Source organism: Eleutherodactylus coqui, chromosome 1 (assembly GCF_035609145.1).
Source record: "Eleutherodactylus coqui strain aEleCoq1 chromosome 1, aEleCoq1.hap1, whole genome shotgun sequence".
Lineage (NCBI taxonomy): Eukaryota > Metazoa > Chordata > Amphibia > Anura > Eleutherodactylidae > Eleutherodactylus > Eleutherodactylus coqui.
In genome coordinates this window covers 406137021-406209109 of record NC_089837.1, presented here as the reverse complement: position 1 = coordinate 406209109, position 72089 = coordinate 406137021, and positions in this window count along the sequence as shown.

Here is a 72089-nt window from a genome sequence, read left to right as displayed (position 1 = left end):
TCTTGTAATCCCTCAGCAGCCAGCTGTGATTTACCCCACCCAGGACTCGGCCTGTGCCCACACCCTCACTTGGACGCCCGCGCCCACGTTCTCGACCCTTACCCCTACTCCTCATGGCGGATTAGGGATAGAGCAGGGCCCAAATAAATTACCCCACTATACAGCGCTGACAACTGTGGCTAATTCACCGCACACAGAGACTTGTAGATATTGGAGGCTCTACGCTGTGACTTGGAAAAATAAACCCGCTGTCTACCTAGGGGTAATTTACTGCTCACAGAGACTTGTAGATAAAAGAACCTGTATGGAGTGGGAGAAGACTCTAAAGCCAGTGGATAGTGCTGGTAACTGCAGCTATCTCAACCCCACCAAGGAAAGGGTATTGTGAGATGCTCTGCACAGTGGCAGAGCTGAAATATTTTGCAGTGGCCTAGGAAATATTAGAGTACTGTTTCACAGTGAGAAATCTGCATAATGCACTGCAGACTGAGAACAGTATAACTGAAATGGTTTGCAGTGGCCTAGGAAATATTAGAGTACTGTTTCGCAGTGAGACCTCGGTCTAATGCACTGCAGACTGAGAACGGTATAACTAAAATGGTTTGCAGTGGCCTAGGAAATATTAGAGTACTGTTTCACGATGTGACCTCGGTCTAATGCACTGCAGACTAAGAACAGTATAACTGAAATGGTTTGCAGTGGCCTAGGAAATATTAGAGTACTGTTTGACAGTGTGACCTCGGTCTAATGCACTGCAGACTGAGGACGGTATAACTGTAATGCTCTGCACAGGCCTAGATGCTTTAAAAAAAAAAGAAGGGTGCAATACTGCTCCCAGCCAGACACAATTATAATGCACACGGTGAGGAGTAGCCCTAAGAAGGACGCTCTGCACAGGGGCAGAAAGCTATACATCCAGTGGATAGTGCTGATAACTGCGGCTACTTCACCCAACACATAGAATGGTATCTGTGAAATGCTGTTCTGCAGTGGGCCAGGAAATATTTGCATACTATTTAGCAATGAGAGTTTGCCCTCTGCCTAAGGCACTGCACACATATAACGGTATAGCTGCAATGAACTGCAGTGTCCCAGGAAATATTACAGTACTGTTTAGCAATGAGAGTGAGCCCTCTGCCTAAGGCACTGCACACATATAACGGTGTAGCTGCAATGATCTGCAGTGTCCCAGGAAATATTAAAGTACTGTTTAGCAATGAGAGTGAGCCCTCTGCCTGAGGCACTGAACATATAGAACAGTAGATCTGCAATAACCTGCAGTGGGCCAGAAAATATTTGTGTACTATTTAGCGATGAGAGTGACCCCTCTGCCTAAGGTACTGCTCACACAGGACTGTATAGCTGCAATGATCTGCAATGTTCCAGGAAATATTAGAGTACTGTTTAGCGGTAAGACCTCTGCCTAATGCACTGCACACATAGAATGGTATAACTGAAATGGTTTGCATTGTCCTAGGAAATATTAGAGTACTGTTTCGCGGTTAGACATCTGCCTAATGCACTGCAGACTAAGAATGATATAGCCGTAATGCTCTGCAGAGGGATAGATGCTTTTAAAAAAATGGTGCACTACTGCTCCCAGCCAGCCACAACTGTAATGCACACGATGAAGAGTAGCCCTAAGAAGGACCATTGGGGTTCTTGAAGACAGGATCCTACTCTAACACTTTCCCTATATAAGCAGCTCTTTCCCTCAACTCTGCCTAATGCACTGCAGACGGAGAATGCTATAGCTGTAATGCTCTGCAGAGGGATAGATGCTTTAAAAAAAATGGTAAACTTCTGCTCCCACCCAGGCACAACTGTAATGCACACGATGAGGAGTAGCCCTAAGAAGGACCGTTGGGGTTCTTGAAGACAGGTTCCTACTCTAACACTTTCCCTGTATAAGCATCAGCACTTTCCCTAACCACTGCCAGCATGCGTCTGAGGCGAGCTGCGGGCAGGACCAGTTTAAGTATTCGGCGGTCACCTGATCTGCCCAGCCACTCAATACTGTGGGGGAGGAGGAGGGCTGGCACATCACAGCAGGAAGTGGTAATGCCTGCCCTGCATGTTTATTGGCTAGAAAATGGCACTAAACATGCAGGGAAAGGAAATGCAATTGACGAGCATCAAGCTTGGACGAGCGTGATCGCTCATCTCTACCCTGCATTCTTTCACACATCGTTCAGGATTGCCTGTTGTGCTCATTGATTTATTTTAACAGGATGCTCACTCCTAAGGACAGTAGCAACAGACCTACATTTTCACAATTTTTAGGTAATTTGTCTAATTGTGGCTTGATGTACACCCAAGACTTTAGCAATGCTTTGTTACTCTTTATTAGCTTTATGGATCTCTATAACATATTTTCTGAGGGGTTCTGAAAGTTGCATTGTTCAATTCTTCACACTAGCAATCATTGTGGGTAGAATAGATTTGTCAGTAACCATGCGTTATGTGCCTTTATTTAATGGAAAAAGCACCTGTGAAACGTACACTTTCATGATCATTTTCATAATTAAAACACCTTTTGCCATCTATCTCATGGAGAAGTTATTAAGAAAGACATTCACTTACTTTTTCTCCCTGGACTAAATATGCTTACTCAATGTGTTCAATAAAATGCATGGGGCACAAGTGTTTGTATTGTACTGGTGGAAAAGAATTGTATTTGTCTATAATTGTGACTTAGGGCTATAATTTTAGAGCAGAGAAATGAAATTAAAACTGAAATAAATGTCTCCGTTTTTTTCCCTCTTGATTTCAACAGGTTTTCAAAATAGCAGAAAATTTTCAGCTTGCTTCCATTCTGTTACGTTTCTGGGTTTTTTTTTTATGGAAAAAATTGTGCAGTCTGCAGCCTATAGACAAAAATTTGACAAAAGTTTATTTATAATGCAGAAACACATATAATTGTTCTTTACAGTCATAGAAAACCCAATCCTGATACTCAATTGATTTGATCAGAAGCTATAAAGTGATAATCCAATGCTGTAAATACAGTATCATTAACACCAGTATTTAACATTCTTTAAAGTATCATCCCAACATATTTTTTCAGAAAAATGAAATGTATTATTTTATGCATTACATCATGTGGTACGATATCAGAGAACTTAGAAAGTGATAATGTGGAAATACACAACTGATTTGTAGTATTCCCAACTTGACGTTTTAGGTTAGAATCATAAAATGGTCATCTTTACAGTGCTTTCTAAAAGCTAAATGGGCTATGCAAAATAATTTAAGATTTTAAACACAGTATGTAGATATTACTGTTATTAGTGATACTAATGCATACTGTAGTGTCAATTATTTACCTGCTGTATATTTTCCTTGTTCTATCATTCCTGTAATCTTCGTTAGTCAATAATATATTTGTCTCAGTAAAATAAATTACACTTTTTTACATCTTGAATTTAAATCATTTAACATGCTTTGGAAGCAAATTCCCAAACTGAAATTACATCTTAAGTGATCTAATTTCCATTGGTTGTACTGTTCATACAATCAAATGACTAATATACCGATGTAGCAGCATTAGTATAGTACTATTTGTGCAGCACGTCCGTTGTTCAAAGTGAAGTATGGCACATTAACTCTGCAGCGCAGACCAGCATTCAATGATGGAGCTGCTACATCTCTATATTGTGCTTGTTTTACAAAATATATTGATATCTATTCATTCATCAAAATATAGATCTTAATATATATCTTGTGACGCTCCAGGGGGTTTAAACACCAGGCAAACAACAAAAGTCCGTTTGTGTTCATTTATTGACACGAGAGGTTATAACTAGAGATGAGCGAGCACCAAAATGCTCGGGTGCTTGTTACTCGAGACGAACTTTTCGCGATGCTCGAGGGTTCGTTTCGAATAACGAACCCCATTGAAGTCAATGGGCGCTCCGAGCATTTTTGTATATCGCCGATGCTCGCTAAGGTTTTCATTTGTGAAAATCGTGGCAATTCAAGAAAGTGATGGGAACGACACAGCAACGGATAGGGCAGGCGAGGGGCTACATGTTGGGCTGCATCTCAAGTTCACAGGTCCCACTATTAAGCCACAATAGCGGCAAGAGTGGGCCCCCCCCCCAACAACTTTTACTTCTGAAAAGCCCTCATTAGCAATGCATAACTTTGCTAAGCACCACACTACCTCCAACAAAGCACAATCACTGCCTGCATGACACTCCGCTGCCACTTCTCCTGGGTAACATGCTGCCCAACCCCCCCACGACCTAGTGTCCACAGCGCACACCAAATTGTCCCTGCCCAGCCTTCAGCTGCCCTCATGCCACGCCACCCTCATGTCTATTTATAAGTGCGTCTGCCAGAGGAACCGCAGGCACACACTGCAGAGGGTTGGCACGGCTAAGCAGCGACCCTCTTTAAAAGGGGCGGGGCGATAGCCCACAATGCTGTACAGAAGCAATGAGAAATCCAATCCTGTGCCACCGCCATCAGGAGCTGCACACGTGGGCATAGCAATGGGGAACCTATGTGCCACACACTATTCATTCTGTCAAGGTGTCTGCATGCCCCAGTCAGACCGCTGTTTTTTATAAATAGTCACAGGCAGGTACAACTCCGCAATGGGAATTCCGTGTGCACCCACAGCATGGGTGGCTCCCTGGAACCCAACGGCGGTACATAAATGTATCCCATTGCATTGCCCATCACAGCTGAGGTAATGTCATGTTTAATGCAGGTGGGCTTCGGGGTTCTTTAGAAGTGGACACATGCAGTTACAACTCCCTGTGGACCGACGGCATGGGTGGCTCCCTGGAACCCACCGGCGGTACATAAATATATCCCATTGCAGTGCCCAACACAGCTGATGTAATGTCGTGCTTAATGCAGGTGGGCTTCGGCCCACACTGCATGCCCCAGTCAGACCGGGGTTCTTTAGAAGTGGACACATGCAGTTACAACTCCGTGTGGACCCACAGCATGGGTGGGTGCCAGGAAGCCACCGGCGGTACATTAATATATCCCATTGCATTGCCCATCACAGCTAAGGTAATGTCATGTTTAATGCAGGTGGGCTTCGGCCCACACTGCATGCCCCAGTCAGACCGGGGTTCTTTAGAATTGGACACATGCAGTTACAACTCCCTGTGGACCCACAGCATGGGTGGGTGCCAGGAAGCCACCGGCGGTACATTAATATATCCCATTGCATTGCCCATCACAGCTGAGGTAATGTCATGTTTAATGCAGGTGGGCTTCGGCCCACACTGCATGCCCCAGTCAGACCGGGGTTCTTTAGAAGTGGACACATGCAGTTACAACTCCCTGTGGACCCACAGCATGGGTGGGTGCCAGGAAGCCACCGGCGGTACATTAATATATCCCATTGCAGTGCCCAACACAGCGGATGTTACGTCAGCTGTAATGCAGGTGGGCAAAAAATTAATTGGATTACAATGTAGGCGAGGGCCCCCAAAAATTGGTGTACCAACAGTACTAATGTACCTGAGAAAAATTGCCCATGCCCAACCAAGAGGGCAGGTGAAACCCATTAATCGCTTTGGTTAATGTGGCTTAATTGGTAACTAGGCCTGGAGGCAGCCCAGTTAAAATAAAAATTGGTTGAGGTGAAAGTTTAAACGCTTTAATGAGCATTGAAACGTATAAAAATTGTTTACAAAAATTATATGACTGAGCCTTGTGGGCCTAAGAAAAATTGCCCGTTCGGCGTGATTATGTGAGGTTTCAGGAGGAGGAGTAGGCGGAGGAGGAGGAATATTATACACAGATAGATGAAGCAAAAAGGTCCACGTTTTGGATGGTGATAGAGAACGATGCTTCCATCCGCGGGTGCAACCTACGTATTGTTTAGGTATCGCTGCTGTCCACTGGTGGAGAAGAGAAGTCTGGGGAAATCCAGGCTTTGTTCATCTTGATGAGTGTAAGCCTGTCGGCACTGTCGGTTGACAGGTGGGTACGCCTATCCGTGATGATTCCCCCAGCCACACTAAACACACTCTCTGACAAGACGCTAACCGCAGGACAAGCAAGCACCTCCAGGGCATACAGCGCGAGTTCAGGCCACGTGTCCAGCTTCAACACGCAGTAGTTGTAGGTGGCAGAGGCGTCACTGAGGACAGTCGTGCGATCGGCTACGTACTCCCTCACCATCCTTTTACAGTGCTCCCGCCAACTCAGCCTTGACTGGGGACCGGTGACACAGTCTTGCTGGGGAGCCATAAAGCTGGCAAAGGCCTTGGATAATGTTCCCCTGCCTGCGCTGTACATGCTGCCTGATCTCTGCGCCTCCCCTGCTACCTGGGCCGCGGAAATGCGCCTTCGGCCACTAGTGCTGTCGGATGGGAAGTTTACCATCAGTTTGTCCACCAGCGCCCTGTGGTATAGCATCATTCTCGAACCCCTTTCCTTTTCGGGAATGAGAGTGGAAAGGCTCTCCTTATACCGTGGGTCGAGCAGTGTGTACACCCAGTAATCCGTAGTGGCCAGAATGCGTGTAACGCGAGGGTCACGAGAAAGGCATCCTAACATGAAGTCAGCCATGTGTGCCAGGGTACCTGTACGAAACACATGGCTGTCCTCACTCGGAAGATCACTTTCAGGATCCTCCTCCTCCTCCTCTGGCCATACACGCTGAAAGGATGACAGGCAAGCTGCATCTGTCCCCTCAGCAGTGGGCCAAGCTGTCTCTTCCCCCTCCTCCTCATGCTCCTCCCCCTCCTCCTCCTCCTCTGGCCATACACGCTGAAAGGATGACAGGCAAGCAGCATCTGTCCCCTCATCAGTGGACCAAGCTGTCTCTTCCCCCTCCTCCTCATGCTCCTCCCCCTCCTCCTCAACGCGCTGAGATATAGACATGAGGGTGCTCTGACTATCCAGCGACATACTGTCTTCCCCCGCCTCTGTTTCCGATTCCAAAGCGTCTGCCTTTATGCTTTGCAGGGAACTTCTCAAGAGGCATAGCAGAGGAATGGTGACGCTAATGATTGCAGCATCCCCGCTCAGCATCTGGGTAGACTCCTCAAAGTTTCCAAGGACCTGGCAGATGGCTGCCAACCAGGCCCACTCTTCTGTAAATAATTGAGGAGGCTGACTCCCACTACGCCGCCCATGTTGGAGTTGGTATTCCGCAATAGCTCTACGCTGCTCATAGAGCCTGGCCAACATGTGGAGCGTAGAGTTCCACTGTGTGGGCACGTCGCACAGCAGTCGGTACACTGGCAGATTAAATCGATGTTGCAGTGTCCGCAGGGTGGCAGCGTGCGTGTGGGACTTGCGGAAATGTGCGCAGAGCTGGCGCACCTTTCTGAGCAGGTATGACAAGTGTGGGTAGCTTTTCAGAAAGCGCTGAACCACCAAATTAAACACATGGGCCAGGCATGGCACGTGTGTGAGGCTGCTGAGCTGCAGAGCCGCCACCAGGTTACGGCCGTTGTCACACACGACCATGCCCGATTGGAGGCTCAGCGGCGCAAGCCAGTGGTCGGTCTGCTCTGTCAGACCCTGCAGCAGTTCGTGGGCCGTGTGCCTCTTATCTCCTAAGCTGAGTAGCTTCAGCACTGCCTGCTGACGCTTGCCCACCGCTGAGCTGCCATGCCGCGCGACACCGACTGCTGGCGACGTGCTGCTGCTGACACATCTTGATTGCAAGACAGAGGTTGCGTAGGAGGAGGAGGAGGAGGGTGGTTTAGTGGAGGAAGCATACACCGCCGCAGATACCACCACCGAGCTGGGGCCCGCAATTCGGGGGGTGGGTAGGACGTGAGCGGTCCCAGGCTCTGACTCTGTCCCAGCCTCCACTAAATTCACCCAATGTGCCGTCAGGGAAATATAGTGACCCTGCCCGCCTGTGCTTGTCCACGTGTCTGTAGTTAAGTGGACCTTGGCAGTAACCGCGTTGGTGAGGGCGCGTACAATGTTGCGGGAGACGTGGTCGTGCAGGCCTGGGACGGGACATCGGGAAAAGTAGTGGCGACTAGGAACTGAGTAGCGCGGGGCCGCCGCCGCCATCATGCTTTTGAAAGCCTCCGTTTCCACAAGCCTATAAGGCAGCATCTCCAGGCTGATCAATTTGGCAATGTGCACGTTTAACGCTTGAGCGTGCGGGTGCGTGGCGGCGTACTTGCGCTCACGCTCAAACAGTGGCGCTAGCGACGTCTGGACGCTGCGCTGAGAGACATTGCTGGATGGGGCCGAGGACAGCGGAGGTGAGGGTGTGGGTGCAGGCCAGGAGACGGTAATGCCTGTGCCCTGAGAGGGGTGTTGGATCTCAGTGGCAGGTTGGGGCACAGGGGGAGAGGCAGTGGTGCAAACCGGAGGCGGTGAACGGCCTTCGTCCCACCTTGTGGGGTGCTTGGCCATCATATGCCTGCGCATGCTGGTGGTGGTGCCTCCCCAGCTGATCTTGGCGCGACAAAGGTTGCACACCACTGTTCGTCGGTTGTCAGGTGTCTCTGTGAAAAACTGTCACACTGTAGAGCACCTTGACCTGTGCAGGGTGGCATGGCGCGAGGGGGCGCTTTGGGAAACAGTTGGTGGATTATTCGGTCTGGCCCTACCTCTACCCCTGGCCACCGCACTGGCTCGGCCTGTGCCCACACCCTGACTTGGGCCTCCGCGTCCTCGGCCGCGTCCACGTCCTCTAGGCCTACCCCTACCCCTCAGCATGCTGTATTACCAGTAATGCAGAAACAGAACGCTGTAATTAAATGTGCCGCTTATTGGCCTGTGGTTGGAGGCTGACTTTGCTTACGGAACGCCAGGAAATAATTTGGCGCAAACCTGCTGTAACAATTAGCTGGCTGCGTATGATTTTGTAGAACTACTACACCCAGCACAGACCCAGAACACGGAGCACAGTCACAGGCAGGCCAAATAGATTTTTTGCCCCAAATTTTTTTGCAAAGGCCCACTGCCTATATTCAATCAATAATATGTCTTCTGTCCCTGCCTAAGCACTTCTGTCCCTGGAGTATGTCACAGAACTGCAGAGTGTTGCACTGTGAACTGCAACACAGCAGTGATTTCAGAGCCCAGACAGAGCCAGGAAATAATTTGGCGCAAGCCTGCTGTAACACTTAGCTGGCTGCGTGTGATTTTGTAGAACTACTACACCCAGCACAGACAGACCCAGAACACTGAGCACAGTCACAGGCAGGCCGAATAGATTTTTTGCCCCAAATTTTTTTGCAAAGGCCCACTGCCTCTATTCAATCAATAATATGTCTTCTGTCCCTGCCTAAGCACTTCTGTCCCTGGAGTATGTCACAGAACTGCAGAGTGTTGCACTGTGAACTGCAACACAGCAGTGATTTCAGAGCCCAGACAGAGCCAGGAAATAATTTGGCGCAAGCCTGCTGTAACACTTAGCTGGCTGCGTATGAATTAGGAGGACTACTACACCCAGCACAGACCCAGAACACTGAGCACAGTCACAGGCAGGCCAAATAGATTTTTTCCCACAAATTTTTTTGCAAAGGCCCACTGCCTATATTCAATCAATAATATGTCTTCTGTCCCTGCCTAAGCACTTCTGGCCCTGGAGTATTACTGCAGGGCACAATGCTCTGCACGGCCGATATACCAAAAAAAAAAAAAAGTGCAACACTGCAAAAAGCAGCATCCACAGTACTGCACACAGTTAGATGTGGCCCTAAGAAGGACCGTTGGGGTTCTTGAAGCCTAAAATACTCCTAACGCTCTCCCTATAGCAGCTCCAACAAGATAGCACTGTCCCTGATCTCTGTCAGAATGCATCTGTGGCGAGCCGCGGGAGGGGCCGATTTTTATACTCGGGTGACACCTGATCTCGCCAGCCACTCACTGCAGGGGCGTGGTATAGGGCTTGAACGTCGCAGGGGGAAGTTGTAATGCCTTCCCTGTCTTTCAATTGGCCAGAAAAGCGCGCTAACGTCTCAGAGATGAAAGTGAAAGTAACCCGAACATCGCGTGGTACTCGTTACGAGTAACGAGCATCTCGAACACGCTAATACTCGAACGAGTATCAAGCTCGGACGAGTACGTTCGCTCATCTCTAGTTATAACATAAACAACTGGTATCCCAGTAAAAGTGAAAGAAATCAAAAGTCCTTCAAGTTCAATGCAGTAAGTAGTATGACCATCTGAATGTCCTTTTTATCCATAGCAATAAACCATATAATAGTGGCAGTTCTGGTTCAGGCAGCTTTTACCCGCTTGAAGTGGATCCTCCTTGGTAGCAACCTCTTAGCAGACTTGTGAGTAGTTCCTCTAGTCAGTAGTAGCAGGGACAGGGATCTCATCAGCTTCCTGGGAAGACAAACTCCTGTTTTAATCTTCCACAGTGCACATGTCTCAGACACAGACAGACAGACACACACAGACACACACACAGACAGACACACAGACAGACATAGACACACAGAGACACAGACAGACACAGACAGACACACAGACAGAGACACAGACAGAGACACAGAGAGAGAGAGAGAGAGAGAGAGAGACACACACACACACACACACACACACACACACACACACACACACACACACACGCACACACATACACACACACACACACTGCTCTGCAGACTGACTCATTTTATATCTAGCAGGTGCCTGAGCTCCACCTGGTTCCCTGGCTCAGGTGAAAACCTGTACAGGAGAGAGGATGTGAGGCCTACATCCTCGAGTTGAGCAACCTCTGCAACGCATATCTTCCATCCCTGACTTCTCCTCTCACCCCCTGCTACATTATATATATATATATATATATATATATATATATATATATATATACACTATATGGAAAAAGTGTTTTGGACACTGCAGAAGATCAGCAAATATGCAAATACTAAGTTTGCTGGGTAGAGCATTCGTAAAACAAAAAACTACTCATTTTGTAATAACTATTTATCTGATCGAGCACTTATGGGACCAACTGAAGCGACGGATACGACACTACCACCTATGCCCATCTTCACAACAATCTCTTCTCAAAACCGTGCATGAGGAATGGCGATCTATTCCTGCCCAGATTTACAGAGAACTTGTGGAAAGTATGCCTCGACGTGTTGCTGCTGTAATAGAAGGAAAAAGAGGGCCGACACGTCACTAAATAGAATAATAAAGCACTTTTTCTGAAAGACATGCAGCTTACAAATACTTTTGCCCATATATATTTGTATATATATAAAGGTAAACATGAAAAAAGATGTCAAATAAACATCTTGAAAGGAGAGATATAAATCTAAAAGAGACAGGAGACCCTTTAAAAACACCTAATAGAATAATCCAACTACTGGAACCCATATCACTGAAAAGCATCTCCCATAATTGCAGAGAAATATAATTAAAATCTCTTGAGTTAGAGCACTTAACATTATAAAAACCACTTACATAATTCACTCATCTATATTTTTCATGTATACAGTTATTATCTCATTAGGGAAAAATAGATACTTGAGAGCAAGTCAAGGTAAAATAGAGCAGCTTCTATATCTGCACATAGTTGTGGATGTTTATATTTTATGGTGCACTCACTACAAAAAGGTAGTAATCATAAACATAAATAAAAAATATATAAATGTCCAGGATAAAAATGTGATTGATGAAGGCAATTTTAAAACTTTAGATTTACATGCAATAGTAATGTATGGTAAAGGAGGAACAATGTGAAGTTAACCTTTTTTTTGCTGCAAGAACAACATTGTTATACATATGTTTTGAGCATTGTAAGACCTAGTGGTGTTATAACGGGTAGTGCCCTGTGATACATATGCTAAAAAGATACAGCTAGTGGTTATTTCAAGTGGGACACCAGCATGCCATGAAAGCATGAGGGCGCTAGAGATAGAGTATCACATCTATCACATATCACTGTCAAAATCACATGTTGTACAACACTGGGCCAAGGACAGAGCCTTGTAGTACCCCACTTGACACATTATTCCAATTAGATGTGCAGCCATTTATGACCACTCTTTGAGTACGATATTTGGTAAAGATATGCTATACCTACCGCATTTTTCTGATCGACCCAGTCAGTGATTCTGTCATAGGAAGAGATTAGTCTAATTTCACGTTTCTCCAGCCATGTTTGATTGGATTCATTTCAGGACTATGTCTGAGCCACTCAAGGACATTCACAGAGTTGATTTTAAGCCAAGCCACTTCTGTGTGTTTAGGGTCACTATTCTCCCTGTGCAGGTCATTTAAAAACACCCCCACAGCATGATGCTGCCACCACTATGCTTTGCTGTAGGGATGTTATTGGGCAGGTGATGAGCAGTGCCTGGTTTCCCCCAGACGAAATACATAGAATTGAGGCCAAAAAGTTCAATCTTAGTTTCGTCAAACTAGAGAATCATGCTTCTTACAGCCTGAGAGTCATTTAGGTGCTTTTTGGAACAAATTCTATGCAGGCTTTCATGAGGAGAGGTTTCTTCCTGTCCAGTCTGCTATAAAGCCCACAGTGGGGTACTACAGTAATGGTTGAGCTTCTGGAAGTTCCTCCCATCTGTACACACGTGCTTCGGTGGTTCAGGGATGCTTCCTTCCTAGTAGTTTGGTATGGGTCTTATATGTGTTTCTCCATTTTCTGGCTCTGGTGGGAGTGGTATTAGATGAGACTTGTTAAAGGGGTTGTCTCATGAAAGCAAGTGGGGTTCAGCACTTCTGTATGGCCATATTAATGCACTTTGTAATATACATCGTGCATTAATTATGAGCCATACAGAAGTTATTCACTTACCTGTTCCGTTGCTGGCGTCCTCGTCTCCATGGATCTGTCTAAAATCGCCTCTTCTGGCGATTTTAAACGCGCTTGCGCTGTGCGGTCTTCTGCCTTCTGAATGCGGCCGCTCGTGCCGGAGAGCTGCTCCTTGTAGCTCCGCCCCGTCACGTGTGCCGATTCCAGCCAATCAGGAGGCTGGAATCGGCAATGGACCTCACAGGGAAGATCCCGGCGGCCATCTTACTAAGGTAAGTAAGAAGAAGGAAGAAGTCGCCGCAGCGCGGCGATTCGGGTAAGTACTACCCGTTTTTTTTTTTTTAACACATGCATCGGGTTTGTCTCGCGCCGAACGGGGGGCCTATTGAATAAAAAAAAAAAACGTTTCGGCGTGAGACAACCCCTTTAAGTCTCACCTGTGAGTAATTTGTCAGGACTATTTAACCTGGCCTCGTGCTTAGCTCAGTGCTGTTTATTTTAATTCTTTCTCTGACTGTCAGAGCTAGGTGCTAGATATCCTGTTTGCCTTATTCTTCTCAAAGTCAAGTACTGTTATTATACTTTTCATCTTGTTTTCAGTGGTTTTTCCCATCCCACATAGGGTCTGCTAGCGGCCCAGGTACATGGTCAGGATCGCCCTTCTCAGGGCTCAGTCACATGTGATGTCACAGTGTTCAGTGATGAGGGAACTCCCTTCGAAGGTTAAGAAATCCTCAGCCACAGCTGTCACATCTGTGGCAGAGGATCGTGATCTTCTCTGTATGTTGTTATTGGGGCACAAGGTGAAACCCCTAGATGTGACAGCATCCAGGGGTTTCACATTCAAGGTATGCCCTGCTGCAGCTGTCATAGCTGCATAGTATTTCAGGTTTAAGGATCCAGTATGTCTTGCTTGGATGTGACAACAAGATCTTTGGAGCTCAACCAGAGTGACCATTGGGTTCTTGATCACCTCTATTACCAAGGCACTTCTGCCCCAATTACTTACTTTGGTGGATCAGCCCACTCTAAGAAAAGTTCTGGTTGTTCCAAACTTCTTATTCTTTCAGTGCAGCAAACAATTTTGTATATTTGTGTGCCTCCACACAATCTTGTTTGTGAGCTCTAAAGGTAGTTCTTTCCTTTTCATGGCTTAGTTTTGGCTCTGATATCCATTGTGAGCACTATAGACCTGGGTGTGTCTTTTAAAATTACGTCCAATCAAGGTGTAGAAACATCTTCAAGATTATCAAGAGAAATGGAAAGCCCCCAGAGCTATATTTCAAGTGTGATACCAAAGAGTCTGAATAATAATGCCAATGCAAAATGTTAGTTTTTCTTTTTAAAAAAAAATACAAAGATATTAAACATTCTGTTTTCACTTTAACTTTATAGGGGAATTGAATGCAAAATGATGGGGAAAAATTACATTTGTTTTCTTTCATTTGCACAAGGCCATAACATAAGAAAATGTAAAAAAAACCTGAAAGGATCTAAAGATGTTACGGAACCACTGTTAGTCTCATTGACTTAACTAACGTTTTCCAGAACATAGGTGCAGTGTGGAAGAAGTCTTGTAGCTAGAATTAAAAAGTAATGACTAGGGAATACATACACATTTCATTCAGTTATTGTTCTACTGTGACTAAGAATCAGGAGCCCAGTGCTGCAAGGCAAACATACCAATCACTGAGTGATGTTACTAACGCAAGCTTTTTCCTTCAGTGAGAAGCTAAATAATAGATAGTATTTTCATAAGGCAAGAAAATACATGTATATCATTCACAGGTACTTTTCACTTTTACCTTGAGTGATCTTGACCTTGTTTTACTAGGAGTTCTAGGATGTGAGAATAAATAGGTTCATACACACAAGCCAAGCATTAATAAAGTGTACTTAAAAAGTGGATATACATAAAAAATATCAAGGGATATTATCAAAACATATAATCAAAAGAGACATGTAAGATAAAAAGATATTAACAGGATATTATATAACTAGTATATGAACAAAATATGGAAAAGCAATATAAAATCATACTTGGCATGCATGATATACAGTTACAATCTGGGAGGAGTCCTGTTTAAAGGGGTTTTCCAGGGAGAATACTATTGATGACCTATTCTTCACAGATGTTGCACAAAAACGCAAAAACGCAGGAATTGCAATGGCCTGCTATTGTGTATTTTCGACCCCGCCACTACTCCTGTCATTTGCATGAGTGCATAGTCTTCTATGCTGTGAAAGTGAATTAAATAGCAAAGGCTGACGATGTTGTCCTTACTGGGGCTACTGAGTGTTTAAACTTCTGGGCAAAGGGGTCTTGCGAATGGAGGTATCATGAAAAAAGGTTTGCAATGTCTGCGCCCCAACTTGCGAACGCTCATAGAAGTATGCGTTTTAGCAGCGGTTTTTTTTCTAACCCAAGCCTTTTTTCATTTTTTTTTTCTAGTGTCATTGTTTTATATATTTGGTGTAGCAATTCAAAAGCATTGTGTCAAAATATTCATATAGTTGTAGAAGATTTCAAGTGACCTGGTTTCAGCTGAAACGTGTATGGTATTTTTTTCACAATTTAGAAACTAGAATGAAACTTAAGTAGCTCAAGTTACATATTTTAGCCAGCTTTTCTCGGCAAAAATGAAACAACCTTGCCAAAATTTCCGGCAAAAAATACAATATTTCACTTTCACTTAACCTACTTATTTCTATAGATTGAAATTTCAAGTTCCCCAACTGAATGTTGCAATCTTGGACCTCAACTCCTGTGTTTCCACACCTGCTGATTACACTTATGTTAATCTTGCCACTTCCATTCGCCCAAAGCTCTATCTTTCGAAATTTTTACACGTCTTGGTGATTAATTTAGCTCCTGTCAGACGGGCGTGTTACCAGATAAACGCTGCTAGCTGCGGATTTTGTGTTGCGATGCCCACTTCGGTCATGCAAATTTTTGAACTCATCAGTTATGTGCACAAAAATTTGCACGTCAAAACGCACGTGTGACTGAGCCCTCATTCAGAATAGAGGTTGTATAAATGGGATAGCACTGTTATAGCTTATAATGCATGTTCTTTGTGTCATCTCACTGAATTAAATGTAAGGCTAAGTGCCTTTAGTAACTGCCATTACTGAGCGTGCTTGCTCATCTCTAGTCATATGTAAAAAAAAAATTCATATTGTGGTTGAGTACACCTTGGTGGCCAATCTTAACTACACCAAATGTAATATGTAGTATGCCAACAGACCAATGAGAAACCATCAAATTCCCTCTCTTTCTATAGATGAATGAAGATGATGAGGGCAAAATGGGAATGCTTTTTGTCTCTCCTGTAAAGTTTGATAGATTTGACATATAACCTGTTGCAATTACCACAATGATATTCTGCATTTGAAAAAAATGCCATTGGCTTAATAAGCACACAGACAGACAAAAATGTTTCACAAAAAAACTAATGCACTGTTTGTAGTGTGTGTTTCATAATTCCCATATTGACCTATATCTAACATTTAGCCATAACGGGTTTTTTTTTGCTTTTTTAAAGCTCAAAACACTGGGAGAAATGCCATAAACCAGTGTTTCCCAACTCCAGTCCTCAGGGACTGCCAACAGGTCATGTTTTCAGGATTTCCTCAGTATTGCACAGGTGATGTAATTATTGTCAGTGCCTCAGACATTGCCACAGGTGTTCTTACCATAGGATATCCTGAAAACATGACCTGTTGGTGGTCCCTGAGGACTGGAATTGGGGACCCCTGCCATAAACGATGTGGTATTTTTCTTAAAAAATGTTATTTTTGAAACCACCCTCAAAAGGATAGTTTAAAACCCCAGTTGTCCCTTGCATTTGAGTCTGAGGGTCCTGTTGCAATAGCTAGAAAAGTGTGCAACCTTTTATTTAGTTTTAATTTCTTTACATTATACCAACTGTCGTGATACAAATTCAACACAGTTTAAAAAAATGGATATGTTAATGTATACTTTTTTATCACTTGGGAGTCTATAGGTGATGGATGGCAGACAGAGGCTTCTGGAATAGCCATCCAGTAAAACATATATGCATTAAACTAGAAGCTGGACTAACTGGTCTGAAATATCACAAAGGCTTGTTTGATTAAAGATATTTGATTTACAAATATGTGGATGTGCCCATTCAGTGGATAGGCCATACAAGTAGAAATAGAAATATCTTTTTAAAAGATTTGCTGTTGTCATGGTGCCAGATACCACAAAACGCTTTCAGAGGACTTGTAAAGTCCATACCTTGATGGAGCCGTTTTGGCGGAGCAAGGGAAAGCTACACAAAGTTTTAATGTTACGGCTGGTCAGTGTGAACATATACTATGATGGAATTATAGTGAAGCTGCAAATACTGTAGTTACAGGTGATGTGATTTCTTTAAGCTGTCAGAAATGAATAAGCTTAGCAATATATCCCATGGTACATAAGAGTATTTAAAAGATAATGCACCAAGGAAGCTATTGTTCTCTAAAAGAACATGCTGTACATTTTCTGTTGTCAGCAAGTTCCTTTAAGATGTAATAAATGCAAAAGCTGCAGCTTCCTACATCTCGCAATAAATCCCTTCAGCTCATCATAAAAAATCTTTGTTAGCATCTTTCACAATAAAGAATGAGATCAAATGGATTTGAAAGACAGAAATGTGACTACAAAACTAATTACTGCATCATATGATATGAATATGAACAGCAGAAATGATCAAGAAAGATCTCTCATAGGCAAGTACTGTTTTTTCTTCAGCTGATAATACATATTGTACACTTTTAAGCATTAGCAATTTTGCATTCTTACAAGGAAGATATACAAATATTTATACAAATTCAAAATTAAATAACATTTCAAGCTCAATTATTGAGCTACAAAGCACAATACTCTTTACAATATACACATATTTCAGATACCAGGAATGTGAAGAAAGAGGCTTAGGTTCAAATTCTGAAATTAAAATAAAAAGGCCCCATTCATATCTAAGCTGGACACTTTGTTCAGAGTCTCCACTGCAGTTCCAGCTGAAATCATGAACAGAATAGTGTATTGTGTTGTACTATGTTGTCCAGGAAATTTTCAGGCCAGAAGCTGGAAGACCCCATTGTAGTCATTGGAGTCTATCTGGCACCGCTCATGTCCAGCACATGCAGTATCCGGCAGTCCTGGTATTTTCATTATTTTGCTTCAAAGACAGAGCCAAAGATCAAAAATCAGACTGCAGGCAGGGAGCAAGTCTGCACGAGGCCTCATAATTTTTTAAAAAACAGAACCTTTAATAAAGGTCTTAGAGTGTTTCAGTGTCGCATTTGTTAACCTGACCTTGGACAGTTGGCCACAGTGTTTTTTATATCTAGTACTATTATGTTTCCCCGATAATAAGCCCTGAGAGGAGGGGTTAAAATATAATACCTCTCCCAAAAATAAACCCTAGCTACACTACATAAAAAAGAAAAACAATACTCACCTAGCAGGCGGCATCCGGGTCTCTCGCGCTGGTCTCCGGTGCTGTGGCAGGCTTCTGTGTAGTCCTCAATGCTGAAGGAGCATCTCTTGCTGGTAACTGGCCTTGGATACCCTGCCGCCAGCAAGCGAGTGCTCTGATAGGTACAGGAGAGCTACCTCAACCAATCAGAGCCAGCACTCTATGAACTAATCACAGCCATTCAATGATGTCATTCAATGAATGGCTGTGATTGGTTCATCGAGCGCCGGCTGTGATTGGCTAAGGAAGCACTTGTGAACCAATCAAAACACAAAGAGAGCAGGAAGCAAGCAAAGACATGCCAGCACTCAAATAATAATTCCACCTTTATTAAAAATAGCACACAAACACATCACCTTACAAAAAACCTGAAAACATATGTTATTTTCGGGGAAACATGGTAGTAATTATTTGGAAATTATGGCACTAGTGTTTCAGGTGGTGCACCACACAGCTCTGCTATATGCATGTCCCACTCACACAGCCCTGCTACATGTACATCACAACCAGCACAGCAGAGTCCTGCACACACTGATCACCCCCCCCCCCAGTAATGCAACCCCTGGACTTCTTCCACACAGGTGACTGATCACATGATGGTGACATCATCACAGGTGCTAGAAAATAAGAGTCCTGTGGCAGCAGGCAGCGATGCTATTTAAATAGGTTCCTTTATTCCACACACACCATGATACGACGTTTCGACCGGTAGGTCTTTATCAAGTATAAATACATCCTATTATACAGACTATATATAGGTGAAAACATTAAAACAGATACCATACACCTGTAATTACCTTGAATGCATGTGCTCACGTCCTCCACTCACTTCCACAGTTCCGGGTTGTCGGTTGCGCTAGTGCGCATGCGCGGATTTGTGCCGTTATCGCGAGATCCCGGAGGTGCAGGCAAGACCTTAGGGACTCTCTGCGCATGCGTTTGTAATCTTCTGATGCCGTAGTCATAGCTACCAAACTCAGTCTGTTAAAGAGGACTTGTACGGACCCACTGCGCATGCGTGTGTGATTCAGTTACTCCGCAGGCATTACGAGCGCTGCGGGTACACATGGGTCATCTTATCTATGTATACAGCGCTGGGGGAACGAATTCACTATACTATTATAAAGAATAGGGGATACAGGGTAGATATATACATATTGGCTAATAGATCCCATAACTCATAATGGATACATGCCCTAGAATGTTATCATAATTTCATATCTCATAAAAGATAATTTTTGAACAAGTTGTTCCATATACTGTTTACATGCTGTTTTACTTTTGGTATACAATGATGGTAATTACATGTCTTCAAGCACCATTGTATCACATAATAGTCCATTAAAATACAGACAATATATTGAATGCTAACAAATTTGTTTATTATCATGTATATATTTCAATGCACAACAATCGTATACACGAACTGAAATGGAGTTTGGATAATAAATGAAGTCCGGAGCACATGCTTCCGATAGGTATCTGGAAAACAAATAACGGGTGATTTAACAGGTGTGCTGTAAGCACACAGCTGCTGTCCGGTTCTGCAGGTTTTTAATAAAGTGAAGGACCAGACTTTCAAACCATTGAAAGATTGACAGTTTTAGCAAACATTTTGCATAAAGTGTTAATGAACACTAATGTGCATTAACGCTTTATTAGCTACATTTGTGTGTAAAAGGGCCTCCGGGAACTGTTTGCAGAGCCTAGCATGTGGTCTGAGCTCTGCATTCAGCCCCAATGTTCTGGCATGGGTTTTCGACAGAATACAATGTAATCTCCGACTTCCGCTCAGAACACAGCGTGCAGTCCCTGTTATCTCTCTCCAGCTAACCAATGGAGTTAAGGCTCATGTTTACATGCATTGATGATTGCTCAATTGACCAAATTTTGAGTGATAATCGTTGCGTGTAAATGTGCCTTCAGAAAGAGTAAGGGCTAAAGGATTGTTAGATTCCCTAATATATTTGCACATTTGGGAAAAAATTGGAGTAGAAGGAATGAGTTTGTTAGTGGATTGGTGAGACAGGCAAAGAAGCAAAAGGAATTAAGAGTCAGGTGGTCGGCTTCACACTGGCGATAAAATCATGCAATGTGAGAGTGAGTAAAAACGCAGAATTAAGAAATCAATGATTTTCAATGGTTTCCTTCACATTTGCAATGCTTTCACTCATGCAATGTTGCACTAAAAAAAATTGTAGCTAGTCCTATCTTGGGATTTTCGTATCGCCCATGTTTTCCTATGGAGTTTCCTTTTTTGCGATTTTTGTGCAATGCATTTTTAACATTAGAAACTCCTATCGACTTTTGCGCTTAATAATCGCATGAAAAAATCATGCTAGAAAATTGCAAGTGGCAGAGATGTTTTTCGAAGGGAATAAGATGTGATTTGCTGTGATTTTCTAGCAGCGATATTGCGATCGCCAGTGTAAAGCAATGCATTTTTTGAGTGACGCGAGAGTGGGTGAAAATGCAGAATTATGAAACCCATGGTTTTCAATGGTTTCATTTCCATTTGCAATGTTTTTACTCATGCGATGTTGCAAGGTTTGAAAATCGTAGCGTGTCTTATCTCTCCACGTTTAGTTTTTTTTAACACCCATGTTTCCCTATAAAGACTTTGCTTGATTGCATCGCAATGCACGAATTTACGATTTTCGTGCAATGCGATTTTAACATTATAAACTGCTATTGTTTATCACGAGAAAAACATGTGATGAAAACGCGCAAGATGATCGCAAGTGGCAGGGATGTTTTTGCAAGAAAAAGCATCGCTGACGTTCAGACATCTCATGAACAAAATTGTGATATTGCCACAATTTTCTCATAGCTATATAGCGATCGCCAGTGTGAAGGACCCCTCAGGATGAGAAAGAGGGGGGAAACAGGAGAAAACAGAAAATGTGGGTCCTGTGCTAATTTGGACAACTCACAATTTATATATAGCATTTTTGAGCTAAAAATAAGCTCAATGAGGTCCTGCAGTGTATGCAAGCAAAGCATAGCCGTGCTGAATCCCAGAATCATGGCTTGTAATCTTGTGCATTAAACACCTAGACTTCTTTGGCTCATTGTGCATGCCTCGCTTCCCAAAATATAAGACAGGTGGCAAATGAGAGATCAAAATTCACTGGTCTTCATGAATACTTTAAATAAAATGAATATTTTTAAATATCTTGCTTAAATGTATGATACCTATTGAAGAACTGTTCATTCTTTCATCACAATCAGGGTGCGGGCAGACGAGCGCATAAACGGCGCGTTTTTGCGACCAAACGTATATACGTGACCATCTGAGGCAATGGTTTCGAATGTATTCGTTCACATGGGCGATTTTACGGCGCGTAAAAACGGCAATTCGAAAAAAAACGAAACATATGCGACCGAAATACGCGCCAACGCATATTCGATCGCCGAAAAGACCGTTTGCAAAGTAGGAACAAACGAAAATACGCTTTCTAGCTCTGGTCGTGATCAGTGAAAAACGATCGCTCGGGCGATTATACGCTGCGCTCGTGCGAACGTAAATACGCCTACGCTCGTCTGCCTGCACCCTCACAGGCAGAGCTAGCACAATGACTCCAGCAGACAAATTAATTAGGTAATCTGTTCATAGTCCACTCACAATGAAAGCCAATTCTGGTAAAAAGGAACATGAAATCATCAGTGTTGAGTCTAGAATGGAGTTTAAAAGTCTCATACTGTCTTATAACTGGAAAATAATAAGCATCGGTAGGTTACAGCTCCTGACTAGCCTCAACAGTAATTTGTAAGCTAGGCACTGTTGTACAGTAGTATCAAAACGTTCAAGACAATTCTGAGATGATAAAATGGAAATAGTTTCACGGTGATTATGCATTTCTTAATCCAAAAACATGGCCAAAGAAGATATTCAGACTGAAGTTTATTTGCAACATGCATATAAGACTTGCCTGTATTGGGTTGTGCTAAAATTAAAATGTATCCCCTATTCTCAGGTTAGGGGATAGGTTTCAGATCAGTTGATGTCTGACCACTAACTCAAACTATCTCCCACTAAGGCCTTATGCCCACGGGCATTTGCGTAAAACGTTGTGTGAACATAAACATGTATCCTAACAACATGTGTTTCACACACAGTGCTTACATAATCAGTTGCGTAAGCACTGTGTTTGCATTGCGTATTCACACACACACACAAATAAAAGTCAATAGGCTGTACACATGTAAAATAGAGCATGTTGTGATTTTTTCCTCATGCGTATGACACGCTGTATCCATACGCACATGTGCTTGGATCAGCAAAAATCCAACACCGCGTATCCCATAGCCATGCAACGCACGCACAATACACAGTGAAAAACGCCATGGACGTGAGGCCTAATCTCAAGAACGGGAGCCCTATAGGTTTCTGCCTAAATGGAGCAGTGATCAAGGGTGCACATTACTGCTCCATTCATTTCAGTGGGACTACTGGAGATAGCATAGCGCTTCAAGATTGAACACATCCCATTGAAATAAATGGGCTGATGGTCCATATGCTTGACTACCATTCTATTTATATGGGGAATTTTATGTTCCCCTTTCTTGGATAATGAATGGATTAAATGCAAACAGGGAACATTAATGACACAGAGAGAAGACCAAATAACTAAAACCTTTACTAAACCAACATTTTTGCTCATCAAACATCATCTGCATATCTAAAAGCTTAAAAGAGGTGTATAAGGATACATTTCAAAGCATCAGATCAAGACCATACCATTACTATAAACTGTAATAAATGTCAAGATTATATATATATATATATATATATATATATATATATATATATATATATATAATTTATTGTCTTTTATCTGGCCAAACATAATCAAGCTTTCTCAGACTGTTTCTTTCTCTATCAATGTGTCAGTTGACACTTTTGTAAATGCCTTTTTGCAAACTGTTACACCCCATGTCTTTACAAAATCTCTGACCTATGATAATTACAATTAGGGCGTCCACCCACTGGCGATTTTTTTTCCTTTGCGTTTTTTCTCAAGAGCAATTAGTTTTGAATGTACTCCTGTCCACTGGCGTATTTTTTCAGTCCGTTGCAATTTTTAACATAGGAACTGTCAGTTGCATATGTGTCCTTATTTTTCTCTTAATGCACCCATGAATGTCAATGTAAATTAACGGAAAAAGCCGCGAAAATGCCGCAAAAACGCCGCGAAAAACGCGCCAAAAACGCGCCAAAAACGCTGCGTTTTTCACGCACGAAAATCGCAAACGCCAGTGGGTGGGCGCCCTTAGTCATCAAGAAGTAAATAAGAACAGGTGTTTGTGAGATAGGATATGCAATGACTAATAGACAGTGTATCCCAAAATACATTAGTGTACCCTACTGCCTGCATTTGTAGTGGACATTCTGCATTATGGATTTTAAGCTCTAAAAAATATGTAGTTTTATTAATCTAATTAAGTGCTAAACATCCTCCTTTTACTTGTTGATTTGATCAACATATGATACTATTATTCGGGCACAATGCAGTATAATACTTATAATTAAACAAAGTGTATAGCTATTCCTACATTCTATGGCAAAACACTCTACTGAGGGGGGCAGTGATCAGCAGAAGGTAAAGCGCACGGCACCATCCAAAGTAAGACCAGACCTCGGAGGAATTGTTATAAGAAAGAAAGACCATAGGGGAAAAGCACAATGTCTTGCACAGTTATCTTTGAAGTCTTCAAAATTAAACTTTATTGGAAAAACTTGCATTAAAATAGAGACTAAAAGTGTGTTAGATCATCAACATTTTTAATGAATAGCTATTCAACTCTAGGCTTTGCTTAGTGAGTACATTGGTTAGTGTAACATGTAATCAGCGGATAAAGACAGTTTGCTTATAAAGAAATACACACAATATATTGGGTAGAGAATGAGCCACAGTACTTCTTTGAAAAATAATCTTAAATCAAGATAAATCATGTCAGACTTCTTTCCACCTTTAGGCAAAACTCAAGTTAAATACAAGTGGATGTTGTTTTATGATTACATAAGTTGGCAAGTCACTCAAGTTATACTTTCTGAAAGCCCAACTTATATCTGATAGTAGTGAGTCTTTTAAATACTCACTTTCTCATCATATTAAGAAGTTTAATAATAGAGATGAGCGAACGTACTCGTCCGAGCTTGATACTCGTTCGAGTATTAGCGTATTCGAGATGCTCGTTACTAGAGGCGAGCACCACGCGATGTTCGAGTTACTTTCACTTTCATCTCTGAGACGTTAGCGCGCTTTTCTGGCCAATAGAAAGACAGGGAAGGCATTACAACTTCCCCCTGCGACGTTCAAGCCCTATACCACCCCCCTGCAGTGAGTGGCTGGTGAGATCAGGTGTCACCGAGTATATAAATCGGCCCCTCCCGCGGCTCGCCACAGATGCATTCTGACAGAGATCAGGGAAAGTGCTGCTGATGCCGGAGCTGCTATAGGGAGAGCGTTAGGAGTGATTTTAGGCTTCAAGAACCCCAATGGTCCTCAGTCTGCAGTCATTGTACAGAGTATAGGGCCAGTACTGGTGAGGCAGGGAAAGAGACATTCAGGCTATATAGGCAGTGGGCTCTTTCCAAAAAATTGGGGAAAAATACTATATTTGGGCTGCCTGTGACCGTCTTCAGTTTACTGCGTGTCTGCTGGGGGTAGTAGTCCTAATTAATACGCAGCTAAGCGTTACAGCAGGCTTGCGCAAAATTGTTTCCTGGATCTGCTGTCTCTGTTACATCAGCGCCGTCATCCCGCCAGAGGGAAACAGTAAACATAATATTATACGCTGCCTACAGTATCTATCTGCTGGGGGTAGTAGTCCTAATTAATACGCAGCTAAGCGTTACAGCAGGCTGGCGCAAATTTGTTTCCTGGATCTGCTGTCTCTGTTACATCAGCGCCGTCATCCCGCCAGAGGGAAACAGTATACATAATATTATACGCTGCCTACAGTATCTATCTGCTGGGGGTAGTAGTCCTAATTAATACGCAGCTAAGCGTTACAGCAGGCTGGCGCAAAATTGTTTCCTGGATCTGCTGTCTCTGTTACATCAGCGCCGTCATCCCGCCAGAGGGAAACAGTATACATAATATTATACGCTGCCTACAGTATCTATCTGCTGGGGGTAGTAGTCCTAATTAATACGCAGCTAAGCGTTACAGCAGGCTGGCGCAAAATTGTTTCCTGGATCTGCTGTCTCTGTTACATCAGCGCCGTCATCCCGCCAGAGGGAAACAGTATACATAATATTATACGCTGCCTACAGTATCTATCTGCTGGGGGTAGTAGTCCTAATTAATACACAGCTAAGCGTTACAGCAGGCTGGCGCAAAATTGTTTCCTGGATCTGCTGTCTCTGTTACATCAGCGCCGTCATCCCGCCAGAGGGAAACAGTATACATAATATTATACGCTGCCTACAGTATCTATCTGCTGGGGGTAGTAGTCCTAATTAATACGCAGCTAAGCGTTACAGCAGGCTGGCGCAAAATTGTTTCCTGGATCTGCTGTCTCTGTTACATCAGCGCCGTCATCCCGCCAGAGGGAAACAGTATACATAATATTATACGCTGCCTACAGTATCTATCTGCTGGGGGTAGTAGTCCTAATTAATACGCAGCTAAGCGTTACAGCAGGCTTGCGCAAAATTGTTTCCTGAATCTGCTGTCTCTGTTACATCAGCGCCGTCATCCCGCCAGAGGGAAACAGTATACATAATATTATACGCTGCCTACAGTATCTATCTGCTGGGGGTAGTAGTCCTAATTAATACGCAGCTAAGCGTTACAGCAGGCTTGCGCAAAATTGTTTCCTGAATCTGCTGTCTCTGTTACATCAGCGCCGTCATCCCGCCAGAGGGAAACAGTATACATAATATTATACGCTGCCTACAGTATCTATCTGCTGGGGGTAGTAGTCCTAATTAATACGCAGCTAAGCGTTACAGCAGGCTGGCGCAAAATTGTTTCCTGGATCTGCTGTCTCTGTTACATCAGCGCCGTCATCCCGCCAGAGGGAAACAGTATACATAATATTATATGCTGCCTACAGTATCTATCTGCTGGGGGTAGTAGTCCTAATTAATACGCAGCTAAGCGTTACAGCAGGCTGGCGCAAAATTGTTTCCTGGATCTGCTGTCTCTGTTACATCAGCGCCGTCATCCCGCCAGAGGGAAACAGTATACATAATATTATACGCTGCCTACAGTATCTATCTGCTGGGGGTAGTAGTCCTAATTAATACGCAGCTAAGTGTTACAGCAGGCTGGCGCAAAATTGTTTCCTGAATCTGCTGTCTCTGTTACATCAGCGCCGTCATCCCGCCAGAGGGAAACAGTATACATAATATTATACGCTGCCTACAGTATCTATCTGCTGGGGGTAGTAGTCCTAATTAATACGCAGCTAAGCGTTACAGCAGGCTGGCGCAAAATTGTTTCCTGGATCTGCTGTCTCTGTTACATCAGCGCCGTCATCCCGCCAGAGGGAAACAGTATACATAATATTATACGCTGCCTACAGTATCTATCTGCTGGGGGTAGTAGTCCTAATTAATACGCAGCTAAGCGTTACAGCAGGCTGAAGCAAAATTGTTTCCTGGATCTGCTGTCTCTGTTACATCAGCGCCGTCATCCCGTCCGAGGGAAACAGTATACATAATATTATACGCTGCCTACAGTATCTATCTGCTGGGGGTAGTAGTCCTAATTAATACACAGCTAAGCGTTACAGCAGGCTGGCGCAAAATTGTTTCCTGGATCTGCTGTGCGTTCCGTAAGGGAAGTCAGCCTCCAACCACAGGCCAAGAAGCGGCACATTTAATTACAGCGTTCTGTTTCTGCACTACTGGTAATACACCATGCTGAGGGGTAGGGGTAGGCCTAGAGGACGAGGACGCGGAGGCCCAAGTCAGGGTGTGGGCACAGGCCGAGCTCCTGATCCAGGTCTATGGCAGCCGACTGCTGCGGGATGAGGAGAGAGGCACGTTTCTGGCGTCCCCACATTCATCTCACAATTAATGGGTCCACGCGGAAGACCTTTATTAGAAAATGAGCAGTGTGAGCAGGTCCTGTCGTGGATGGCAGAAAGTGCATCCAGCAATCTATCGACCACCCAGAATTCTGTGCCGTCCACTGCTGCAACTCTGAATCCTCTGGCTGCTGCTCCTCCTTCCTCCCAGCCTCCTCACTCCATTACAATGACACATTCTGAGGAGCAGGCAGACTCCCAGGAACTGTTCTCGGGCCCCAGCCCAGAATGGGCAGCAATGGTTCCGAATCCTCTCCCACTGGAGGAGTTTGTCGTGACCGATGCCCAACGTTTGGAAAGTTCCCGGGGTCCGGGGGATGAGGCTGGGGACTTCCGGCAACTGTCTCAAGAGCTTTCAGTGGGTGAGGAGGACGATGGCGATGAGACACAGTTGTCTATCACTCAGGTAGTAGTAATTGGAGTAAGTCCGAGGGAGGAGCGCACAGAGGATTCGGAGGAAGAGCAGCAGGATGATCAGGTGACTGACCCCACCTGGTTTGCTACGCCTACTGAGGACAGGTCTTCAGAGGGGGAGGCAAGTGCAGCAGCAGGGCAGGTTGGAAGAGGCAGTGCGGTGGCCAGGGGTAGAGGCAGGGCCAGACCGAATAATCCACCAACTGTTTCCCAAAGCGCCCCCTCGCGCCATGCCACCCTGCAGAGGCCGAGGTGCTCAAAGGTCTGGCTGTTTTTCACTGAGAGTGCAGACGACCGACGAACAATGGTGTGCAACCTTTGTCGCGCCAAGATCAGCCGGGGAGCCACCACCACTAGCCTCACCACCACCAGCATGCGCAGACATATGATGGCCAAGAACCCCACAAGGTGGGACGAAGGCCGTTCACCGCCTCCGGTTTGCACCGCTGCCTCTCCCCCTGTGCCCCAACCTGCCACTGAGATCAGCCTGGAGATGCTGCCGTATAGGGTTGTGGAAACGGAGGCTTTCAAAGCTATGATGGCGGCAGCGGCCTCGCGCTACTCAGTTCCCAGTCGCCACTACTTTTCCCGATGTGCCGTCCCAGCCCTGCACGACCACGTCTCCCGCAACATTGTATGCGTCCTCACCAACGCGGTTACTGGCAAGGTCCACTTAACAACGGACACGTGGACAAGCACAGGCGGGCAGGGCCACCATATCTCCCTGACGGCACATTGGGTGAATTTAGTGGAGGCTGGGACAGAGACAGAGCCTGGGACCGCTCACGTCCTACCCACCCCCGGAATTGCGGGCCCCAGCTCGGTGGTGGTATCTGTGGCGGTGTATGCTTCCTCCACTAAACCACCCTCCTCCTCCTCCTATGCAACCTCTGTCTCGCAATCAAGATGTGTCAGCAGCAGCACGTCGCCAGCAGTCGGTGTCGTGCGTCGTAGCAGCACAGCAGAGGGCAAGCGTCAGCAGGCCGTGCTGAAACTACTCAGCTTACGAGAGAAGAGGCACACGGCCCACGAACTGCTGCAGGGTCTGACAGAGCAGACCGACCGCTGGCTTGCGCCGCTGAGCCTCCCACCAGGCATGGTCGTGTGTGACAACGGCCGTAACCTGGTGGCGGCTCTGCAGCTCGGCAGCCTCACGCACGTGCCATGCCTGGCCCACATCTTTAATTTGGTGGTTCAGCGCTTTCTGAAAAGCTACCCACGCTTGTCAGACCTGCTCGTAAAGGTGCGCCGGCTCTGCGCACATTTCCGCAAGTCCCACACGGACGCTGCCACCCTGCGCACCCTGCAACATCGGTTTCATCTGCCAGTGCACCGATTGCTGTGCGACGTGCCCACACGGTGGAACTCTACGCTCCACATGTTGGCCAGGCTCTATGAGCAGCGTAGAGCTATAGTGGAAATACCAACTCCAACATGGGCGGCGCAGTGGGAGTCAGCCTCCGCAATTCTTTACAGAAGAGTGGGCCTGGTTAGCAGACATCTGCCAGGTCCTTGGAAACTTTGAGGAGTCTACCCAGATGGTGAGCGGCGATGCTGCAATCATTAGCGTCACCATTCCTCTGCTATGCCTCTTGAGAAGTTCCCTGCAAAGCATAAAGGCAGACGCTTTGCGCTCGCAAACAGAGGCGGGGGAAGACAGTATGTCGCTGGATAGTCAGAGCACCCTCCTGTCTATATCTCAGCGCATTGAGGAGGAGGAGGAGGAGCATGAGGAGGATGAGGAGGAGGGGGAAGAGACAGCTTGGCCCACTGGTGAGGGTACCCATGCTGCTTGCCTGTCATCCTTTCAGCGTGTATGGCCTGAGGAGGAGGAGGAGGAGGAGGAGGATCCTGAAAGTGATCTTCCTAGTGAGGACAGCCATGTGTTGCGTACAGGTACCCTGGCACACATGGCTGACTTCATGTTAGGATGCCTTTCTCGTGACCTTCGCGTTACATGCATTCTTGCCACTATGGATTACTGAGTGTACACACTGCTCGACCCACGGTATAAGGAGAACCTTTCCACTCTCATACCCGGAGAGGAAAGGGGTTCGAGAGTGCTGCTATACCACAGGACCCTGGCGGACAAACTGATGGTAAAATTCCCATCCGACAGCGCTAGTGGCCGAAGGCGCAGTTCCGCGGGCCAGGTAGCAGGGGAGGCGCAGAGATCAGGTAGCATGTTCAGCACAGGCAGGGGAACACTCTCTAAGGCCTTTGACAGCTTTCTGGCTCCCCAGCAAGACTGTGTCACCGCTCCCCAGTCAAGGCTGAGTCGGCGGGAGCACTGTAAAAGGATGGTGAGGGAGTACGTAGCCGATCGCACGACCGTCCTCCGTGACGCCTTTGCCCCCTACAACTACTGGGTGTCGAAGCTGGACACGTGGCCTGAACTCGCACTGTATGCCCTGGAGGTGCTTCCTTGTCCTGCGGCTAGCGTCTTGTCAGAGAGGGTGTTTAGTGCGGCTGAGGGAATCATCACAGATAAGCGTACCCGCCTGTCAACCTACAGTGCCGACAGGCTTACACTCATCAAGATGAACAAAGCCTGGATTTCCCCAGACTTCTCTTCTCCACCAGCGGACAGCAGCGATACCTAAACAATACGTAGGCTGCACCCGCGGATGGAAGCATTCTTCTCTATCACCATCAAAAACTTGGACCTTTTAGCTTCATCAATCTGTGTATAATATTCATCTTCCTCCTCCTGCTCCTCCTCCTGAAACCTGACGTAATCACGCCGAACGGGCAATTTTTCTTAGGCCCACAAGGCTCAGTCATATAATTTTTGTAAACAATTTTTATACGTTTCAATGCTCATTAAAGCGTTGAAACTTGCACCTGAACCAATTTTTATTTTAACTGGGCTGCCTCCAGGCCTGGTTACAAATTAAGCCACATTAACCAAAGCGATTAATGGGTTTCACCTGCCCTCTTGGTTGGGCATGGGCAATTTTTCTGACGTACATTAGTACTGTTGGTACACCAATTTTTTGGGGCCCTCGCCTACAGTGTAATCCAATTAATTTTTTGCCCACCTGCATTAAAGCTGACGTTACATCAGCTGTGATGGGCACTGCAATGGGATACATTTATGTACAGCCGGTGGGTTCCAGGGAGCCACCCATGCTGTGGGTGCACACGGAATTCCCATTGCGGAGTTGTACCTGCCTGTGACTATTTATAAAAAACCGCGGTCTGACTGGGGCATGCAGACACCTTGACAGAATGAATAGTGTGTGGCACATAGGTTCCCCATTGCTATGCCCACGTGTGCAGCTCCTGACGGCGGTGGCACAGGATTAAATTTCTCATTGCTTCTGTACAGCATTGTGGGCTATCACCCCGCCCCTTTTAAAGAGGGCCGCTGCCTAGCCGTGCCAACCCTCTGCAGTGTGTGCCTGCGGTTCCTCCTCATGGCAGATGCACTTATAAATAGACATGAGGGTGGTGTGGCATGAGGGCAGCTGAAGGCTGTGCAGGGACAATTTGGTGTGCGCTGTGGACACTGGGTCGTGCAGGGGGGGGGGGGGGGGTTGGGCAGCATGTAACCCAGGAGAAGTGGCAGCGGAATGTCATGCAGGCAGTGATTGTGCTTTGTTGGAGGTAGTGTGGTGCTTAGCTAAGGTATGCATTGCTAATGAGGGCTTTTCAGAAGTAAAAGTTGTTGGGAGGGGGGGGGCACTCTTGCCGCTATTGTGGCTTAATAGTGGGACCTGGGAACTTGAGATGCAGCCCAACATGTAGCCCCTCGCCTGCCCTATCCGTTGCTGTGTCGTTCCCATCACTTTCTTGAATTGCCCAGATTTTCACAAATGGAAACCTTAGCGAGCATCGGCGATATACAAAAATGCTCGGGTCGCCCATTGACTTCAATGGGGTTCGTTACTCGAAACGAACCCTCGAGCATCGCGAAAATTTTGTCCCGAGTAACGAGCACCCGAGCATTTTGGTGCTCGCTAATCTCTATTTAATAATCTTCTATATAGCAGACAATACTGGGTAGGTAGTAAAAGATAATAATAAAAAACCTTGGTATAAATGGGAACAGTCATAAAGTAAATTAATTTATAAAATACTAATATAAAACATTCTTTACTAGACAACCAGTAATTCTTAGGTAGAAGCAATATATGTTTAAAGACTGAGACTATCTGGACTGTAAATAGATCGCAGACTGACCACTACTTAAACTATCTAAGTAATGAGTGCAAAAGGCGTAGAGAGAAAAGAAAAAGTAAATAGGAATATCATTGAAGCACTGTAGCCAAAAGATCTGTTATTAGTCTGTCTAGGATATTTTGTGAAGAAATTTTCAACTTCCAATTATCTAAAATAAAGTGTTCAAAATTGCTTGGAACCAGGCATATACCATAGTCTCTAATAACCAGGGCTTACATTCTTTAACACTGATCTCATTATAACAATAATGAATTTCTCTTGTAGTAAAAGGGTTTTATGGTTATGGATGTACCATGTTATGGCCTCTGTTTTAGTGTATCACTTGTTAGACAGACAATTTTCATTTACTAAGAAAATCTATCCTAGAATAATACATGTAAACATGAGTGGTATATCAACATTGAAGCCTATCCTGACTCATCATATAATGTTTATTTATATTATAATTATGCAAGAGGATTTCATCTATGTGTCTACTCCTCCCTGCAGCCCCCTTCCCCGCTCCTCCACACTGAAGTAAAAGGTGAAGCTGGCTGAAGCACCACCACTTCAACTTTCAGACTGTGTAGCAGAGGATCAATTTTTGTCTTCTGTTTGAAGCTGAGATTTTTGAATTCAAAACAAAATCAAGATCAAAACTTTAGGATCAATATAGCAAGAGATATAGTCTGTAGAAATATAGTTGGGTGTGAGAGCTGCAGGTATATCTTTTACTTCAACCTGTATCATGGTTAGAACTGTAATTCTATTCATGTTAAAAAGCAAAGGTTCTTGGCTTTAAAACAAACCTAGATTTGATGTTCTAGATACCCTACAACCGGAGATACAGCCATTTGTAGCAAGATCATATCTAATATGTTATTGGCTACTGAAGTGCCTCCGAGCAAAAAGTATGTGATACATGCTGGGCAGGAAAAGTGTGAAACTACCAGATCTGAAATTTCACTAAAACTGGTTTGCTTTGAAAAAGTTTGTCAGGACCTATTGAGAGCATTTGAAAATATCTCATAATCATTGTCTTAGGCTAATTTCACGCGGGTGATTCACGGTCCGATATTGCACTTTCCACCATATGAAAGCCCCGTTTTCATGTAAAGAAGGAAGATAGAACATACCTTTTCCCCATGCAATGGAAATAATCCATAAAGAACAACAAAAACTCTACAGAGATTAAAATCCATAGCATGTTATTTTATGCAGATACCACACAGAAAGCAATGGATTTAACATAGGAAAATCTGACGTGTAAACTTAGCCTAAGGCCTCTTTCACATATCTGTATATTTGCTCTTTAGGTCCACTCTTGGTTTTCACTTACAAATACTAACACAAAATGCTGACCAAAATATTTCTATGCGACTGAGCCCTAATTTAAATCCCCAATACAGATGTATTACAGATAAAGATGCATCAGTGTGTTGTCTATACATCTTTAGCGTTGTATTCTTGTTACTTATGATTAAGGGCTAATGCCCATGGCCAGATTTCCGCCGCATGAGGACGTGCACAGCGGATCCAAGGGGTGAGTATGAGGTCTTTGGCGGAGGGCTCCGTGACGGACTCCGCTGCGATATTCCGCTGGCTGAGTCCGTCACAGCCATGGGCATGAGCCCTAATACTGATGGACTGTCTTCTAGGCAGAAAATCACACTACATAAGATTGTCACTTTCAAAAAATTGATAAACTATGGATTTGATACTTGTGATACGGCAGTGATGCAATACGGAATAAATACAGATCACATTGGTATGCATCTGCTTTTTAATCACTCTCCGTAGAATTTAATGGTTGATTTTTATCCACAAAACAGAGGAAAGTGGTGCGTTCAGAGTTTTTAAAATACACACATATTTTATACATTCGTGTTGATAGACTGATAATTTAATATTAGCTTTGTATTACAAACAGAAATAAACAGATGGAAGACTACTGAAAGGTACTGCTGTTTGAAAGTGGCCTTACTGCGTTGTGTTTACTTACTAATCACAGTAGAAAAAATAAACAAATATCCACAAATAATGAACCATGATACATCAACAAGAACACACAAAAAACCGCCTGTACCAAACACATACAATTCATGGTATTTTTAAATTGCCCCCTCCACAGAAAAGCCTGTTTATGAAAGAAGCATTAATTAATTAGTTAATTAAAAATAAAATAGTAGGCATATCTTTTCAATAGGGAAAAACAAGGTAATACATAAAGTGTCAAGTACAATGTAATACAAAATTGTTGAACTGCTTTCTATCTTAGATAGAACAAGTACAAAGTCCAGCGCTTATGATAAAAGTGGATACTTTATTTGAAATTGTATTAAAATCCCCCAGTCAAAATGGATAGCAGCAAAACAGATAAACATGTAATACACTGGAATGGAACAGGTAACAGCTTATACATTTCAGACAACTTCATCTTTACGAATAGCCTCATATTCTGAATGCAGTGGGGAATAGCTATATGCTACATGATTGAACACCTTTCCAAATGTGTGCACATAATTGTAAACTTCCAGCATACATAGCTAATATAAGAAAATAGCATAAAAACATTACACATGATGGACGCACCTTTTAATAATACAGAATCAAATCTGGCTGCTGATTTCAGTGTTTTGGAAATAATCATCCCAACATAAGAACCCAATAGGCCTCTTGGTTTAGAAAAACTAGTTTCAAATCTACTTCTCTGATTAGTTAATCCTTTCCAGGCCATAAAAAACAAAGCCAGTTAGATTACTCATAAGAACAGAACAAATATGTTTTATTGTATAAAGGCCCATTTACACTCAAAGACAAACTTTCAAACGATTGAAAGACTGACAGTTTAAGCAATCATTTTGCATAAAGTGTTAACGGACACTAGTGAGCATTAACACTTTATTAGCTTCATTTATGTGTAAAAGGTCCTCTGTGAAATGCTCCCAAAGCCCAGCATGTGGTAATGAGCTCTGCATTCAGCTCCATCATTCTCGCATGGGCTTTCAGCAGAATATAATGTAATCTCCGACTCCTGTTCAGAATACAATATGCAGTCCCTGTTATCTCTCTCCGGCAGAACGATGGAATTTAAGCTCCCCTTTATATGCATTGATGATCGCTCATCTTTACTCATTTGACCTAATTTTGAGTGATAATCGTTACGTGTAAATCGGCCTTTAGAAAGAGTAAGGACTTAAGGATTGTTAGATTCCCTAATACATTTATAGATTATCTATTTTAATTTTCTTGTTCTACAAACAACATTCTGCACATTCAATATAACAGATTACATATGTTCTGTTACAATTAATAAATTGTATCTGCTTGTATGTTGGTCTGTACAATTAGCCAGATGAAGGCACAAGTGAGGTGGCGAAACATGTTGGTCCAATAAAAGATGTTTTCAGATTCTTCGGTCTCCTGTCAAGCACATCATCTCTCCCCTGTTATTTTCAAGCTCCCGGTGAATTTCTATGTATGGTCCTTCCTTGCATCGTTTGGGGTGGCTGCTTCTTTCTTTGACAGGCTTTCTGGTGTGTTGTGCTGCTGGCTGCTTGTACTTTGTATCTGTCATTTGACACTCAGAAAAAAATATTATTGTCAGTGGCACATGGTCCGTGTCCCTTTTCAATATATTTATGGAGCTCCTAGTTCCTCACAGACACTCCTTTCTCATTAGTAGTTTATTCTTGCATGTTTCCATGTTACCTGAGATAATTGAAAAAGTTGCACATGCAGAACACTATTAAAAATAAATTAACTTTTTTAGGGCGTGGCCTGGATGCAGATAGAGACTAGAGATGAGCGAACGTGCTCGGCCACGCCCCTTTTTCGCCCGAATACCGCGATTTTCGAGTACTTCCGTACTCGGGCGAAAAAATTCGGGGGTCGCCGTGGCGGCGCGGGGGGTTGCAGCGGGGAGTGGGGGGGAGAGGGAGAGAGAGAGGGCTCCCCCCTGTTCCCTGCTGCTACCCCCCACGCCGCCACGCCTCTTCCCGCCCCCCGGCGCACCCGAGTACTTTTCACCCGAGTAGTGAAGTACTCAAAAATCGCGGTATTCGGGCGAAAAAGGGGCGGGGCCGAGCACGTTCGCTCATCTCTAATAGAGACGGACATGTAGAACCGAGCTCTACTCTTTCCTAGCCTTTTAAGCTACCTAAAGCAACCCCAGCACTGCAATACCTCTCTGAGAGGTACCTATAGCTCCGCGGAGGTAAAATGCAGAAGAGGAGGAACGCAAAAGCCCCTCTACAAAAAGTCTCGGACTTCTTCTCCACCCGCAGCCCGGGACAACCACTGTCTGCTAACAAAGATGGCTCCCCTCTGCCCACGAGCCCCAGAGCGGTGCGCGGAGAGAACACGAGCTCCAGCTATTACCTTCGGGGATAAAGCTGCTTATGCTGACGGGCTGGAGCCGCTGCAAGGAGTACCACCAGAGATCTTTTCTCAAGGAAGGGTGAGTGACAGCGCCGAAAGGCCTGACACCAATGCTGCAGATATAACTAAAATGGCGCCGGAGAGCTCACACTCCCCATCCTCCCCATCTACTCCTTCTACTCCATCTGCCAGCCCAGAAAAACAGAGACCTCATCTCTCCCCTTCTTCCAGTCTGTGCCAATTGCTTTTAGCAACAGATGAAGACCCGATCAATAAGGTTCCCTCATCTAACCTCCCAGCCTCGGAGGATTTTATCAAAAATATGATCCTAGCATTACATGGATCATTACAAAAGGACATTAGAGTTCTCTCAAACACAATTAACAATTCCATGCAAGAGCTAGAAATGCGCCCCGACCATATTGAGAACAAAATTGGAGAAATTACAACGTCCCATAACAAACTAATAGCTGCTCATAACACCCTGGAGGAAGAGATGGAGTCCATTAAAAATAAGCTGACTGACTTAGAAGATAGGAGCAGAAGAAATAACGTTAAATTCAGAGGCATACCGGAGAGCATAGCTCAAACTGAATTAAAAATTTTTCTTGCTAAGCTAATAAAAAATATTCTCCTTAATTCTACGGAACTAGACTGTACAATTGATAGAACACACTGATTAGTAAAACCGAGCTTCCTACAGGACTCTATCCCACGTGACATTATCACAAGGCTTCACTTTTTCCACGTAAAAGAAGCTTTAATGATGGCATCAAGAAATTCCCGTCCTCTTGCACCCCCATATGCTAATATCAGCCTCTACACAGATCTTTCTCAATCTACTATTCAAGCCAGGAAAGCCTTTTCTCATCCCCAGAAGACGGCGAGAAAATCTTATCAAAATGGAACATCCCACTTCCAGAAAATTCTCAACTGGCCAAACCGCAAAGACCCCAAAAGGCTCCTAATCGTCGCACACTACCTACCGCTCCCTCTTGAGAGGAATGACCTAACTTTGAATGGAACCCAATGTGCTAACCTGCTGGTTTCTCAAGTTGTGCAAATAAAAAACAAAAGGCTATAACTGCAAGGCGAACTTTTCTTTCTCCCCAAATGTACCAGGTATTAATACCTGTCTTTCTAAACTGGTTCACTTGTTCTAATTTACAGGTCTTCAGCTACAACTTCAGAGGACATTTATCTTGGTCTCCACTTGGTAGAAGACCTACTTTTGGTTTTTTGAGTTTCACCATTCTTGTTTTGTTTGTTATTTATGCTGCCAGACTTACATCAAACAAAAAGCTTTCCTCTAACATCTATCATGTCCATTAATATATACTCACAAAATGTTAAGGGACTAAATTCCCCCTTCAAAAGGGCAATGTTTTGGAAAGATGCAAAAAAGTCAAATGTGGATGTGCTGTGCCTTCAGGAAACACATTTCGCACATCTTGCTTGCCCTAAATTCACAAACAAACTTTTCCCCCAGATTTTCTCGGCCAATGCGCAAAAAAAACATGTGGGAGTATTAATTGCCTTTAAAGAGAACCAATGCTTTGCTTTGGAAGAATAAACGTGTGATCTGAAAGGTAGATATCTTATCTTGATAGGAACGCTCAACGAGATACCAATAACTTTAGTTAATATCTATGCACCCAACAATGCTCAAATATCTTTCTTAAATAAGTTAATAAGAAAAGTAAAAAAAATTCACAAAGGTAAACTAATAATTTGCGGAGACTTCAATGTCATTCTGGATAAAAGAGCAGACTCAACTGCGAGCAAGAGAACCTTTGCAGTACTCCAACCTTGGCTTCAAAAAGAGGGCCTATATGACTCTTTTAGATGCCTTAATTCTTCCTCAAGAGAGTTTACTTATTATTCTCCGAGACACTAAACCTTTTCGCGGATCGACTTATTTATAGTTCATAGATGGACCCTCACTTCAGTCAAAAGTTCCACGATAGGCACAACTACGTGGTCCTATCACACCCCCATATACATGAAATTGAACATTAGCGCCCCCTTTAACCCAGCAAGAATATGGCACAATGATGTAAATTTGTTCAAATCACCTTCTAATCAAGAACTGATCAAAAAAGCCCTGACAGAGTATTTCTCTATAAACGCAAATCCTGACATAAGTAATTTTACTCTGTGGAACGCCCACAAGGTGGTGATAAGAGTTTTTTTGATAAAACTCTAAACACTAGAACGAAAAAACAAACAAGCAAAGATTGACCTCTTATTAGAAAAAATCAAAATACAAGAAAAAGCAGAACAGGAAACTCCTCAAGGAAATTGCCAATCAGAACTGACATCTCTGAGAAGAGAATTGAGAAAAATCCTCCTAGACAACTTTAATAAAAATCTTACATACTCTATAGCTAACCTCTACTCTTATATAGACAAACCTTCAAAACTAATGGCCAAACTTGCCAAAAAAAGACAAATAAAAGCAAAAATTGCCTACATCAACAACATAAATGACCTTGCGACAAAAATCTCTCATCCCCAACACATAGCAGAACAATTTAGAGCCTTCTACACTAATCTATACAAACTAACTGACAACATAAACACTCCTCAACCTACTCCAGACTCTATAAATAGATTTTTAGACGGAGTGTCCCTCCCTACCTTAGGCCCACAAAGAGAAGTCCTTAATAAACCAATTTCTATCTTAGAAGTAAACAAAGCCATAAACGGATCAAAAAACCACAAGTCTCCTGGACCAGACGGTCTATCAAATGAATATTACAAATTATTTGTCCCTATCCTGTCCCCACACCTAACCTCAACGTTTAACGATTCAACAAAGGAAGGCGCGATGCCAGAAGAAATGCTACAAGCCACAATAATTACGATACCCAAACAGGGGAAGGCCCCTACATCCCCAGAAAATTTCAGACCCATCTCACTTTTAAACACAGATATAAAATTATAATCAAAAATTTTACCACAAGACTCCTAGAGGTTCTACCTAAGATCATTCATAATGATCAAGTGGGCTTCACGAGGGGCAGGAACGCATCAAACGGTGCACGTAGGACCCAGAATCTGGTGGAACTGGTGAGCTCGAGTCAGACACCTTCTCTCCTCCTTTCCCTGGATGCAGAGAAGGCGTTTGATAGAGTCCACTGGGGATTTACATTCGCTGTCCTCCGTAAGTTTGGAGTGGGCAATAGCTTCCTTTAAGCAGTCCAGGCCTTATATGCGAAGCCTTCTGCCAGGGTTTTAGTGGACGGAGCCCTATCCTCTCCCTTCCATATAACCAATGGAACCCGTCAAGGGTGCCCCCTTTCTCCTTTATTGTTCGTCATGATTATAGAACCTCTGGCAGAGTCAATTAGAATGTCTCCAGAGATAAGGGGAGTCTCAACTGGCATGAGACAACACAAAATTGGACTCTTCGCTGACGATGTTATTCTATCTCTAACTGATCCCTTTAACTCTCTAAGAAGCGTCCATAAATGCATTTCTCAATTTACTAGAGCTTCCTACTACAAACTGAACACAGACAAATCACAAATCTTAGGAATCAACATAGATAGGAGACTGAAAGTAGATATCCAAAATGAGTTCCCTTTCCAGTGGCAACCTGTAATACCTTATCTAGGAATTAAGTTGTGTCAAACCGCGACAAGGGTTGTCTCGACCAATTTAGATCCTTTAATAATTACACTTAAGAAAGAATTGGATGGCCTAGGAAAGAGAGAACTCTCTTGGTTCGGTAGAATAACACTTTACAACATGGTGAGATTGGTCCCTGCGCTGAGCCAATGAGAGGCAGCAGTCACTCATCCATTCATGAATTCATGAATGGGTGTGTGAGTGAGATCTGCCTCTGATTGGTCAGGCTGTGACCAATTAGAGGCAGCTCATTCAGCAGCCGGGGATTTAAAATCCCCGGATGCTGAATACTACTCACAGTTGTTCAGAGCAGTTCAGGAGGACTGCCGCCGGCCGCGCTGAACTCCGTCTGCCGGGACCAGGTGAGTATATATATTTTTTTTATTTTTACACATTTCTGGATGAATTGCAGGGAAGGGCTTATATATTTAAGCCCTTCGCGACAATTCATCCCGCGATCGCCGGCAGCCCATTGCTTTCAATGGAGCCGGCTGTATTGCCGGCTCCATTGAATTCAATGGTCAGTGCTCGTTTAATCGAGACGAGTACCGCGTGGTGCTCGTCTCGAGTAACGAGCATCTCGAGCACCCTAATACTCGAACGAGCATCAAGCTCGGACGAGTATGCTCGCTCATCTCTAATTACTAACTCTATACTGGCTCAATGTACGAAGCTGTTACAATTATATCTAATAGCCTATGTTCAGATACCTATAATTCTATATTGTATATGAAGGACCTCGTTCAAGTATGCTTTGATAATGACCAACACCTACCTTTACTACATTACTTTACTGCATACTGATTTATTATATGAAGATGTAACGATCATACCTAATTGCCTTTGTATAGTAATTGTAACTACATACAGCATATGTAAGTCTTCGTTTTCATGTATGCTTTGAATATGACCAATAAAAATACGTTGAAAAAATAATAATTTAACTTTTTTAGTGTAATTCTACTTTCATACTGTTTTTCTTTTAAAGCAGAACAAACTCTGCAAAAGTGAACACATGTTTAAAAAGTTGACATTCCTTCAATCACTTTATTTCATGGGATTATTATCAGCATTTGCCTTTAATTTTATATAGTAGGCAGTTTGCTAAACATGATTTTAGTGGATCAATGCAGTAGATGCATAGAAATTAGAAGAAAAAAAAACAGGTATGTCATTGACATACGGTTCAAATTCTTTCAGAATTTACTCCAAACGATTCAAACACTTGGCAGGCATCACAGCATGGATTGCGTGTGAAGTGTCATTGACTTGATCAATCAAAGTGAAAGTAAGTTAATCAGTCATATATTCCATCAATTTCAAATGGATCCTAGCTTTTGACAACCATATTACTAGTATACTTTCTTGATCTCATTTATCAACATTAACTTCCCCTGACAGCTATTTTGTTGCCATATAAAGAGTTTTGGAGAAAACATTATGAACTTTAGACAAGCATCCCAAGGCAAACTTTTGAAAAAAAATGTTTTGAAATAGAGATTTCATCATCTAAAATGCAAGGGATACACATGATGTGGGATATTTATACAGGGTCTAGTCAAAAAAACTGATCCAGTGTTATATTTCAATACTAGTGTTCTATATAAAATAACAATAGAATGCTTGAATAGGAAGGCATGGGCGCGCTACACAGTGGTATAGGGGCATGGGTCTCTGGGGGCTCGGAACATAGATTTCAATTTTGTATTGTGGTCCTTGTGAGAGATGCAGAGTAAACCTAATTGTAATGTTGAACCCTTCACAGAGTAGACGTGATTAAAATTAAAAATTTTTATTCAATTGATTAAAAATAGGGCTCACAACCGACATACAACATAAAATGTCACGTAAAAATGTGACACTGATACAAGGTAAGGACTGGAAGGGGGGGAGAGAAAGCGGGTACTGTATTTCAGAATCCTAAAGTATCCCCTATAATAAGGAAAATAATGTGCCCCCTTTAATGCCCCACAAAAAATATTTATGATAAGAGGACTTTAGAAAGAGTTTTTAAACAAACATCCAGGAGGGAACCAATTTTTGTCCCCCTGGAGTGTTATTATAAGTCACGATTGGGTGAAAGTTAATTCAAAGTTCATTTGGCGATACTGAATTCGTGGTTCGTGGTTCAACGCATTTGGCCGATTATGTATCGGCTCATCAGGAACCAATACGAGTAAAGAACATACTGAATAATGAGATTGCTCAATAGCCTGACCCAAACGAACAGTCAAAGAAACAACAAAGGAAAATATGCAGCTATTTCCTCTTATGAAAGGTGCTATACTGCCTTAGTTGACGAAGTGGGGACTGCTGTATAAAAGGACTTAAGATAAAGGACCCTAATATACTGCCCCAACAGGCAATCTGTGTGCAGAGAAACAGCTACAGAATTAGAATACAGATGCAAAAGTAGTAAAATATTAAAAGATCTATATAATCTTAGTAACGCTGTAATCATGCTGATCCACATAAGAAAATCATCATGTTATTTTTACCAATTCGTGAATGCTGTAAAAAGAAAACCCCCAAACAATGATGGAATTTCTGCCTCCCTCTCCTCAATTTTTTCCTTCTCCCTATCCCTAAAAAAGTAAAAAAAGTTACACAGCACATTATATTTACCATAGAGTGGTGCCATTTAAAAATACAACTGTTCCCACTAAAAACAAGCCCTCATGCTGCTATGTTAATGCGTTAAGTCTCTTGCAATGTGATGATGAAAATCATTTGGCCCTTAAGGCGCAAAATAGCCTAAGGGATTAGTAGTCTACCTTAGGCCTTAGTCAGACGGGCGTTTTTTCACGCGATTTGCGGATCGCATGACGGATGCGCATCCGCAAATCGCGTGACCGGTGCGCGCAAGTCGCCCGCAAATCGCCCGAAAATCTGCTCCTAGCCGCGTTTCATTAGAAACGGGCCGGAGCTGTCCAGCTCATTGCATTCAATAGAGACGGCAATAGAGCCGCCTCCATTTAAAGCAATGCGCTGCGGGCGAGCCCGGGATGAATTGTCGGTAAGGGCTTAAATATATAAGCCCTTCCCTGCAATTCATCCTAAAATGTGTTAAAATAAAAAAAAATTGTATACTCACCTTCTCCCGCCAGCCGGAGCTCTGTGCGGCCGTCCTGCAGTGGGTGTGAAGGGGGTGTGAGTCAGACCTGCCCCCTGATTGGCTCAGCGCTGAGCCAATCAGAGGCATGCCTCACTCACACCCATTCATGAATTCATGAATGGATGTGAGTCAGACCTGCCCCTGATTGGCTCAGCGCTGAGAGGCAGCAGTCACTCACCCATTCATGAATTCATGAATGGGTGTGTGAGTGAAACCGGTCTCTGATTGGTCAGGGCTGTGACCAATCAGAGGCAGATCATTCAGCAGGCGGGGATTTTAAAGCCCCGCTGAATAGTGCCGAGAAGCAGTTCAGGAGAACTGACAGCGGCCGCGGCTGGACTCCGGCTGCAGCGGAAAGGTGAGTATACAATTTTTTTTTATTTTAACACATTTTAGGATGAATTGCAGGGAAGGGCTTATATATTTAACCCCTTACCGACAATTCACCCCGCGCACGCCGGCAGCCCATTGCTTTCAATGGAGCGGCTGTATTGCCGCTCCATTGAATTCAATGGGCAAACATCGTTCTTCTCTGCCACAGCTGTTACAGCTGTGGCAGAGAAGAATGATTTGTCTTCTTTATGTTCTCAATGGGGTCGGCGCTGCTGCCGCCGGCCCCATTGAGCGCATATACAGAAGAGAACAGGAATCGCAGATAGGTGCGATCTGCGATTTTTTGTTCTATAATTTATCGGACGAGCGCATAAAAAGCGCTCATGTGTCTGATACCATTGCAAAGTAATGGTTTTATAAAATCGCCGGACGCATGCGCATGCGCAAATCGCGGCTAAAAACGCCCGTCTGACTAAGGCCTCAGTGTGGTTTTAGATGCAATCACTGTCGGGCACTCAAGAACATGACAGCCCTCCCAATAGATATCACTTCTATGCTTTCACACAGGAGCAATAGTTATTCAGTGATTGGAGGCAGAGTGCACTGAAGATCTTTTCGACCACCCGGCTCCATTCACCATGAACAGGTAGTTGTTCAATGATGGACAATTGCCTATTCATACTGAGCAATACGTTGTTCACTAGTTTCTCCATTTCAGTGAACTAAAATTGAATGAATAGCAACTACTGGATGGCTATTCACTCAGTGCCATGTTAGGTGTTGTGTTTGTATGGGCCAACAATCACCTGTAATTGCTTGTTTGAGCAACTGTTTGAGTGACTATTAGGCTTCTTTCACATGAGCACATATCAGCCGTTCTTTTCACAGATGGACGATATGTGCTGTGATCTGATGCATTGAATTCCAATTGCGGGATATAAAAACGCCCGAGCGTTTTTATGTTGGACCCAAAGCATAGTTCTGGAACTATGTTTTGGGCTGTAATACGTCGGCCGCTGCATGGACTCCTATGGGAGCCCATGGCAGCAGCCGCAAGTGGGAGGGAGTTTAGCAGCGTGGCTGCTAAACTCCCTCCCTCTGTTCTCCTCCCCCCATGCAGGCTCACCTGTCTTCCTCCCGCTCGTTCTGTGCAATGGGAGGGGGTGGATTGGGCGGAGCCAAGTGCCAGTATGCCCCTCCCATTGATGCTATATGCAAGGGGTGGGATGGGGGCAGAGCTAAGTCCTCACTCTCTCCCCGCCCCTTGTCTATAGCCATCAATGGGAGGAGGTGGGGTGGACCGGCACTTGGCTTTGCCCCCTCCCATTGCACAGAATGAGCGGGGAGGAAGACAGGTGAGCCTGCAATGAGGAGGGAGGGGAAATAGTAGATGGCCTGGTGAGGTCGGCGCATTTGTGCTGGCCTCACCAGGCCATATGAACGGGCGCACAAACATTTGATTTGTGCACCCATTCACCAGATTGTTTATTAACAATGTAGCGTATATCGGCCGGCTGTGAAAACGGACGGCCGATATGAGCTTATGTGAAAGAAGCCTTAGCTTGTGTAAAAGTACTGTTAGCAGCTGGTATTTGCAAAAAAAAAAATGATCACTTCAAGATAGTCTCCAATGATCCTTTTATACAAAATAATATAAGCTTATATTTAAATGTATAAACATTTTGTCTAACCCTGGAATAACTTTTGTTTAACCGTGAAACACTATCTGGTGAAAATCAAATCTATCAAATTTTCAGAATTTTCAAACTGGTGCCAACAGAGCACTATTAATTTTATTTCTTTCTATTACAACAAAACTGTATTGATCTCTTATATGTATGATGATATACTTGGCAATTATTGTACAACTAGTTTTATGAAATAAAGTGTAGCATTAACGTCTGTCTGGAAAATTGTATTGTCTGGAAAAGTGTATGTGTAACATCAGGAAAGATTTTTTTTTCTCCTTTTATGGAAGATGGGTTCAGAGATTTTCTTTTTTCCTTCAGTCAGACCAGAAGGGGATAATTAAGTTCTAAGACATGTATATGATGACTCTTTCCACAAATAGCGCCACTGTTGTTCATAGAGATGTGTCCACACAATATTTCAAGAAATTTATTTAAGGACTCCAATTTTTCACAATACAAATTCAATACATTATCGCAACATATTAAGGAAACCTCTCAGAGGCTGCAATGCATGTTGTAACCCCATTGGGTGGCCTCATTTAGCCAAAAGAAAAGATAAGGAAATACATATCTGTTGGATGTGTGTGGCATTGTAGCTCAGCCATATTCACTTTATATGTCAATTAAATTTAAAACAGCTTGTTCGCATCTTCTATGCTACCCTATGAGAGTGAAGCGTAGGATAAAGGAGAGATGGTTTTATCATAGAGATGATTATATCAAGGATATATAGTTTCCTATTATTTAAATCAGTATGAAAATGTAAAAACTATAGCTGACAGAATTCGGAATAAAATCTGTGAGTTCTGTTTCTTTAACCCATACAGCAATCAACCTGCATATAATCTTGTGTGACACAAGGTCTATCTGTGATGGTGCGGACCCACATGCTTGCTAATGTATTTGATATAGGCTGAACCAAGCAGCAGGCTCTAAGTTATAGTGAGCAATTCACTTTTAACTCCTGCAAGGAGGTCTGGACTTTTTCACAGGGAATCTCCAATTTGCTGCTCCTACTGAGTAGAAATCAGCCACATACACAGATCAGGGCAGGCAAAGTTCAGTCATACATGGTAAATAGAGAATGGTCAGGATGTGCAGTAGACAATAAGACACGGTCAGAAACAAGCCAAGTCAAAGCCAAAAACTACAGTAGTAGCTCAGTACAGAACTGAAAAGGATACCATTGCTTAGGCCCAAAACAATTAGGGAAAGTCCTTCGAAAAACCCTGAGCAGCTGGCCATTGGAGAGTGGTTAAAGGAACTGGCATTATTGACTGTTTAAGAAGTTGGAAGGCAAAATGACTAGAAGAGGAAAGACACAGTCTCAAAAATCAGTAATGGTGCAGCAGGAGAGGTATCAGTAAAGGCACATATAACAAGTGTGTGCTGCAGTGGAGAGGAATCAGTGATAGCTCAGGATGGGATAGCCCTGACAATGGAGTGTGAGGGAAAAATCTTTCACTCACTGTGTATGTATGGGGGAAGAAAGGCACACAGTTTTAGGCAATAAAATATAGTGAACAAGACAAAATTAGACTTTTAACATTGAATCATTTACTCATAGGATTGCTGTAGTTTTTATAAAACAAAGAATGGTCAGCAATCTTAGCAGACAAATTACACCACAAATTGTTCTAAAATCTTACAATATTCTTTAGTGATTATGTTCATAAGGCCTTAGTCAGACGGGCGATTTTTCGCGCGATTTGCGGATCGCATGACGGATGCGCATCCGCAAATCGCATGACCGGTGCGCGCAAGTCGCCCGCAAATCGCCTGAAAATCTGCTCCTAGCCGCGTTTCATTAGAAACGGGCCGGAGCTGTCCAGAGCATTGCATTCAATGGAGCCGGCAATACAGCCGTCTCCATTGAAAGCAATGCGCTGCGGGCGAGCCCGGGATGAATTGTCGGTAAGGGCTTAAATATATAAGCCCTTCCCTGCAATCCATCCTAAAATGTGTTAAAATAAAAAAAAATTGTATACTCACCTTCTCCCGGCAGCCGGAGCTCCGCGTGGCCGTCCTGCAGAGGGTGTGAAGGGGGTGTGAGTCAGACCTGCCCCCTGATTGGCTCAGCGCTGAGCCAATCAGAGGCATGCCTCACACACCCATTCATGAATTCATGAATGGATGTGAGTCAGACCTGCCCCTGATTGGCTCAGCGCTGAGAGGCAGCAGTCACTCACCCATTCATGAATTCATGAATGGGTGTGTGAGTGTTTTCAGCCTCTGATAGGTCAGGGCTGTGACCAATCAGAGACAGATCATTCAGCAGGCGGGGATTTTAAAGCCCCGCCGGCTGAATAGTGCCAAGAAGCAGTTCAGGAGAACTGACAGCGGCCGCGGCTGGACTCCGGCTGCAGCGGAAAGGTGAGTATACAATTTTTTTTTATTTTAACACATTTTAGAATGAATTGCAGGGAAGGGTTTATATATTTAACCCCTTCCCGACAATTCACCCCGCGCACGCCGGCAGCCCATTGCTTTCAATGGAGCGGCTGTATTGCCGCTCCATTGAATTCAATGGAAAACATCGTTCTTCTCTATCACAGCTGTTACAGCTGTGGCAGAGAAGAATGATTTGTCTTCTATATGTTCTCAATGGGGTCGGCGCTGCTGCCGCCGGCCCCATTGAGCGCATATAGAGAAGAGAACAGGAATCGCAGATCGCAGATAGGTGCGATCTGCGATTTTTTGTTCTATAATTTATCGGACGAGCGCATAAAAAGCGCTCATGTGTCCGATACCATTGCAAAGCAATGGTTTTATAAAATCGCCGGACGCATGCGCATGCGCAAATCGCGCAAAAAATCGCCCGTCTGATTAAGGCCTAAGGCATCTCAGATAGCAAATCAGAGCCTAAGAAAAAAACACGACTGGTCAAATATTGTGTTTACAGATAGGCTTCTCTGGCTTTATGCATGAGATATGTCAAAACCGTTCAAGGAGATCAGCACAAATGGAGAGATATTTTATTAAATGGAGTGATACTTTTTATATTTTACCAAGAAGGCGTAATCTTAAAGGGATTGTACCAAAACAGACTTTTTATAAACTAGGCATAGAATAGTTGATACAAGTCTGATCAGTAGGAGTCTCACTGCTCAGAACCCCAACCGAGCTCCAGAATAGTGGTCCCATGTCCATTGTACTCCTTACTGTGGGATCATTGCACCCACTGTAGTGAGGAAATTTAATGGAGAGGCACTCACGCATATATGGTGCAGCTCATTTAATCTTTAATGTGATTGCTGGAGATAGCCAAGCGTTGGTATTTGGCTATTTTTGTTAGTCGCATTGAAATGAATGGAGTTGCACTCTGCATCAGAGATCACCGCTCCATTCGATTTTAATATTAATGATCCTAAGTGACAAGAAGAGAGGGTCTCAGGACCCCTATTCTCAGAATCAATGGGTTTCTCAGCATTGATATGGATAAATGCCAAATGTCTATTTTGGTAAAAAAAAACACTCTTAAAAGTCTTCCTACCTCCTACTAGGCCTTTCCTTGCAAAATGAGTACCTGTGGAATTAGTGTGGCACTTCTAAAAAACAAACCTTCCTATGTAGAATATATTGTGGTACGCATAATAGTTCTGGGAATATTGCTAGTTATCTAGTAAAAAATTTAAATATCTACATCTTTGGCATTGATTAATATAATTTTAAACATAATTACCATTTACAAGAAAAAACATTGCATTATTAATTATTTGAAAATACATATAAAATTTGTTCTGGCAACTGACTATATTTAATTTCTGTGTGTTGCTGTCTTCTTTAAATGAGGTCAATTGAAAAATCAAATTTCAACAAATTATATTCAAGAAGTAATCTATAAAATGCAAAAGAACATCATCCTGTTTTGTTTCCTAAATCCATTCTACAGCATTTAAAGCTGATTGAAATTCTGTGTTCTCAAATTGAAATATTCATGCTCACAATATATCGAAGCCAAGCTATTTCATTTATCTGCATCATAAAGAATATGAACAGAACTGTACAAAGTACAATAAATATGCATCCCTGCCAAAGAGCGTAATAACTGTATCAGATTTTTAAAATGCTCTATATGCTCAAAAAGGGTAGTTCATGTTTATCATCTAGGGAAAAGTGAAGAGAAGAAATGTTTTTGACAGGTGCTGAATCAATTTTAATCTTATACTTTTGTTTATAGTGTAACTGTTCTGCATGACATTAAAACAATTTACATATCATGGAATTTTAGAATGTATTTTTCTGTTTGTGAAAAGCATAGTTGAAACAATTTTTCCATAAGTTTGACCAGTAAAATCTATGGGCATGTTGGTGCTTTTTGCTACTGCTGAATGTGCACCAAAGATATGGCACAAATCAAGGCTTAAGAGTTTTTTCAGTTTTTTCTTTTTTCTTCTCTAAGGGCTCAGTCTGACGAGCATTTTTTTTGCTCACCTATGTGCGAAATAAAAAAAAGCTCCATGCATGTTAAACATGCGCCTGACTGAAGCTCCATGCCCATTGCTTTCAATGGGGCCGGCACTACTGCAGCCAGCCCAGTTGAAAGCAATGGGATGCAGGCAACCCCCACAGTGATTTTCGGGGAAATGTAAGCCCTTCCCTGAAAATCATCCCTAGCTGGTGTAAAAAAAAAAATATATATATACATCACCTTCCTCCGCTGTCGGGGCTTTTGCGCATCTTCTCTCTTCCATGCCGGGACTGCTCTGAAGCACTTTCTGCTGGACAGGGATTTAAAAATCCCCGCCTCCAGAAAGTGCTGTCTGATTGGCTGAGCACTCAGCCAATCACAGGCAGCGCACAGCCGTTCAGTGTAGTGCTGGTCTGTGTTTTTCAACATAGAGGGGCACAACAGGTGCAACATAAGCAAAAATATTGCCCAAAACACAAAGTCTGAGGGCCTGAGGGCCAACAAGTGGTAAAGGAAATTAAACAGTTTTAGAAAGTTTTTGGCACAGCTGAGCCCAATTACATCCTTCCTCTGCTTTGGGCTCCTGCATCAAACTGGTGATGGGGCCTCTACAACTGTGGCAGCTCAGCAGGAATGGATTCCGCTTGTGATTGCAGAAGCCAAAGCTGAAGAGGCAGCTACAGCAGTTGCGCTCTCAGTGTGAATGGAGGTGGTCTCAGCCTCTGATGAGGAGCCAGTGATAGACATTAAATAACCAGAAAGGTTGTTGATCTCAAATGTTGATCCAGGGATTATTCTGACTGCCATTATGCATCGGGAAGGAATTTTTTCCCCCAGAATGAGGGTAAATTGGCATCTGCCCACAGTTTTTTTTTACGCCTTCCTCTGAATCTACAAGGAAGGGGTGGAAACAGGCTGAACTGTAGCCTAGCATACTATATTACCATAATACTATGTAAAAAGTAGGCTAATCCTCTGTCTGACAGGGCCAGATGTCTCGGCCATGGTAGTGGAGGTTGTGACCCCTGAAGAGTGGGTAACATATAAACATGTTGCCGCAAGTACTCTGGACATGGAGGGGGCAGCAGGTCTGCTGCTCTAGCCAGAACAGCAGACAAAGGGTTCGGCAGATATTCACGGAAATCCGCCTCATCACCAAAGAAACATTCAGGCTCCTGGTGGGGATAGCCTCTGGGTCAGCTTTCTTCTTCCATCTCAGTAATCAACAACAGCAGGTTCTCTTTCCTCTCTACACTTCCACAAGTAACTACATACTTCCTCCCTGGCTCTGGGAACCAAAACAAGATTGATATGCCTCTGGGTGGGACCTCACCCCTGTATGTAAGTAGATAGTCCTGGGAGGGATTGTCTCCTCCCTAACGTTATATAACCTATTGCACAGCTAGAATTAACCAAGTGGTCTTTAGTACTGTTTTAGAAATCTGTGACACAGCTGAAATTGATTACATTGTCTTTCTGTGCCCTTGTAATATAGCACTGTACACATTTCTCAAACAGTCTCAGGGTGCTCAAATATCAGGGACACTGTACACCTTTCTTAAAGCAACAGTCACTTTTAGTGTTACTTGCGCAAATCACTCCATTTTTTCTATCAGATGCAGTACAAATCTCTCAAATAAAGAGAACAATGGCTACATAGTCCTTTCAACAATTATTATTCCCCAGTATTCAGTTTTCAATAATCAATTTTTTTTGTGTCAGTATATCACATCTTAAGAATTTCACAGTCTCCTAAGGACACAGAGGCACAATCATGTTTGTGATGCCATTTTCTTTGTGGTAAGCTGAAATGGGGATGATGATGGTTTAGGAAGTTGATTTTCTGACTCACAGGGGCCCGACTCTTGAGGTTGCTGTAAGTGACTGAACTCTAGAACCAGATTAAACTGTTTGGGCTACACTATGTTCCTCTAGATTGAAACTTTTAGATCACTGCAGGAATGTTTATAAAATTTGCTCCTCCCACAGCTTGATGCTAATTGGCTTAATTGTGGGAAACAAGAATACTTAATCCCTCTCTGAACTGTACTCTGCTTAAACCACCTTCTTTAAGATAATGATTGAATATTTAAAGGCTCATACATAGTCTCCCATAATTATTTATTTTCCCATGTAATGACAGTATGTGGTCACTACAATTGTTTATTGTTATACATGCATATGTTGTAGATTTACAGGTTGTTTATCAGTACATTTATTACTAAACAGAAATGTATGTTTTTTTTCTTCCTTACAGTTTCTACCTTAGGGTTTAGTATATGAATTACTGGCTGTTTACAATCAAATTGCCTGCAGCATTGGTAAAGTCTCTGACATGTAGCATATCTTGTTAGAGTTTTATCTTGTGTAATGATGTCTCTTGCCTTTTTTATCTATGAATCTACATTTGTGGATTTACCGAAGGCGTTTCTTCATCACAGTCAGCTGTATCTTGAGATAGCTTTTAGGCAATGGGCTGAGATTGGCACTTTAAAAGAGAAGGCACATGGATATAAAACTTTGCTAGGGCATCCTCAATATATACTTTTTGTGGCCTTAAAAAAAAGTAAAAATGACAGGATTTTTAAAATGTTAAGTATATTTTTTTTGTGACTTTTTTCTTTTTATTTACAAATGTTTAACATTTTTTTCTGGCGTCAATCATGTCCTAGAGATATGCCTATGCCAAAGGTACAGCCTGCCACTGACTCCAAAAAATGCACAAGTTAAAGAAATAGCACAAAATGCTGTTAGTGGCATCTTTAATATTTCTTTTTTGGCTTACAGCTAACATCTATCAGCAACATTAAGAAAAAAAGATGGCAAAAATCACCAGGAAAATTGTCACTAAAACCATGGAAGTTTATGAAACCACCCTAGCCATGCATAATTTTGTACTTCACTGTTTCTTTTATCAAATTTGTACAAGCAGTCTAATAGTTTTAAATCAATTTTATGAAAAATTAAGAGTGACATGTTGGCACAGATGAGAAGAAACATATTGCACATTTTTTTGTCACTTGTTTTACTTATTTTACTAGTGTTTTACTTATTTTTATAAGTGCATGTTTTTAAACTAGCTAACTCAGTCACTGACAAAAACGTAAATGGGAAGTAAAGCAATGCCATCAATAACAACATGGGATTTTAGAGTACAGTACAATACAAATGTATGTTTTAATATAAAGGATGAAATCCAAGACAAAATCTGTATGTAACACAAGTGACATATGAGGATTTGCCAATGAGGTATAGCAAATAAGCACCACAATCCATGGGAAAAATTATTTGCCTTGTTAATAGTTTATTTTTGTCAATTAACAAAATGTAAAATGAATGAACAAACGAGAAATCTAAATCAAATCATGAAATGTGCTGCTGCACTTACTGTCCTGGTCCCATAACAAAAGTAGGAAGTGAAGTAGCAACATAGCTCCCCCATTGGTTTCAATGTGAGTGAAGCCAGCACCTGCACTTCCTCCCCTGATGACAATGTCTGTCCCACTGAATTGGTCAGTAAACCAGATGATCAGCTGATGGATGGGAGTCCCAAGTGGCAGAGGATAGTTCATCAGTGGAACTAGCCCAGAAAACCTATTTAAAACATCAACTTATCCTGCAAGAAATATACTCTCATATAGTTATCAATAAAAAATTATAAGAGTTATGGCTTTTACAATATGTCGACAGAAAAAATATTTTCAAGTGTTTTTGCGCAAAAGTAGTAAAACATAAAGAATTATATATATTTGATATAACTGCAATCATATTGAACAGCAGAATTATGTTTACCTATCAATAATATGGTAATCTCTATGAAAAAGGAATTTTAAAAATAACCCCCACTCCCCAAATTGCAATTATGCTGGTGGTGTCTAGGCTATCTTTATATAGGCCTATCAAGATTACTATTAAGATATTATTCTGTCATTCCAGTTTCCACCTACTATTATAATGAGCAGTAAATGGACTTTAGTATACTCAATAAAGTGTTAATAATAATAGTTAATTATTAAAGATGAGCGAACACCAAAATGTTCGGGTTCGCGTTATTCGAAACGAACTTCCCGCGATGTTCGGGTGTTCGTTTCGAATAACGAACCCCATTGAAGTCAATGGGCGACCGGAACATTTTTGTATTTCGCCGATGCTCGCTAAGGTTTTCATGTGTGAAAATCTTGGCAATTCAAGAAAATGATGGGAACGACACAGCAAGTTCTCCTCTGCCACAGCTGTAACAGCTGTGGCAGAGAAGAACGATGTTAGCCCATTGAATTCAATGGAACCGGCAATACAGCCGACTCCACTGAATGCAATGGGCTGCCGGCGATCGCGGGATGAATTGTCGGAAAGGGGTTAAATATATAAGCCCTTTCCTGCAATTCATCCAGAAATGTGTAAAAATAAAAAATATATATATACTCACCTGGTGCCGACAGACGGAGTTCAGCGCGGCAGGCTGCAGTTCTCCTGAACTGCTCTGAACAGCTGTTAGTAGTATTCAGCAGCCGGGGATTTAAAATCCCCGCCTGCTGAATAAGATGCCTCTGAATGGTCACAGCCTGACCAATCAGAGGCCAGCCCTCACTCACACCCATTCATGAATTCATTGGCTCTCCTGCCCCTGAGCCAATCAGAGGCAGCCCTCACTCACCCATTCATGAATTCATGAATGGGTGTGAGTGAGGGCTGGCCTCTGATTGGTCAGGCTGTGACCATTCAGAGGCATCTTATTCAGCAGGCGGGGATTTTAAATCCCCGGCTGCTGAATACTACTAACAGCTGTTCAGAGCAGTTCAGGAGAACTGCAGCCTGCCGCGCTGAACTCCGTCTGTCGGCACCAGGTGAGTATATATATATTTTTTATTTTTACACATTTCTGGATGAATTGCAGGAAAGGGCTTATATATTTAACCCCTTTCCGACAATTCATCCCGCGATCGCCGGCAGCCCATTGCATTCAGTGGAGTCGGCTGTATTGACGGCTCCATTGAATTCAATGGGCAAACATCGTTCTTCTCTGTCACAGCTGTTACAGCTGTGGCAGAGAAGAAGGATTTGTCTTCTATATGTTCTCAATGGGGTTGGCGCTGCTGCCGCCGGCCCCATTGAGCGCATATAGAAATGATTTCTCAGGGAAGAAAGTTAAAGTAACCCGAACATCCGAACATCGTGTGGTGTTCGTTACGAATAACGAACATCCCGAACACCCTAATATTCGCCCGAGCATCAAGCTCGGACGAGTACGTTCGCTCATCTCTATTAATTATTAAACATTTCTAGTTAGAATTAATTATTTGCACTGATTGCTACAGAAGAACAATATTTTACATTCAATCTTTAATTGCATAGTTTTGCCAAAACAAAAAAAAATGCCCAAAATTCTAAGAAATATTGTTTCCCACAAACACTTAGTTCTAAAAATACCCTTTTATGATGAACGTTATCGAAGGTACAGATGAAAAAACAAAAGAAAAAAAAAAACAGAACAAACTATCTGTAGTATTGAAGGGGTTAAGCAATCACCTATCATTAGCACATACAAGAAATATAAATGTCAAAGAATGAATTTAATGTATAGCTAGTACCTACATCAGCCAATACAATGGCAACAAGCTTCAATTTTTCCTATATGACCTCTTTTGAGAGATTTATTCTAAGCCATATTACCCCTGGTAATATCTGACAAGTGCCTTGTATTCAGAGCTCATTATATACCATAATAGGTTGAAATCAGAAATACTGTTAAACACTCTCCTGTGCTCATAATGCACAATCCATCGTTTATACATAACAAAGCAGATGAAGCTAAGAAAGTTGCATTCTAATTGTTTTTTATCAAGTCATCTAAATGTATTACATCATCAAACTGTACATTAAAATGACAGATATGTTGATAATTGCTATAATATTTTGAACTAGTAAGGTAGTTAGTAAATGGTAGATTTAATATACTTAAATTATGCTTCACGGTTTATTACATTATTCATATAGCCTTATGTAATACATAGGCAAGTTGCATGATTGACTACTGTTACTTAATTATACAAATAAATCAATGTCCATTTACAAAATTTTTGAATCGTTAGTACATTATTCATTGGTGGCTAATAGAGCACATTTTGCTGTGTTTTATTTTAGACCATAAAACAACCTAATTCATAGATGACCTCAAGGGTCATAGCAAATGAAGTACAAGCCCACATGGAAAAACCCTTGTCATATGATATCTTAAAACTTCACACGAGTGTGTACCGTACATAGGTGCGTACAAAACCGCGCACCTACGTACGTGCACAAACACGTGTGAATGCAGGTATGTGGAGAATTGCTTTCAATTGGGGTCAATGACGGCAACCCCTGCAATGATTTTCAGGGAAGGGCTTGAAATATAAGCCCTACCCTCAAAATCACCCATGGTTTGTGTTAAAAAAAAAAAAAATTATATATATATATATATATATATATATATATATATATATACTCACCTCTCCACCGCTGCCTTGTAAATATTCTCCGCTGGGAGTCCCCTTGTCACTGAACATTGTCATAGTACTGTCACAGTGTTCAGTGACAAGGGGACTCCACGCAGGGAGTAAAGAGTCCACTGCCACAGCATCTCAAAGATGCAAGTTTTCGTGCGCACAATTGTACGCACATAAACACGCTTGTGTGAATCAACCTTTAATAAATACAATTAAAAAAGAAAAAATGTTAGGAGGGCCCAATAATTGCTCTAGTGTTTCTCACAGCTAATCAGAGCAGCCACCATGAGAAGGGTGAGCCTGATCTCAAACTTTTCCTAATGTTCCCTGTACTAAATGAGAAACAGTCTCGAGAGCTCATGAAAGTAGTAGTGACTAGAGATGAGCGAGCGCACTCGTCCGAGCTTGATGCTCGTTCGAGCATTAGGATACTCGAGATGCTTGTTACTCGAGACGAGCACCACGCGCTGTTCGAGTCACTTCCATTTTCTTCCCAGAAAAGTTTGCGCCGTTTTCTGGCCAATAGAAACCCAGGGAAGGCATTACAACTTCCTCCTGTGAAGTTCCAGCCCTATCCCACCCCCCTGCAGTGAGTGGCTGGGGAGATCAGGTGACACCCGAGTATGTAAACTGGGGCCGGCCGCGGCTCGCAACAGATGCACGCTGAGAGACATTAGGAAAAGTGCCGTCCTGCTGTAGCTGCTATAGGGAGAGTGTTAGGCTGTTATCTTCGTCTTCAAGAACCCCAATGGTCCTTCTTAGGGCCACATCTGACTGTGTGCAGTACTGTTGAGGCTGTTTTTAGCAGTTTTGCAAATTTTTATTTTTTTTTGTATATCGGGCGTGCAGACCATAGCGTCCTCAGTCTGCAGTCATTTTACTGAGTATAGGGGCAGTACTAGTGAGGCAGGGACAGTGGTACAGGGAAAGAGATATACTGGCTATATAGGCAGTGGGCTTTTTCAAAAAAATTGGAAAAAGAAATCTTTGGGCTGCTTGTGACCGTGTTCAGTTTACTGCGTGTCTGCCGGGGGTAGTAGTCCCTCACTATTACTCAGCTAGGTGTTACTGCAGCCTTGCGCATAATTTTTTCTGGCTGCACTGTGCTTTCAATAACCACAGTCATCCTCCAACAGGGAAATCCATATACAGGCTATATAGGCAGTGGGCTTTTTCCCAAAAATTGGAAAAAAATACTATATTTGGGCTGCCTATGACCGTCTTCAGTTTATTGCGTGTGTGCTGGGGGTAGTAGTCGCTCATTATTACCCAGCCAAGCCTGTGACCGTCTACAGTTTACTGCGTGTCTGCTGGGGGTAGTAGTCGCTCATTAATACCCAGCCTTGCGCATAATTTTTTCTGGCTGCACTGTGCTTTCAATAACCACAGTCATCCTCCAACAGGGAAATCCATATACAGGCTATATAGGCAGTGGGCTTTTTCCCAAAAATTGGAAAAAAATACTATATTTGGGCTGCCTGTGACTGTCTTCAGTTTACTGCGTGTCTGCTGGGGGTAGTAGTCGCTCATTATTACCCAGCCAAGCCTGTGACCGTGTACAGTTTACTGCGTGTCTGCTGGGGGTAGTAGTCGCTCATTATTACCCAGCTAAGCGTTACAGCAGGCTTGCGCATAATTGTTTCCTGGCTCTGCTGTGTCTGTTACATGATCCCGCCAGAGGGAAAGAGTATACATATATACGCTGCATACGGTAACTGTCTGGTTTTTCACCTCACTATTTAAAAAAATTGAAGCAAAATACTTAAGGCCTACCACTGGCTTTTGGCCACTTGACTGGTTCTGCCCTGTGAATTCCAGTAGCTCAGTCATACGCACCTAGGTCTGACTACAGGCTTGCGCATAATTGTTTCCTGGCTCTGCTGTGTCCGTTACATGATCGCTGTCATCCCGCCAGAGGGAAAGAGTATACATATATACGCTGCATATGGTGTCTGTCTGGTTTTTCACCTCACCATTTTAAAAAATTGTAGCAAAATACTTAAGGCCTACCACTGGCCTTTGGCCACTTGACTGGTTCTGCCCTGTGAATTCCAGTAGCTCAGTTATACGCACCTAGGTCTCACTACAGGCTTGCGCATAATTGTTTCCTGGCTCTGCTGTGCATTCCATAAGCGAAGTCAGCCTCCAACCACAGGCCAATAAGCAGCACATTTAATTACAGCATTCTGTTTCTGCTCTACTCGTAATACACCATGCTGAGGGGTAGGGGTAGGCCTGGAGGACGTGGACGCGGGCAAGGACGCGGAGGCCCAAGTCAGGGTGTGGGCACAGGCCAAGCTCCTGGTCCAGGTGTATCGCAGCCGACTGCTGCGGGATTAGGAGAGAGGCAAGTTTCTGGGGTCCCCAGATTCATCTCACAATTAATGGGTCCACGCGGTAGACCTTTATTAGAAACTGAGCAGTGTGAGGTCCTGTCGTGGATGGCAGAAAGTGCATCCAGCAAACTATCCACCGTCAGCACCCAGTCTTCTACGCCGTCCACTGCTGCATCCCTGAATCCTCTCGCTGCTGCTCCTCCCTTCTCCCAGCATCCTCCGTCCCAGCAAATGACACATTCAGAAGAGCAGGCAGGCTCCCAGGAACTGTTCTCGGGTCCAGCCTTGAATGGGCAAAAATGGATCCTCAATCACCTGAGGAGTTTCTCATGACCGATGCCCAACCTTTGGAAAGTTCCCGGGATCCGGGTGAGGAGACTGGGGACTTCCGGCAACTGTCTCAAGAGCTTTCAGTGGGTCAGGAGGACGATGACGATGAGACACAGTTGTCTATCAGGGAGGTAGTAGTAAGGGCAGTAAGTCCGAGGGAGGAGCGCACAGAGGATTCGGAGGAAGAGCAGCTGGACGATGAGGTGACTGACCCCACCTGGTTTGCTAAGCCTACTGAGGACAAGTCTTCAGAGGGGGAGGCAAGTGCAGCATCAGGGCAGGTTGGAAGAGGCAGTGCGGTGGCCAGGGGTAGAGGCAAGGCCAGACCGAATAATCCACCAACTGTTACCCAGAGCGCCGAGGTGCTCAAAGGTGTGGCAGTTTTTCACTGAGAGTGCAGACGACCGACGAACTGTGGTGTGCAAGGTTTGTCGCGCCAAGATCAGCCGTGGAGCCACCACCACCAGCCTCACCACCACCAGCATGCGCAGGCATATGATGGCCAAGAACCGTACAAGGTGGGACGAAAGCCATTCACCGCCTCCGGTTTGCACCACTGCCTCTCCCCCTGTGCCCCAACCTGCCACTGAGATCCAACCCCCCTCTCAGGACACAGGCCCGACCGTCTCCCGGCCTGCACCCATACCCTCACCTCCGCTGTCCTCGGCCCCATCCAGCAATGTCTCTCAGCGCAGCGTCCAGCCGTCGCTAGCGCTACTGTTTGAGCGAAAGCGCAAGTACGCCGCCACGCACCCGCACGCTCAAGCGTTAAACGTGCACATAGCCAAATTGATCAGCCTGGAGATGCTGCCGTATAGGCTTGTGGAAACGAAGCTTTCAAAAACATGATGGCGGCGGCGGCCCCGCGCTACTCGGCTACCAGTCGCCACTACTTTTCCCGATGTGCCGTCCCAGCCCTACACGACCACATCTCCCGCAACATTGTACGCGCCCTCACCAACCCGGTTACTGGCAAGGTCCTCTTAACAACGGACACGTGGACAAGCACAGGCGGACAGGGCCACTATATCTCCCTGACGGCACATTGGGTGAATTTAGTGGAGGCTGGGACAGAGTCAGAGCCTGGGATCGCTCACGTCCTACCCACCCCCAGAATTGCGGGCCCCAGCTCGGTGCTGGTATCTGCGGCGGTGTATGCTTCCTCCACTAAACCACCCTCCTCCTCCTCCTACGCAACCTCTACCTCGCAATCAAGATGTGTCAGCAGCAGCACGTCGCCAGCAGTCGGTGTCGTGCGGCGTGGCAGCACAGCGGTGGGCAATCGTCAGCAGGCCGTGCTGAAACTACTAAGCTTAGGAGAGAAGAGGCACATGGCCCACGAACTGCTGCAGGGTCTGACAGAGCAGACCGACCGCTGGCTTGCGCCGCTGAGCCTCCAACCGGGCATGGTCGTGTGTGACAACGGCCGTAACCTGGTGGCGGCTCTGCAGCTCGGCAGCCTCACGCACGTGCCATGCTTGGCCCACATCTTTAATTTGGTGGTTCAGTGATTTCTGAAAAGCTACCCACACTTGTCAGACCTGCTCGGAAAGGTGCGCCGGGTGAGCGCACATTTCCGCAAGTCCAAGACGGACGCTGCCACCCTGCGCACCCTGCAACATCGGTTTAATCTGCCAGTGCACCGACTGCTGTGCGACGTGCCCACACGGTGGAACTCTACGCTCCACATGTTGGTCAGGCTCTATGAGCAGCATAGAGCTATAGTGGAATACCAACTCCAACATGGGCGGCGTAGTGGGAGTCAGCCTCCTCAATTCTTTACAGAAGAGTGGGCCTGGTTGGCAGACATCTGCCAGGTCCTTGGAAACTTTGAGGAGTCTACCCAGATGGTGAGCGGGGATTCTGCAATCATTAGCGTCACCATTCCTCTGCTATGCCTCTTAAGAAGTTCCCTGCAAAGCATAAAGGCAGACGCTTTGCGCTCGGAAACGGAGGCGGGGGAAGACAGTATGTCGCCGGATAGTCAGAGCACCCTCATGTCTATATCTCAGCGCGTTGAGGAGGAGGAAGAGGAGGTGGAGGGAGAGGAGCCTGAGGAGGAGCAGGGGGAAGAGACAGCCGGTCCCACTGCTGAGGGTACCCATGCTGCTTGCCTGTCATCCTTTCAGCGTGTATGGCTTGAGGAGGAGGAGGAGGATCCTGAAAGTGATCTTCCTAGTGAGGACAGCCATGTGTTGCGTACAGGTACCCTGGCACACATGGCTGACTTCATGATAGGATGCATTTCTCAGGACCCTCGCGTTAGACGCATTCTGGCCACTACGGATTACTGGGTGTACGCACTGCTCGACCCACGGTATAAGGAGAACCTTTCCACTCTCATACCCGAAGAGGAAAGGGGTTCGAGAGTGATGCTATACCACAGGACCCTGGTGGACAAACTGATGGTAAAATTCCCAGCCGACAGCGCTAGTGGCCGAAGGCGCAGTTCCGAGGGCCAGGTAGCAGGGGAGGCGCGGAGATCAGGCAGCATGTACAGCGCAGGCAGGGGAACACTCTCCAAGGCCTTTGACAGCTTTATGGCTCCCCAGCAAGACTGTGTCACCGCTCCCCAGTCAAGGCTGAGTCGGCGGGAGCACTGCAAAAGGATGGTGAGGGAGTACGTAGCCGATCGCACAACCGTCCTCCGTGACGCCTCTGCCCCCTACAACTACTTGGTGTCGAAGCTGGACACGTGGCCTGAACTCGCGCTGTATGCCCTGGAGGTGCTTGCTTGTCCTGCGGCTAGCGTCTTCTCACAGAGGGTGTTTAGTGCGGCTGGGGGAATCATCACGGATAAGCGTAGCCGCCTGTCAACTGACAGTGCCGACAGGGTTACACTCATAAAGATGAACAAAGCCTGGATTTCCCCAGACTTCTCTTCTCCACCAGCGGACAGCAGCGGTACCTAAACAATACGTAGGCTGCACCCGCGGATGGAAGCATCGTTCTCTATCACCATAAAAAACGGGGACCTTTTAGCTTCATCAATCTGTGTATTATATTCATCCTCCTCCTCCTCCTGAAATCTCACGTAATCACGCCGAATGGGCAATTTTTCTTAGGCCCACAAGGCTCAGTCATATTACTTTTGTAAACAATGTTTATACGTTTCAATTCTCATTAAAGCGTTGAAACTTGCACCTGAACCAATTTTTATTTTAACTGGGCTGCCTCCAGGCCTAGTTACAAATTAAGCCACAGTAACCAAAGCGATTAATGGGTTTCACCTGCCCTCTTGGTTGGGCATGGGCAATTTTTCTGAGGTACATTAGTACTGTTGGTACACCAATTTTTTTGGACCCTCGCCTACAGTGTAATCCTAGTAATTTTTATGGGCTTCGCCTGCACTCATGGTACAGCAAGGTGTGTGAGGTTGTCCTACACTTTTGCTACATAAATGTAACTGGGGCCTTGTCTATACTGCAACTACTGAAATGTGAAAGAGACTGTTATCTCCCGAAACTGCTGCAACGGGAATGTTACTGGGGCCTGTCTAGACTGCTACTACTACTGAAATGGAACTAATACTGTGCTCCCCCTATACTGCTGCTTGTGATATGTTACTGGGGCCTGTCTAGACTGCTACTACTACTGAAATGGAACTAAGACTGTGCTCCCCCTATACTGCTGCTTTGGAATTGTTACTGGGGCCTTTCTTGACTGCTACTATTACTGAAATGGAACTAAGACTGTGCTCCCCCTATACTGCTGCTTCGGAATTGTTACTGGGGCCTGTCTTGACTGCTACTATTACTGAAATGGAACTAAGACTGTGCTCCCCCTATACTGCTGCTAGTGATATGTTACTGGGGCCTGTCTAGACTGCTACTACTACTGAAATGGAACTAAGACTGTGCTCCCCCTATACTGCTGCTTCGGAATTGTTACCGAGGCCTGTCTTGACTGCTACTATTACTGAAATGGAAGTAAGACTGTGCTCCCCCTATAATGCTGCTTTAGTTTTAGTTTAGTTCTCATCGCGGTGCTTTACCTGTCTGCCACTAAGATACTGAGAGACTTGGAAAGGGGGCATAGTGCAGATGGCTTTCCCTTTGCAGTATCGATTGAGCCACCTGACACCTAGACAGAATGAACACTGTGTGGGCACATGGATTCCCCATCGCTACGTAACACTTGGCGACATTTGCAGCTCCTGACGGAGGTGGCACAGGATTGGAATGAAGATCGAATGTCGATTTGTCAGTGATTCTTAACTGCATTGTGGGCTATCGCCCCGCCCCTTTTAAATAGGGTCACTACCTGGCCCTGCCAACCCTCTGCAGTGTGTGCCTCCGGTTCCTCCTCATCACAGAGGCAATTATAAATTGACATGAGGGTGGTGTGGCTATGAAGTGAGCGTGTGGCATGGGGGCAGCTGAAGGGAGTGCAGTGACACTTTTGTGTGTGCAGCAGGCGCTGGGTCGTGTGGGGCGGTTGGGCAGCATGTTACCCAGGAGAAGTGGCAGCGGAGTGTCATGCAGGCAGTGATTGTGCTTTGTTGGAGGTAGTGTGGTGCTTAGCTAAGGGGTATGCCTTGCTAATGAGGGTTTTTCAGAAGTAAAAATTGTTGGGGGGGCGGGGCACTCTTGCCGCTATTGTGGCTTAATAGTGGGACCTGGGAACTTGAGATGCAGCCCAACATGTAGCCGGCTCCATTGAAAGCAATGCGCTGAGGGCGATCGCGGGATGAATTGTCGGGAAGGGGTTAAATATATATAGACAGAGTTCAGCGGCGACGGCGGTAGTTCTCTGAACTGCTCTCTGTAGTATTCAGCAGCCGGGGCTTTAAAACCCCGCCTGCTGAATGATCTGCCTCTGAGGGACCAATCAGATTGGTCCCTGCGCTGAGCCAATGAGAGGCAGCAGTCACTCACCCATTCATGAATTCATGAATGGGTGTGTGAGTGAGACCTGCCTCTGATTGGTCAGGCTGTGACCAATTAGAGGCAGCTCATTCAGCAGGCGGGGATTTTAAAGCCCTGGCTGCTGAATAGTATAGAGAAGCAGTTCAGGAGAACTGCCGGCGGCCGCAGCTGAACTCCCGCTGCAGCGGAAAGGTGAGTATATATATATTTTTTATTTTTACACATTTCAGAATGAATTGCAGGGAAGGGCTTATATATTTAACCCCTTCCCGACAATTCATCCCGCGATCGCCCGCAGCGCATTGCTTTCAATGGAGCCGGCTGTATTGCCGGCTCCATTGAATTCAATGGTGAGTGCTCGTTTAATCGAGACGAGTACCGCATGGTGCTCGTCTCGAGTAACGAGCATCTCGAGCACCCTAATACTCGAACGAGCATCAAGCTCGGACGAGTATGCTCGCTCATCTCTAATTACGAGCTTCAGAAACAGACGAACAACGGGATGCGTGTTCATCTACAAAATGATGCATCCACTGAGCGTTTCGCAAAACAATTGCAGTTGCTATTCCTTATACTGCTGAGGTAACATGAAAGCTGTGCTGTGATTGTTTGTTATTTCTCATACGGCTGAGGTATAATGAAAGCTGAGCTGTGATTGGTTGCTATTTTTTTATACTGCTGAGGTTACATGAAAGCTGTGCTGTGATTGGTGGTTATATATTATACTGCTGAAGTAACATGAAAGCTGTGATGTGATTTGTTGCTATTTCTTATACTGCTAAGTTAACATGAAAGCTGCGCTGTGATTGGTTGTTACTTTCTAAACTGCTGAGGTAGCATGAAAGCTGCGCTGTGATTGGTTGTTATATATTATACTGCTGAGGGAACATAAAAGTTGTGCTGTGATTGGTTGCTCTTTCTTATACTGCTTAGGTAACATGAAAGCTGTGCCATGATTTTTTGCTTTTTCTTATACTGCTGAGGTAACATGAAAGCTGCGCTGTGATTAGTTGCTATTTCTTATACTGCTGAGGTATGCTGAAACCTGTGCTGTGATTCGTTGCTATTTCCTATAGTGCTGAGGTATAATGAAAGCTGTGCTGTGATTGGTTGCTATATATTATACTGCTGAGATAACATGAAAGCTGCGCTGTGATTGGTTGCTGCTTCTTATACTACTGAGGTTACATGAAAGCTGTGCTGTGATTGGTTGCTGTTTCTTATACTGCTGAGGTAACATGAAAGCTGTGCTGTGATTGGTTGCTATATATTATACCGCTGAGGTAAAATGAATGCTGCGCTGTGATTGGTTGCTATTTCTTATACTGTTGAGGTAACATGAAAGCTGCGCTGTGATTGGCTGTTATTAGAGATGAGCGAGCATACTCATCCGAGCTTGATGCTCGTTCGAGTATTAGGGTGCTCGAGATGCTCGTTACTCGAGACGAGCACCACGCGGTACTCGTCTCGATTAAACGAGCACTGACCATTGAATTCAGTGGAGCCGGCAATACAGCCGGCTCCATTGAAAGCAATGGGCTGCCGGCGAGCGCGGGATGAATTTTCGGGAAGGGCTTAAAAATATAAGCCCTTACCTGAAAATCATCCTAAAATGTGTAAAAATAAAAAAAAATGTATACTCACCTTTCCGCTGAAGCCGGAGTTCAGCCGCGTCTGGCCGGCAGTTCTCCTGAACTGCTGTGAGTAGTATACAGCAGCCTGGGATTTAAAATCCCCGCCTGCTGAATGAGCTGCCTCTGATTGGTCACAGCCTCACCAATCAGAGGCAGGTCTCACTCACCCATTCATGAATTCATGAATGGGTGAGTGCTGCCTCTGATTGGCTCAGCGCAGGGCTGAATACTACTCACAGCAGTTCAGGAGAACTGCCGGCCAGACGCGGCTGAACTCCAGCTGCAGGAACAAGGTGAGTATATATGTTTTTTTTTTATTTTTACACATTTTAGGATGATTTTTAGGTAAGGGTTTATATTTTTAAGCCCTTCCCGAAAATTCATCCCGCGCTCGCCGGCAGCCCATTGCTTTCAATGGAGTCGGCTGTATTGCCGGCTCCATTGAATTCAATGGGCTAACATTGTTCTTCTCTGCCACAGCTGTTACAGCTGAGGCAAAGGAGAATGATCTTTATGCTGACAGTGCGGGGGGGGGGGGGGGTGTCTCACTCTTGCCACTATTGTGGCTTAATAGTGAGACCTCGGAGCCCGAAACGCAGCCCTGAATGTTGCTCCTCGCCTGCCCTATCCATTTCTGTGTTTTTTACATGACTTTGGTGATTTACTAAGATTTTCACAAATGAAAACCTTAGCGGAGCACCAGTCATATACAAAAATGCTCGAGTCGCCCATTGACTTTAATGGGGTTCGTTACTCGAAACGAACTCTCGAGCATCACTGAAAGTTCGACTCGAGTAACGAGCACTCGAGCATTTTGGTGCTCGCTCATCTCTAGTTGTTATATATTATACTGCTGAGGTAACATAAAAGCTGTGCTGTGATTGGTGGTTATATATTATACTGCTGAAGTAACATGAAAGCTGTGATGTGATTGGTTGTTATATATTATACTGCTAAGTTAACATAAAAGCTGCGCTGTGATTGGTTGTTACTTTCTAAACTGCTGAGGTAGCATGAAAGCTGCACTGTGATTGGTTGTTATATCTTATACTACTGAGGTTACATGAAAGCTGTACTGTGATTGGTTGTTATATCTTATACTACTGAGGTTACATGAAAGCTGCGCTGTGATTGGTTGCTATTTCTTATACTGCTCAGGTCACATGAAAGCTGTGCTGTGATTGGTTGCTATTTCTTATACTGCTCAGGTCACATGAAAGCTGTGCTGTGATTGGTTGCTATTTCTTATACTGCTGAGGTAGAATGAAAGCTGTGCTGTGATTGGTTGCAGCAACCAATATGCATAAACATATGCATTGGTTGAGCACTGTGACCAATCAGAGGCAGCTCTCAGCTATTGAATGACAGTGGAGAGCTAATTGCTTCCAGCACTCAGTTGATGAAAGGCAGCACTCACTCACCCATTAATGAATTCATGAATGGAAGAGTGCTGTCTCTGATTGGCTGAGCCAATGACCATTGAGAGGCAGCTCTCAGCTATCATTCAATAGCTGAGAGCTGCCTCTAATTGTGTACAGTGCTCAGTCAATCAGAGGCAGCCCATTCGGCAGGCGGGGATTTAAAATCCCCGCCTGCTGAATACTCCTCACAGCAGTGCAGGAGAAGAGCCAGCTGGACGCCTCTGAGCTCCGGCAGCTGAAGGAAGGTGAGTATAGATTTTTTTTTATTTCTATCAACATTTTTTGTTGTTTTTCAGGAAAGGGCTTATATTCAAAGCCCTTTCCTGAAAAACAACTACAGAATGCCGGCAGCTGAATCCCCTACCGCAGCTGTCATCTATGACAGCTGTGGTAGGGAATTCTTTATTCCCCGTAGCGATAAAGAATTCCTTTGCTGCATCTGTCACAGATGCGGCAGGTGCAGCAGGAAATTCTTTTTCCTTGTGGGGATGAAGGAAACTTTTGCCACGTGCGGCAGATTTATTTTTCATTCCCACAGGGACATGGCAGCAGCGGACAGGTAAGTATTGATTTATTTATTTATTTTACACTAAAATTCTGTTTTTTCAGGGAGAGGCTAATATGTAAAGCTGTTCCCTGAAAAATAATTCATGGGTGACGGCAGACTATTGTCTTTAATGGAGCCGCCGGCAGCAGCCGCGGCTCCATTGAGGACAATGCGTGCATTCCCTATTGTGCACGCATGTCCTATCTTTACAGGCACGCACCTGCAAAACATGGACATGTGAACACACCATAGGGAATGCATTGTTTCTAATAGAAGCGTGTTTTTGTGAACCCGTATGTATGCACAAAAACACGCTCGTGTGAAGCCACCCTTAGGGCGCCCACCCACTGGCGTTTTTTTTTCCCTGCGAAATTCGCAGCATTTTTTTTCTCCTGGGGTCTATGGGACTTGTAATGTTAAAATCGTGATCGCGCAAAATCGCAATTTACCGCGAATCGCGGTAAATTGCGATTTTGCGCGATCGTGATTTTAACATTACAAGTCCCATAGACCCCTGCAGGAAAAAAATGCTGCGAATTTCGCAGGGAAAAAAAAACGCCAGTGGGTGGGCGCCCTTAGTCCAGTGAAATAATAAAAATAGGTCTCATCCAGCAATATGGCCAGATAAACACTATAATCAATCAAATTTCTACATATATTCTGCACTTAGTCCAGTAATCATAAAACAGATGAGATAGATCTAATCCTCTCATCCTAAAAGCTGCAACCATGTATTGTTATACTGCAAATCCACTACCCCATTCTTCCTAGATACTTTGTTACTCTCTCCCCATTCTCCGGCAATCAGCTAGCAAACTGATTTGTATGACACATTACAATGTATCTCTGTGAGTTCATTCATGAAATTAGTTGTCAGGAGGCGGGACTTTCTCCCGGCACCACTTTCATATAATTTTATCTACTGTTCTTGTTCTGCTGTGTGTTACCAGTTGAAAGCATTCTTCCAATGCTTAAACATGTTGCTCATGTAATAAAGCTGCTGTATACTGATTGAGGCCTTAGTCTCACGGGCGTTTTTTCGCGCGATTTGCGGATCGCATGACGGATGCACATCCGCAAATCGCGTGACCGGGGCCAAAAAAAAAAAAAATCGCCCGAAAAATCTGCTCCTAGCCGCGTTTCATTAGAAACGGGCTGGAGCTGTCCAGCGCATTGAATTCAGTGGAGCCGACAATACAGCCGGCTCTATTGAAAGCAATGCGCTGCGGGCGAGCGCAGGATGAATTGTGAGCCAATCAGAGGCAAGTCTGACTCACACCCCCTTCACACCCACTGCAGGCCGGCCGCTCTGAACTCCGTCTGCCGGGACAAGGTGAGTATATATATATTTTTAATTTTTACACATTTCTGGATGAATTGCAGGGAAGGGCTTATATATTTAAGCCCTTCCCGACAATTCATCCTGCGCTCGCCGGCAGCCCATTGCTTTCAATGGAGCTGGCTGTATTGCCGGCTCCATTGAATTCAATGGGCAAACATCGTTCTTCTCTGCCACAGCTGTTACTGCTGTGGCAGAGAAGAATGATTTGTCTTCTATATGTTCTCAATGGGGTCGGCGCTGCTGCCACCGGCCCCATTAAGCGCATATAGAGAAGAGAACAGGAATCGCAGATCGCAGATAGGTGCGATCTGCGATTTCTGTTCTATAATTTATCGGACGAGCGCATAAAAAGCGCTCATGTGTCCGATACCATTGCAAAGCAATGGTTTTAAAAAAATCGCCGGACGCATGCGCAAATCGCGAGAAAAAACGCCCGTCTGACTAAGGCCTTACACTGCTCTTGTCCTGACTGTGTGTTCACTTTGCCCGAACCTCCTTGCCTTTCCTTTCTGCCAATCCACAGGCGTATTGTACCATTCATAATGGAGGTGACTACAGCTATTGCGCACATTAGTGAATTTAACCCCTTAGTGACCAAGCCTGTTGGTGCCTTAACGATCAGGCCAAATTTTGGAAATCTGACATGTGTCACTTTAACATGGAATAACACCGTAAAGATTTTGCATACCCAAGTGATTCTGACATTGTTTTTTTGCCATATATTGTTCTTCATTTAAGTGGAAAAAATAGACCAATAGAATTTGTGTATATTTATTAAAAGCACCAAAATTGAGAAAATTTAGAATAAATCATAATTTTTTCACATTTCCAACTGCAATATCTCAAATATGTACAAACATAATATAGAAAATTTTGATAAGATATATATTTCCATCTGTTTACTTTATTTTGGGCGCATATTGGAAAAACCTTTCATTTTTTTTAACCCTTTAGGAGACATACAAATTTTTTTTTTGTTTATTCTTTGTTTATTGAAGGAAGTCAAATATGAACAACAATTTGTGACATTACAGGTAATAATAGTTGCATACAATCTTAGTTGAACAACATCTAGAGACGAGGTCGGTTTTCCTTTATTTTTTAACAAGAAAAAGAAGAGAGAAAATAATAATAGAGTTAGGGTTGTGGGGTGCAGGAGAGGTGGGATGGGCGAGAGAGGTTGGAGGGCGGTGAAGAGGTAGGGGAGGGGAGGGGGGACAGGGGGTAGGCACCTCTTGCATCTCCGGCGGTGTAACATTTATGAGAAGGAGGTATGAAACGTGTCAGTAATCAGCTTACGTCTTAATCAGCTGTGTCAACCTAAGATAATAGGCTATTCCAAACACTACGGTAAAGTCTAAGAGTTAGTCCAGGAACTCCAAGTTTCCTTAAATTGTATATGCGTTCTGTTTGCCCAGCTCGACAATTCCTCAAATCTATGGATTTCGTTGACTTTTGACAGCCACTGCGAGAAGGTGGGAGCTTGGGGTTGAAGCCAGTTTAAGGGAATAAGAGTTTTTGCTGCTGCTAGAAGGTGCGTGATCAAGTTTATTTTGGAGGGCTTGAAGTTTGCTGACGGTTTAGCAAGAAAGACATGCTCCGGAAGGAGGCTAAAGTCGCTGCTAGTTATGTCTCGTAACTTGGACTCAACTTGATCCCAGAAGGGTTTTATTCGCGGGCAGGACCACCAGATGTGCACCAGAGAGCCGATGTGTTCGCTACACCGCCAGCATGTATTAGAATTCGCGAGTTTGTAGGCAAAGAGCCATTCTGGAGTTTTGTACCAGCGTGTTAATAACTTATAATGATTTTCTTGCAATCTGATGCACCTGGAGTGTCCATGAGCGTTTTCCAAGATAGTTTTAACCTCCTTATCTGACAAGTTAATCTTAAGCTCTGCTTCCCAGGATCTAATAAATGTGGGTCTGGTAATGTCCTGCCGGTCGATGAATTTCTTTTTGAGAGTTGAGAGTTTCCTGTTGTGTGTCTGTCTTGCTGTGGCTACTCTCTCAAAGTCCGTTAGCGGGCGGGAGGATGTGAATGTTCTATTGAACATATCAAAGGTTTTTGATAAATGCAAGGTCTGTAGATGGTCGAGAGGAGGATGCGGGACCAGAGCTAGTAGTTTTTCAGTGAGTTGTGTATCTCTGGATGTCCGATGAAACCACAAGTCATTTATTGTAAGTTTGTTTAGAAGGGTCCAAAGTTTTTCTGTATGTTTGTCCAGCTTTATGTTTAAAATCTCTGGAACAAGAGTTAAGGGTGTTATAGGGGAGGGGTAAGGAGCTAATTCTTCTTGCAGAAGGTCCCAAATCTCACAGGCGCCGCTTATAAGTGGGTCATTTGAAGCTTTTTTGTAAATTTTGCTTGAAGGGCACCATAAGTCCTTTGGGAAAGTTGTTCCATATGAGGCATGTGCTAGAGAGCTTACGACTGGGTTTTTAGAAGGATTCACTAGTTCGAGCCATCTGTTGAGCTGAATGGCTTTATAATATTTTTCAATATCTGGGAGGTTTATTCCTCCTCTCTCCTTTTTCTGTGTTAGTAATTTATGTGATAGGCGAGGGCGCTTATTATTCCAGAGGAATTTAGAGAAGTTTGACTTAATGCATTTGAAGAATGAGTTTGGTAGGCGAATTGGGATCATTTGGAGTTTATATAAAATTTTTGGTACGATATATGTTTGGATCAGGTTTTTCCTGCCAAACCAGGTTACGAATGGTAAATTGTATGTTTTAAGTAACGTTATCACTTCCTCTAGAAGAGGAACAAAATTTTTGTTATACAGATTCTCTAAGTTTTTTGTGATCTGTATCCCTAAATAGTCAATGTAAGTTTTGGCCCAGCTGAAGGGTGAGGATGCCTGTAGTGTTTTTACAGATGTTGCAGGGAGTGTGATGTTTAATACGGTAGATTTGGCGGCATTTATTTTGAAGTTTGAGACTGTACCATACATTTGTAGTAATTCATTGATTTTGTTCAGGCTCTTTTCGGGATTTGTTAGAATAAATAATATGTCGTCTGCGAAAGCTAGAGTTTTTATTTGATGTTGGTTTAATTTTAGGCCTTGTATATCTTTGCTTTGTCTAACCATCTGCAACAAAATTTCTATTGAGAGGATGAAAAGAGTAGGGGATAGGGGGCAGCCTTGCCTTGTTCCATTTGAGATTGAAAAAGGTAGAGAGAATGTGTCATTGACTTTTATTTTTGCGTGCGGGTTCGAATATAGTGAGAAAATAGCTCGTGTGAGGGCGGGAGGGAAATTAAATTTATCTAATACAGCTCGCATAAAGGTCCAATTTACTCTATCAAATGCTTTTTCAGCATCAATACCTAGCAGGGCTAGGGGTAATTTTTTATTCTTAGCATATCTCATAATGTGAAGAAGGCGCGCAGAGTTGTCTTTCCCCTCTCGACCAGCCACAAACCCAGATTGTTCTTCGTTAATTAGCCTCGGTATTATTTTATTAATTCTTCTGGAAATTAATTTGGCCCATATTTTGACGTCTAAATTTAGGAGCGAAATGGGTCGGTAGCTACTACATAAAAGGGGGTCTTTCCCCTCCTTATGTATAAGGGTAACGTAAGCTTCTTGGGCTTGTTTTGGTAGTTGTGCTCCCTCTAGCAGGGCGTTGAAGGAGGAAACCAATTGAGGTAAGATAATTCCTTGATATTTTTTATAATAGGCCAGTGGGAGGCCGTCTGGCCCAGGGCTTTTATGTTGTGCGAAGCTGTTCAAGACAGATGTGAGTTCCTCTAAAGT